Here is a 72089-nt window from a genome sequence, read left to right on the forward strand (position 1 = left end):
TCACACTTAACGAAAACAAGTTAATTGCTTACCTCACAATCCTAAAATGGACTCGACTACAACGTGTATATATTTCGTACGTTATAATTACACGTATAATATCATATTTCTAAGAACTTAGAGTGAAAGTTAAACATAGAATGTGTAACAAACATGTCAGCTATACCACATCCAAAGCCGAAGAGGCTTCTCGCCCATATATCCATATAGAACAAAACTATTTACATTATTTCATGACGGACGGAGATTCTAAATCGCTATACAACAAACACAATACTTTTCTTGCAGTATAAACTGTTTAAACTCAAAGATTTTTCTTCTCTAAATACAAAGCTGTGCATCAGGATATCTGAGCCCTGAATTTCAGCCTTACAAGACCTTGCAACTGAGTCAACTTGGTCACTAGCATATCCAAAAAGAGCAGAAAACTTTTAAGAGGAGAAGAGAGAAACAGGTATATTTCTCTGCACATTCAGCATGACAGAGTAACAAAAGGCAGTAGCATAATTCTATTTCAGAACAGGAGTAACCACCTTCCATATGTTAAGATAAGTGTTGGTGTTCAAGGTTTTAACTCCACGCATCATCTCAATCCATTTTATTTATGATTGTGAACAAAAAGGGTAAAAATCATTGCAGTTAATACAATGTGGGTCCAGTTAATATTCACAGATATGGTGGTCTTCACCACCACAACAAACACATGCAAAAGTATGAGGGTAAAATGTCTTAATATCCAAACCAATGGCATTAGAAACAAAAAAAAGAAGAGAGGAATATATAGCCTCACCTTGCAGTTCAAATAACTTGCCTTGAGGATGGCAAATGGATGTGAAGAATATAATAACACCTTTAAAGGTCACATAATTTCATTAGTAGAAATATGTCTAACAGCTAATACTCCTTGTCTAGAGAAACTAGCAATAATCTCCAACTCGAGAATGTTAATGAAATCCCTCTCAATGAATTCAAAGTAGCACGGAAAGTAATATCAGTAAGTAAATTCCAAAAGAATTTTTACTTCAAAGGAGTTTGCTATGCTATGTTTGTAAAGTTTCAAGTAATATGCACCAAAATTTTAACTTCCTAGTTTAATTAGGAGAGTGAAAACCACTCCAATCTTTTTAGGCAAAAAAAGGGTACATTTAATCAAGAATATGGCAACTGTGTGACATCAAAGTCTACATGCCGTGGTCACTGTCCAATAATTTTTATTTGGTTATTTGTATTTGTTGAGATATCCATACAGAAAACAAAAACACTAAAGTACCCACAGACCTCCCCATAATGGAGTCCTACGAAAGGACATTCCATATTATCAAATTATGGTAGTGGATCCATAAGGATTAGATTGTACTATGCACAAACACCAGTACTGGATATAATGTTTACAATACTTGTTGAGGATGAATGACATTGGGACACTGTTGATCCTAATGACATATGATCAGACAACTGACCAAGATAGGTCACCCATCTACAGGAATTCAAGGACAAAATGTGTGTTGCAATGTCCCAAACATCACTCAACCACCAAGGTCCTTTCCTTTTCTTTCATCTGTCACCAAACACATGGTTTGGGGTTAAGATCCCAGAGAGGGTAAAATGTAGAAATTGAACCTTCTCTGGTACATACCCTAATCACATACAAAAACCCACTTCACAAGAATGTGATACTTGTATAAAGAGTTTAAATGAAACTACTCTTGGTATCCTATTTCATTCAAAATCTACATATCCCAATACATGTTGGTAAATTATGATAGATTCAGATTTACTTTATTTCTAAATAATTCTTTAATAAAGAACTAAATCTATCATATTCAGTTTAATATAATAAATTATTCAATGGAGAAGATTTCTAAGTAAGATGGTAAATCTGCATTTGAAATATGCAAGCTCTAATCTGTTATGACCAAGCAGATATTTCAGAGAAAATATTTATAAAAAAATTGGAAAAGCATTCATCACTTATAGATTTCAAAGAAAGATTAATTTTAAAACTGCATGTTAATAGAAAGTTCCACAACAAATAAATCTTGAGACACCTATATGAAAATATAATGTATACTGTTCTCAAATAGGAAAGTAAAAAGGTGTACATGTCTGAAAGAGTTCTTGGCACCAAGAAATTCCTCCTGGATATACAATGATTTCTAATATTTAAAAAATTAAACATTATCTTAATAGAAAAACACAATAATACCACCACAATATTAACAAAAATCTTTATTTAAATTGTTCAAATAATATTGTATTTTTTGTACTTTATGTAAGTATGCTTTTTTGTTACCCTAAACCTCAATACATTCTATACACTAGAAGTTTTAAACAATGTAAAAACCATTTTATTTACCTATAATCACTAATTTCATGTTTATTACTTAGTTCATTATTCACAGAAGAACCAAAAAAAATCACATCTTTAAAACAATGATATAATAAAGTTTATACTACTCTCCAGAGTATTATCAGCTTCACTTTGGTTTGTTCTTTTACATATTACTAATGGATTCATTTGTATAGACCTAAAAACTGTTGCTTAATGTAAACTTTCTTTTGCACTTTTGAATAAAGATGCCTGTATTAATTCTTTGAAATTTGAAGTTCACAGTCAGAGTTGTACACTTAGAATAATTATTCAGTTCTAAATGATCATACACACAATTATTATAAATTGAGATCTTGTCTATCTGATACATTGAATGATACAATAACAGCAGTACTGTGAAACTTCCAAAAGCTCATAAACAAATGTACTCAAAAGAATTGCATGTGCAAAAAAATGTATTTCTGATGTCTTAATTACCTCGGAAGAACAAATGAAAGTTTTTTAATTTTCAATATACAGTTAAGTCTCATTTTATTTGTCACTCTAATTTAGATTAAGTGCATAATTTGATTATTACAGAGAAAATACCAAAAACACACATTACTTTTTCCCCAGTAGTTTGTAGACATAGTTTAATAAAGCATTTTGTATATGAAGAAATAAGAATTTTCAACTTACTATGTATACTCTTAAAAAATATAAATTTTAACACAAACTGTTGTATTAAATAATAACCATAACTAAAATAAAAAGTTTACCCAAACACCATACTTTCAAAATTTCAATAAACCTTTCTTTACAAACATGTACAAAATGTTTATGTTTAGCACTAACAATATTAATACTAAAAAAAACTGATAGGATCAAGTGTATAATTTACTACATATGAATAAGCCAATGTTACAAATAATAAATATATTCCTTTATAAAATACTGATGTAATCCAGATTACATTATTATGGATTCCACTAGCAGCCTATGCATAATTAATAACACAATATATCTTTGATACTGTTTTAATTAGAATGTTAAAAACGTTTTATGTCGTTTCAATAACTTTTCATGCAATGTATATTTTTAGAATTGCCCCTATGTTTGTCAAAGTTCAAAAATATTTTCTATTTAATTTTTTTAATTTAAGAAAAAAACAAATAAACCACTACATAGTTCCAGTTTATATAAATACATAACAAGAAATCCATGGTCATGTTACCAAACTTTGTTCATGCACTAGCTTTCTTTGACATATCATCAGCTTCTAGTTATTTCTCAGTTCTGCAAGATATCTCGAGATACTACAAGTTGCATAATTTCATTGGTTCCTAGATAAAAATATGAGAGTATCAAAAAAAGATGAGTGATAAACAGTAATTTAAATAAATATGATAAAATCAGCTCAAAGCCATTTTTGTTTTTGCTGATGAAATATTACTTGTGTCACAAGTAATATTCATTTTATTAATTAATTGAAAAATACATCTGCTCTATTTTAAAACTATTTTGTATAAATTATAAAAGTAAACCTTATGCAAATGGTAACTAACAAATAAATTATTTGATAGCAATACTCAAATTTGACTAAAAATATACTAAGGTATGAAAATAAATTCACTTTTCAAATGAATTATTATTATCATCCATGTTAACTTCTTTGTGACTTTGGAATAACAGAAACAACATATGAAAATCCCCAATATATGCAAAATTGTTATTATAAAAAAATTACGAAAATATTTCAAATACAACTGCATGTTTCAAATATGCAAGGCTAAAAGATGTAGGAAAAGATAAGTCTCCTACATAAATAAAACACAGTTTCCATCTGTAAACCAATTCTAATGAAATTCAACCCTTCCCTTCAACAACAACAACAAAAAAAAGAAAAAAGGATTGTCTAAATAAACAGTTAGGTGAATGGTTTATGTGACACAGCCATTTAAATTCCCCTTGGATGAATAGTTTATGTGATAATGTATTCCAATGTCCACCTTTTCTACTGACTTAATGCCTACTTTCTGAACTCTATCTTCCACACTGACTGCCAGACCTACATTGGGAATGACACAGCCCCATAGTGTCAAGTCAATGAAGTAGATGCAGAGCTTAAGTACTGAGCAAAGCTTAAATACCTCTGATAATTATAAATATAAAACAGAGTTGTTACTCTGTCTGTTTGATGTCGCAAGTTGTAAGGAAACAGCTGAACAAATTTTCATGATATTTGGTGTAGAAGTTCAAACAGACTTCCCCAAAACCTAATGTGCACAGATGAACTATGAAATGAAGTTTGAGTTCAACAAATATTTTTGTAACACTGAAACCAAAAACAAAGTTAACATTTTTCTTACCTGAAAATGTATTTCCAACAGACACTTACATCCGTGCACACAGTAGCTATTCCTCACATTTCTGTCTTTGAGATTTTGCACATGCCACTATCCCTGAGCTACCACCATGAAAGATGATTATAATGCCAACTGCATGCACAATGCAATCAACATGAGATCATAACCCCACACCAACAGAAAGGGAAAAAACATTAGAGTCTAATAAGCACTTGCATTCCACATTAACTTCATGGCAAAAGTAATATGCAACAACTATGGGAAGAAATAGTGTGAAGATGTGAAAGGACATCAGTATATATCTGAAATACATTTTAAGATAAGGAAAATATTAATTTCTGAAACAATATACACATACCTCTCTGCATAAAGTAGCTAGAATCTGACATAGATGTAGTTAGGGGTCAATGAAATTATAAAAACCTAGATGAGCTAACATCTGAGACAATGACTGAAGGGAAAAGCTCACAGAGTGTAACACCCTACTGTGAGGGCTCACTAGAAGGACACCACTCATAGGAGACCACATTCACTTTGTGCAGTGCATACTCTTTAACTGATAAAAATAGGAAAGAAGAGAAGCAAAATGGACAAATGTGTTACATGAAGGTGATGGGTAGTAAAAGACACAAGCAACCAAATATTTATATGTAAAAAATCAGTTGGACTTGGTATATATTCTGCAGTAAAATTAACTCACATTACACATGGGAATTGGGGACTATGTCCCTTTCTGTAGTATGAGAAAAACGTGTTATCCCATCCTGCTGGCTAAACTTGGTAAATTATATGATAGGTGGAGACATGGACATTGCTGCTATATTTCCCATTACATTGTGCTGTTTACTTGGACTCTTTTCCAGAGAAATTACATAACCAGTGAAGAACTCTCTAAGTCAATCACCCTAGCAGTTAGGAAATGGAAGCAGCAAGGGTCTCCTGTGCTCTACCTGAAGACCATGAGGAGGAATTCACATTGGGAAGATACTAGAGAATGCCAAGATTCAACTGGATGTAGCTGCCACAGAGGTTTTTTTTTTACCACAAAACCTTATTCAGAAAGCTAGCATGCTAGAGACAGGAAAGTGGGCAGACACTCTTCTGATGATGGCTTTTCCATAATAGTCTGTGGAAAGTACAGTCTTGAATGGATAATGGGAAATGCACACACACACACACACACACACACACACACACACACATGGATGAGTTTAACACTTTCAATTACAAATGACTTAAGGCAATACTATAGTAGTAAGTATACTCTGTGAGGCAACACCAGCTATCTGTTGGATTTCAAGAAATGAATGAGAGACAAGTATAAGCAGGTAAGGAAACAACAAAGGCACTTATCCATTAAATAGAGTGACTAAACTGGAAAATAATGCTGGAGAGAAGCAGTAACCTAATGGAGAAGATGAAATCACCAGATGATGGATATAATAAGAGACAAAGGTGCTGGATGTAGTCCAAGTTCCAGCCCAAGGAATCCCATTCAAAGATTGTTGAAAGTGTAAGGCCAGAGTCAGTCAAGTGGCAGATTTGATGTGATGAGATATAACATAACTTCCAGGCATATCCATCATAGGAGGACTGAACACCTTGGATGAGTTTGCAAATCCATCTAGAAAGTGCAGAAGAATAATCTTATAGTGAGAATAAGTGATTGCAAGAACATGGATGTGGAGCTGTGCATACTAAATAACACCTGATCTCCTTAGCTGGTCATAAAATGCAATCAGGGTTAGCACAATCCTAAAGAACCAAGATCAATAGAAGAAACATGGGGAAAATGTATGATGGATGGATGGATGGGTTTGGCATTTTATGGGAAAAGCAACTAAGCTATCTGCATGAAACATCCAGTAAAAAGTTAAAAGTAAAAGTATTAAAATTCATAAAAAGGTAAAATGAGACAAAGTTGAATTTTTGAATTAAAACTTAAACAGCATGAAAACCAATTTCTATATATAGTGTACAGCAGTAAGAGAGAAACTACAGTAATACTAGTTTAAAAAAAAACTCCATAGCATAAGTTGAATGGTCATAACTTTCCAGGATGACTAACAGGTAAGTACAAACACCAGCATTAGTCACCTGAAGTTAGCCTTTCCAATTCTAGTTTCGAGTTATGTGACTTTACGGCCATGTTCAGAAAGTAAAGTAACAGAAATTGTAAAATACTTTCTGTAGTGAAATTGTAATTATTATAACTTGCCAGGATGACTAATTTGTTAAGTTCAAACATCAGTGTTAGTCACCTGAAGTTGGCCTTTCCAGTCCTGGTTTCGAGTTATTTGACATTATGGCCATTTTCTAATTAAATATCGAACTAGGTGTACTTCAAAAAAGAATTATAAAAAAATGTCTAATTTAAGGATTAAAAACTTAAATAGTGTTAAAAATGTCAATGGCCTTTAAAAACTAAAAACATTTGTAAGGTGGACAGTGTCACCATCTCCGATGACACTGTCCAACGTTAAGGGTAAACCTTGGGAGAAAACATGTCTAAAATAGTGCCATCGTTATGACTCTCAACAGCAGCAAGACAGTAAAATGTGGTTTACTGTGACCTGAATGTCACACAGGCAACACACTGGTGCATCAGTCAAAGATAAAAGAAAACGAGTTAAAAAACTTACCAACTTCTTTCTGATTCTTTAGGAAACAAGATGCCCAAAGTCCAATAAAGGGTTTTATTTGGAAAAGCTTGTTTTCACGTTGCTCACTCCAAGTCAACTACCAACTGGCATGGAGCCGAGCCTTGAATACAGAACCATAGTCCACGTATGGAACAGGCACAACAGTGATAGTACCAAAGCAGACAGACTTAGCTGCAGTGTCAGCAATCTCGTTCCCATGAATATCAACATGGCCTGATATCCAGAAGAACTGGATGGAAGTAAATGTTGAAAATGTATGATCTTCCTTCTGATCCACACAAGTGTTAAGAAGAAATGAATAGACAGAGAATAAAATCAAGGAAAAATCTCAAACAAAACAAAGAAGAAATCCAATTCATAAATATCAGATCTGCATTGACCACAAGCAAAAGAGAGAGAGAGAGAGAGGAAAATAGGCCTTAAGAGAAAGATAGTACATGGAGCAAGTGGTTAAGGTTCCAGTAGGGCCTGAGCAAGAGAATGTAGAACCTCACTGATGTTCCACTTGGGCAAAGGAACCACAGAATGGAGGTAATAAATTAAGGAGTAATGAAACAAAATGAGAAGAAAGAAACAGCAAAAGAAAAAGGCATAATGTGGTCAACAAGATTACCCAATAGCTTACAATGGTAGAAACTGATAAACTTGGTCAAATAGCCAGATAAAGAAGGAAAAAAGTGAGCAACACTACAAAAGTATCATGATACTTGATACATTTGATGACACACCTTTACTGGGTAAACAACTGTTGTGTATACAGAATGTACTTATTAAATATACAAATGTCTTGTTTTACCTCAAATCTGTATGTATATATAAATTGCAATGTTTATTAATATAAACTGTTTCTTAATAAACTATCTTCACATCTATCAGATAAGACAGTGTAAAAAAACAACAACAATAAATTAATCTGAACCAGGTTTTAATTATACTTTATTTTACATCAACAATTTCACATTACTAAAATATGATTTCTAAAGTATATTTCCAATTATTCTAAAAAGTAAACACAATCTTCACTAATTTCTGATACACTGATTTTACTCTATACCTATTTGACATCTTTACTAACTTTAAAAAAAAATTGCTTATTTTTTATTTAATTAACAATTTTAACTAAATGGAAAAATCTTACACTATAACTAAGGTAGAAATATTAAAAAAATAATTTACCTAATTTTGAACAAGATTGTTCATTGTTATAAAAGATATGTTATGATGTTTAAAAAGTTGATTTTTAAAAATCATAGTTCTTACACTAACTTCCCATATTATTCCTTGTTCATTTTAAAGCTATCTGCTAAGCACTAAGTAAACTGAATACAGAAGTTTTCAGTAAATAAGTCTTCCAAATTTTATTTAGTTGTTTAGCTGAATAATTTTTTTTATATCAACAATTTTTAAAGCACTTTTTTAATGTTTATTAGTTTTTGCTCTTAATACTTTCTGAACTCAAATCATTACAAAACTATCTAATTATTGCTTGCAGAATTTTGTGCAAAGCTATTCAAGGGCTGTCTTTTCTAATTTTGAAGTGACAAACTAGAGAGAAGACAGCTATAGTTAACATCGTGCACTGTCAATTTATGGGATCCTCTAATTGAATATTTATTTTTCATTAGCACTCTTATAAAGCATTCACAGCCTTAAAGTAAGGAGAATGATTTTTTTGCTCGTAAAGGGAGGCTAATCACAGATCCATAGTCTTGCACACGCACAATGGACCATAGTTGGCCATGTTTAAATGTTTAATTAAATAACAAAAATTAAAAATATAAATCAAATGCAAGAGATGTTTTATATTTTTGAATTAATGAAACAAAATCATGTAAGATTTCATTTTAATTATATCCTTCTTTCTGCCTTTCTTTTAAGAAAGGTCTTATTAATTAGATACTAAAGTAGTAAGATAAAAATAAATAACAGCTTGATCCTGAACATAAAACAAAGGTTAAACTTTAGGAGAGAGAGAACTGTAAAACTTTGAATACAGTTTTCTTTTAAATTTTTTTTTTCAAACAAGGTACTAGAAAAATGTAGAATTTATTAAAAACAAACACTTACTGTAATTAAATTTCATATATGAATTGAATATAAAATTAGGAACTTAAATGTTGACACATTCAATACAAACTTAGTTTAAAGAATTTTAAAATCATAATTAGCTTGAAGACTGCTTGAAAGGTTACACAGCAATGTTAAATAACCTCAAAAAAATGTTTGGAACATTTGGTTAGTTTATAATGGGGTTATTAAGTGTAAAATTTAGTTTTTACTCAGCAAAAAAATAAATTTATTTGAATACTAAATAAGTCATAATAAAATGAATAATTGCACAGCACCATAACCAATATGTAGCTCCAAGAGCATAACATTATCAACTGCTTTTCTAATAACATGAGAGAACTACACAGAAAATATACATAGACTAAGAAATATAGGATGTATAAAATACAGTAACACCACTCTGCACTATAAAAAATCAAATAAAAACTTCATCATAACCAAAGATTGATAAATTAACTGCAGAAGGAATACCAATATTATTGCATTAAATTTTTCAGTAAACAATTTTTACACACTGAAAAATTTCATTATTTTTACATTTGAAACTAAATATATTTTAAAATACAATTTAAGTACACTTTTACAGAGAATATTCCATGGATTTTATTTGCAAAATATTTTTAAACTTTTTTTGAAAATTTGAATAAATTTGACCAAAAAACATTATCTGCATTTGCATGCTATGTGCAAAAGGCCTGTTTAGCAATCAGTGAAATAGCAGTCACTTCAATGACAACCCTGTCTTTAAACAACATGTACATCTTACTGCTTCATTAACAATGAATGACATGCATATTTAACGCATGCATCAATGCTGAATCTATAGCACTCCGTTTTAGTCTGTTTGAGGACTAATTAACTGATGATGAGTTATTTGGTTAGCTGTTCATCCAATTAAAAAATCATTTTGTTTTCAGTATGTAATGAATGATGAATGATAAGTGCTCATCCACATGTCCATTATAGGATTTAAACCCCAAATTTTAGCATTATATAGCACTCAATCTTATACAATGTGGCTGCACTGTTGCTCAATGGCTTCCTGCTACAGGCTCATGGTCAAATGGTTACAACTTCAAGACTGACTCATGTTGTACTATTGTGTTCTTGAGCAAGATATTTTACACCAAGTAGATCAGTCTATCTAGATGTATAATGAGTACTAGTTGTTAGATGGGGGTTAATCTGCACTGAAATGGGATCCCATCCAGAAATAACGTATCATTATTCTTAGTTACTTCTGTCAATTAGTCTAGTGTTCATCACCAGATCCTATGTGTTATTTTATTATGGAAGGGGTTTGATTTTGACCTCATCTCACATAACTGTGTATAAAAATAATTATGTTGACATAGTACTTACTTCATAATCCATCTAATTTTGTAGCTTACATACATTTTACTATCATAAACTTACTAACTTCATTTTAAAGTAAATGTAATAAAAACATTAAAGGACTTTTGAATCTGATGTATGAATGACCCAATAAAACATTATATACTAGCCTTCAGTCTTCATTATACAATATGTATGACTGCATGAGAAGAATAAACCATAACACAGACAAACACACAAGAATTATTTTAATGTCTGATATTAAACCTCACTGAATGTGAAAATTAACCTCAGTAGTCTTTGTATTTAAGTACTGCTTCATACGATATGTTCTTATAATACCATTGTGTTCTATAAAATATAATAGTCCTCAAACTAATAAATGAATCTGTGATTATGTCAGCATTAAATTGATTTTACAGGATTTACCACATTTAAATATGTATCAATTTACTTTCCTAATACACAAACACTCCAGTTTAATTATCATTCTTCACACACATAACTGTGTAAATCTATTGAAAATGCTATTCTTATTGTTTTTTCTGTTTCTAAACCTTTTCCAAAGTTATTAGAAAAGGGAGGGAACCGAAGTAACAGATTTTTATCATTTTCCAAACCCAGGGCACTTCACCCATTCACAAAAACAGGAGTTAACAGTCTCAGAAAAGCTTTTTTTTTTTAGTATCAAAACTTTGCTGAATATATTATTTTATCCACTAATAATAATTTGTCAGACATTTTTTAATGTTATAATTTTTCATTGAAATATTTAGTACATCTTTTGGTATAAGTACAAATTACATATCAACGACACATCCAAAACACATTTTACAGAAGCCACTGTGTTTAAGTTTAAACATAAGTTGTTTTATGTTACTATTCCAATCTGAAAACATCATTCTTATAGACATGCCTCTTTGTTCCTTGTACCATTACTTGATGGTTAAATTACTCCTAAGTAAATTTACTTGTTTAATTATGGAACTCGAACTATAATCTAAATAGTAGTGTAACTTTTACCTTCTAATATTTGATGAACACGAATGTCTCTCAAGTATTGTTGGACAGCATAGTCCTTCAAGTAACCATACCCACCATGCATCTGTAGTGCTTGATTAACAATCTAGAACAAGAATCCTTACTTCATTAATGAGTGAAGAGATATTTATGAGCATAATGTATGCAGTTAATATTAATATAACTATATAGTGAAAACACTTTGCACATTGAAGAAATACAACTATAAAGATGTAACAAATATAACTTACATTCATATAAATATTTGTTACTGATTAAGAATATGGTAGATTAACTTAAACTTTTCCCATTATAAGTTACAAATTTTTCTCTATGATAAGCAATTATGTAAGAAATACAGATTTAGAAATTTTGACAAATAACAACACAATTTTTAGTTATTCAAATCATAGTTATTGAATTTTGTTACGTTTATTGAAATGAAACTACGCTTGTCACACATAAATTAATCTCAACCAAGAATATTCTCATGAAAAATGTCTTTACCAAGAAAGACAGAGGACACCTGTGTAAGTTAACTGTTGTTGTGTATTATACAAGACACTCAGAACTAGAGTTGCATGTTTGTTGATAACATGAAAGTAACTCAGTGAGGAAAGATTTTTAGTTGTCATATTGACTGCCTGTTGGAAATTCATTTTGATTCTAAAAATAAGTATTTAATTATTTAATTCAGTATAGAAAGATTCATAATCCACTAAAAAGTTAATATTTCTGTTATTTAACCAATTAACTTATTATGTCCTTTGGTTTCATAAAACAAAAACAAACCCCAGGGTTTTAAGGAATTTCATCAAATTGTTGTGCTGGAATTATGGGGATAAATAAATGAAATAAATAAAACAGGTAAAATGAACCAAAAAAAATTTTGTAACATGAAAAACAACTTTAACACACAACTTTTTCTTTTGTTTCAATCAAGCATCCTGGTAGCAATAATCATTCGAGTGTTATCATCTTCTGCAAATGGGACTTTTTAGAAGAAAATATGTGAATATGATAAGGAAGGTGATTTTCAAAACCTGAAAGAGCTCGTATATGAAAAAAAAAGTTACTTTTACACTGGAAAGTCTTCCAAAATTTACAAAAGACAGCTAGCCTAATAGTAATGATTAATCACACTTGTGCTGCCCTTGAAACTATATTCTTCAGTGTTCTATTTGTTTGTTGTTAAGCACAAAGCTACACAATAGGCTATTCGTGCTGTTCCCAACACATGTATCAAAAATCAAATTATAGTGTTATAACCCTTCAGACTTAGAGCTAATGTCAGTCACTCTTAGCTGACGGCCCAATACCACAGTTTCCTCTGTAACAAGCTTGTGCAAAAAGTGACGACACCAATCATAGATTGCACAACCTCACATTTTCAGAAATTATCTAAAGAACTTCCACTGCACATGAACACTGACTTTCAAAACCATGTTTACAAAAAGAATACAAAGCACATTGCAGTTACACAAGGAAATCTGGCAGTTCCTAGTCTGAATAAGATTGCTGTGATTCTAGTTTATGTGGCAATTCTTTTTTTTCTCGTTAAAACAACATTTCATTTCAAGGTTGGCTTGGAACATATAACATTTGGCTTGTTAGACTTTGTCAATTCCAAATCCTTTTTCATTACTCTACTAAAACAATGTATGCTCAGCTTCATGGTAATGGCTTTGTTGGTCTCAGCCATAGCTTTCACACTGAGGATGAGGATTCTGCTCCAGATTGGCTTTGGATATGTTTAAAAGTCTATTGTTGTCCAAGATTTTTTTACTTCCAGAACAATATATTTTACCATACCTAAATGACTCTTACATTAACAATGATGGTGGACCTAATAAACTATTCCTTAAAAAGATGAAAAGCACTTTTCAAAACTTTAAGGATAACAGTTAGTACTGATTTGTATACATCAAATAGATTTAAAATATATATATATATATATATATGTGTAATGGTTGAATTACAGTTACCACTGTATATAGAAATTCTATAATGACTATCACAATAGGTTAAAGAATTATGTTCTTAGCTCTATATATTCCACCTGGAGTGTATTTACATTTCATCATACTTAATCTGTATTATTCAGGACAGGCTGAATGTTTTGCACATTTTAGAGACAATTCGAGAACCTCAGTGATCATTGTTTAAAGTGTAATCAAGTAGGAACTCTACTACTACTGATTCTATTATACATCTTGCTCCAAGATTACAAGTCAGGATACAAGTGCATAATATACAGTCATTGCTTAACAGTTGAAGAGTATAATATATCTAAGTTGGAAGGAGGAAGTGAATAAGAAAGTGAAAATCATATGTGATTTGTGATGATGAGAAACCCACTTGAAGTAAAATGTATTCTAAAGATGGTTGATACGGGTGTTAAAACTTTTATTAAAATATAGTGGAGAACAATGTTTAGACCTTATGTGGTCATCTTCAGGTTTACAAAAATTATGTTGATAAATTGAAAAGCAACCATAAAATGAAACTGATGCTTTATTTAAGCTACAATCTGAAGATAAAGTATCATTACAGAGATGGTTAGCTGCTGGTGATATTTCAATTCTGCAACTTTAACTGCTGTAAAAAATGCTGTAAATAAATTTTTTTTTAGTAAGAGATGCTCTCTTTTTGTCACTTGCCTAAATGCACAGACAGTTTAATACCATACCACTGTTTTAAGTTAAGCTGTGCTGCAAATGCAAAAAGATTTGTTTGTTTAGACTTAAGCACAAAGCTGCACAATGGGTTATCATCTGTGCTCAGCCCATCACTGGCATTGATATCTGGTTTCTAGCAGTGCACGCCCACAGATACACATGCAAGTAGAAACTGATGTGGTATATGGAAGATCAAAAAAATGTGTGAGAGGGAGTTCAATTCAACACAATTTAACTGGTTTAAATTGCATGAATGTTTAAAACTACTCAGCATAAGTAACAGACATCTGTTATGTACTGACAATTGAAAAACGTGTTTTAACATAGTGGAAGGGAAATTTAACATGCCATATATAGAATGTTAAACACTGCTTCAACATCAAATAAAGTGTAATAAAAAGTTTTCCAACGAAGAACTAAAACCAAGCTAGCTTCATCTACAGAGTTCACTACAACAGACAGAATCTCGAAGACTAAATTTCTGGTTTGCCAGTTTTTCTAAAAGGAGAGCAAGTTAATATAAAAAAGTAAATAAACAACAATGTTCAATAATCCTTGCCATAATTCTGATATGATGTGACATAACTAGAAATTTACAAATAATTACATTTCACCAATTTTAATTAGCCATTGTAAAGCAACTTGGTAATATAATTAGTTTCTCAACCCTTATTTTTACTACAACTGTCATATCCAAGCTGACCTGAATATCTTTAGAATTTGGCAAAAGGCTTCTTCAGCACTATACAGTGAGTACAGTATGGCTGCCATACAACTATATAGACTCTATGGCTTTACTTTCTTCCAAATTTTATCAGTATCATATACACACAGCTGTGAAGTTTATGCTCAAGAAATTAGAAAACTGTATGGATGTTTCTACAACACAGGAATTAACCCTTTCACAACGGATAAGTCTAACTAAGCATGTCATGATCTTCTAACAATTTATTTTCAAGTCAACTGAGTAACTTTATTATTTTAATATTATGTATGTTTTAACTTTAAATATAAAAGGAATTATATATATATACACACACACACACAAACTAAATATCAATGTGTGTGTATTACATAGCACTACCTCATGTGTTGTTCTTTCTATTTTTTTATGCCTACTTTATATGTCTATAGTTGATTAACAAATTAGAAACATGATTTTTAGATACAGGTACACTAGAAGACAAATTTAGAACCTCTCACCATTCTGATTTGGTAAGAAATCAATGTAGTTAGCAAATCAACTAGAGTGGTGCATCCTCCTGCTTTATACTTAGTAACCTCTTGTTTAGTTCCACCTACTTTTATTAAAGATGTTTTATAACCAATAAAAAAACAAGATGTACTTCATGTAATTCTCACAGATTGTTTCTAAAATGTTTGGAAAAAATTTCATCTAGACTGTTTAATGGTGATGATCAAGTTGTTGTTCAAATGGTTTTTTTTTCTTTCTCAAAATTTATTTTTGGAGCTGACAAAAGTTACATTCCTTCACCTTATACTCAAAAATATAATGAGGCTTAGTAATAAAAGCACACGAGGACAAAATGTATTCCTATCGCAGTAACTTTGAGTGAGTACTAGAGATCATTGTTTTCTATGTAATTTTCATTTATTGTCTTATGTCTTAAAGAAAAAATAACAATATTTAAGCACTTATCAGTAGATATACAGATATATTGGTAATGTATGATAGCTGAAATATCAGTATACTTTGTAAAATATTGGTATTAGTTATATTTGTACTTTGTAGAGCTATATAGTTAAGCCTGCTGAGTTTGTGTATTTCTAATTGTCTAAACTGAGGTAAAGTGAAAGCAAATGATGTAATATTACAAACTTTAAAATTTACATTTATTCATAACATACAAATATAGCATAACACAAAGCAATGGAAAGTTGTACAACCTCATCTATATAATATATGTAAATATTTACTCATAGTGTACAATCAAAAACTACATACAACTTTCAAGAATACGAAAATCTTTTCAGAGAATACAAACAACAAAACCTATAAATCAATACCAATCTAAATAAGAATGTTTTCCAAAAAAACAGACTAGACTTATTATGCTTGCAAAACTAAACAAGTGTGATAAGTAATACTGAAACCCAAATTTTAATATTTATTTTAAGAGCTGAAAAGGTTAACAGAATTTTACACGTATGTGCTTAAATAACATCTTTGTCACCAAAGCAGTTAAATTCTAAACATCCCAATATGATTACCAATGATCAAATAATTGCAGTATTTATTCTATTGGCACTGAACCACATAATAAAAGTTTTGACAAGTTCAAAGTCCAGTGTTATTACTGTGGAAAAAGTCATGTCAACACTGTAGGATACATACATATGCCAATAAATGGCATATCCTGTTGTCAGCAAAAACATTTTTACTGATTCTCAATGCAGCATGGTTACTCTAAATTTTCCAAGAAAACATTTTAGCATGTATAATACAATACATTAAACATCCTGTTCTTGAAGCAGGGGGTTGACCAAGTCAACTATCTTTTTGCACCTGCTTTGTTGCTTTCAGGGATATTATATTACAGCTGCTTGTTTTACTTCTAATTCAATAACTTGTCTTTTCAACATACTTTCTGGATTTGTCTACAGACTGAAGACTCAAGTATATCATTAATTAACTGATAAGATATAGTTTTACTGAAAACAAACATCTGAAATGTATTTAGGATATTTTAAATATCACACAAAAGAAATTTGAGATTTTGGAGATAAAGAATAGTATTTTTAATCATAACATGAAAATCACATCCACTCAGACCAGTAATGAAACACACTTAATATATTCACAATCAAACTTTTAGTAAAAATATTTCATAAAAACATTCAATTTTTTGTACAGTAAACACTTTTAATGTTTACTAAAAATATATAAAATTTGTGAAGATGCACATACTGCATTAAAAGTTACAGTATAAATATTTAACATGTGCAAATGTATATATAAGAACTCACGTATATTATATTGAGTCCGTTGTGAAAGGGTTAATTAAGTGGACATACAGACTTGTAACAACCTCTCACCTGGAAATCTGTAAATTTTCTCTACTCTTAAGTCAAATTTGCCTTTCAAAAGAACTGGCTGTGTCTAAATGTAAAAAGTTTTCAACGTTTCTGCTGGAGAGTTCTCTTCAGTCAACTTACATCAAAACATTGATCTGTAGCAAACAGTTTAGCCATCGAGCACAGAGATACAGCATCTGGAAGATTCTGCTGAAGGGATGAAGCTGCTTTTCTTACCATAAGTCTTGATGCCACTAGATTAGTAGCCATTTGAGCTAGTTTGAACTGGTTGTGCTGTAACAGAAGTTATCAATGTTCTTATTTATAAAACTTAACAGAAAATCAAATACCTGATGTTCATGGTACTAAATATAGTGTTAGTTCAGAACCATTCATTAGTCATTAATGCATACAAAAGAAACATAATCAAGTGTCTATGCATTAAAATACTGAAATTGTTATAAAATCAAGTTTATAAATAATATAATGAACTAAATAATAATAGAAACTGCCATTCTTTGTGAAGTTTTTAAACCCATTATGTAATTAGTCAGTATTACCACATAAAAGGTAACTCATAATCTTCAAAAAATTAATATAAACACCAGCTTTGAATATAGTAGTAGTAGTAACAATTTACACACATCGTCACTACAAAATGGTTTATTTCAACAATTGTTGTACACAAAGACAGCAAAAATGAAATAGTATACAAACTGTAGAGTTAATTTAGTGATGACTTAAGGCATCAAAACAGGGTCACAATTCCACAATTCTTCTCCATAAAAGCATTTTAAAGTTACATGTATTATTAGCCATAAAATGAAACAAAGTATAAAGTATAAACCACTAAAGTGAGATTAACGAATACCTGAAATTCTGCTAGAGGCTTATTAAACTGTTTACGAACTTTCAGGTGATCAGCAGCCAATTCTAGACTTGCTTGTGCTGCACCCAGTGAGCAGGAAGCTGTAAATTTACAGGTGAGATTACAGGACATATTCAAAGTTTTCATTTTAGAAAAAATAAGTCATCTTCTGAAAACAAGAAAGATACAAGTAGATATCTACTTTCTGATAGAATTTTAAAATATGAGGAATATTTCTGTTTATATTCTTTACTTTATCCTTTACCAAATGTTTGGGGATATTTAATATACAGGAATGTTGGTGTGATGTCTTTTCAATTTCTTTATTTTGTTAGCATCTTCTATGTTACAAACCATGTTCTAGAATTTAGATTATCTATGATGACCATCTGCACTTTTTTAGAATGCTTTCATTTGTAATTAAGTATTTATTATTTATCAGTCCTTATTAATTACCTGTAAACTATATGCATGTTGTGTGCCTTGATAACCATCATGTCTATGAATGGTCAATGATTGTATTATATTCCCACCACATATTTTACAACTGGATTTTTATGTCCAAGTGGTTCATAAAATCTTTTATTTTATTTGTAAGATGAAGTAACATTATAATGTATCAGTGTAACAGGAGAAGCCCCAGAGAGGAGGACAGAACACCAGACTTTCTATAAAGAAAATTCAAGACCATATTATGGCCACTACCACTACAAAACACAGTTCTCCTAAGAGATTCCCTCATGATATCAGCAGATAATAAAAGATATGATTGAAGCTAGATAGTAATTAGTAAAAAAAAAGGCTACTAGCCAATAACATGGAGATATTTACTAACTCATTGCTTATTAATATTTATATTCATACCTTTAAACAATAAAATGCTAATATTATTAGACTACTATTCTGAGTCAACCATTGAAAATGATTTCAATGAGTACTGTGTATAACTTCTTATATTTTATGTGGAAAGTACATAATAAAATTTAAACACAGCTTGCCAGTCTCCCACACACACACACACTCCAAAAACACCTATTATAATATTTTAATACCTAATTTTCTAGTAAAACACTACAAAATTGTTTGCAGTAATTTATATACATAAAGCTCAAATTCTCTGTTTTTTCTTTCCTTATTTGTCTGCCATGTTCATTGCATAGGTCACACTTCCTTCACATGAAGGTGCACAAAATAACTTTTCATTGAATACATGTTTAGTGACTATTAGCCAAAACAGTAATCTAAGTGTTAACATATACATTACACAAATTCTATGGTAAGTTTGAATTAATATTTAATTTAGAATATAGCATTAGAGACCTATTTAGTTACAGATTAACTATAAATCTACTAAAACATATATATATTTAACCTCACACACAAAATAAATGTATGCAGAATTATAAGGTGTGTGGAAAAGCAAGCAATAGGCCTAGCCTATAAATTAAAATTATGACATCTGCCATAAAATAGACTGTGAAAGGAATAAGGCTTAAATTATAATACTTATTGTGTATAAGATTAAAGGTAAGTCAGCGTAACTGGTAGAAAGCTTGCACGAGTTGGAAGATAGATTAACCTAAAAATTATTTTTTTATATTATAGTAATGAGGATAAGTAGGCATATTTAGTTCTAGTTTATCTAATAATACATCACATATTTAACATTGCACACACATGAAATGTATTTATAAATAGAATGGTGTGTGAAAAAGCAAGCAGTAGGCCAAGATTATAAAACAAAATTATACCATTTGCTATAGAATAGACTGTGTTAAAACAGTAAGTTTTAAATTATAATACTATTGTATACAATGAGATTAAAGTCAATTTGGTGTAACTGGCAAAGAGCTTGCATGAGGTGAAAGATAAAGTGAACCTGAAAACTTTCTTTTAATTACCATTATTTATTACTTATTTTATAAAATGAGATTAAAGTCAGCATTTTCTTTCCCCTCTGGGTGGTTCAATACCTAGAAATGGATTATTTTCCTTTTGATCCATTATAAAATACAATAGTGCATTATGTTTGTAGTATACTGTATAAACATGTCAATGTTAATAAAAATACAATATGTTTACACTAAAGCAATTTCAACATAATATTACATATATTTATGTTCAAAATTTTAATATTTCAGAAAGGATTGGTGGAACAGAGCTAGGATTATCCTACTTGCCAGAACAGTAATCATAGGTGTATGTTATGATCTAAATTATATTACTAAATAATCTCTATTAGGTCCTATTTATCCTTGCCAGTGAAGGATATAAAAAACTGTTCATAAGGAACCCCCTATTTGAAACATGCTCAATTTTTAAAACTAAACTGTGAACTTAAGAATGTTTTTTGATTGTTTTTTTGTAAATTCACAGAATATTTTACGTTTCAAAATATGAAATGGAAAAACAGAAAGAGTAGATTTTTCATGTTTTTTTTTCAACAGTCTGGGCAATGCCGAGTATAACAGCTAGTTAAACATAATGAAAATATTGAAAACTGCAAGTTCTTTCATTTTGTTATATAATCATCAACAGACTATTTAATTTCTTTTTTTCAATTATATTGATTGGTCTTTCAAGCTACAATTTTTAGTTAATATAAAACTTTTATTATATTCTATCTACAATAAAATAAATTCCATTTTAGTTTGTAATAAAAAAACGTTAGCTTATAAATTTTCAGTTCAGTAGTTGGTACTTGTACTTTAATATTAATCTGAACATTTCCCTAACCATGTAGTGGCTCAGGAGCAACATTGGATAGGCATTTTGTTTTGTTCAAAATATCTAATATAATAATACTCAGTTTTTATCTTTCCTGAAAATATGCACTTACCTTACTATCTAAGTTCAAATGCTTGTGCATTCAAGATAAATAAAAGGTGGATATAAATATACTTTAGTAAACATTTTGTACAACATATTAAAAGCTTATCAAGGTTTCTAAATAGATTTAGCATCAAATCATAGAATAAAGTTACAAGTTTCTTTATTGATAGTATTAAAGTAAGGTAAAATTTAGTCCTAACTAAACTAAGGCAAAAATATGTACACAAGTTATTGTATTAATTTATTTCTTTACCAAACACAGACCACACTTAATAAAGTCTCAACTAATGTTAGGCCTAAGACAAATGATCAGAATACTTGTGTTATTCTAGAAATCCTATATTTAAAGAAGTACTGTTGCAATAAAGATATTTATTTTACCATAAATCTTTTGCAATTCACTGCTAATATTATAATATTGTACAGAAAAGTGTACATGACAAATAACAAGTGTTTATTATGACATATTATTCTCTATACTATTGCTCAATATTCATGCCCTCTACAGCTCTCATCTTCAAATGGTAAAGACTTTTCTGATGTGAAAGTTATCATAAGCAAACATACAATCATTAAGTGAATTATGATAGTTCTGGAATATGGATAAAATATTTTATACTATTTATTTGTTTCTGTAATATTCTTTCAATTTGACTTTTAAAAATATTAATGCTACTTATCATAAAATAGATATATTAATAGCAATCTATGACTTTCTTTTTAACTACTAAATATTTACAAGTGGAAAAAGATTTTTCAATGCACTTAAAACACCTATTATTACAAATTTTGTATTAAACTTCTGACAATAATTACACTGAAAAACTTATTTTCATTTCATACAGTAATAAAAACAGCAGAAAGTTGAAGACTTCAAACTGGATCTTCTGTAGCTTCACTGTTATTTGTACTGCTTATAAAAATGTGTACATGTGGCATACAATTTTGTGTTTTCCAGTCATAATTTATGCTACCCTTATTTGGTTTTGTAAACATACTTTCTGTATAGTTTCTTCCCACCTGTATTGTATGAATATAAAAAACATTATTTCAGCAGGAGAAGGTATTTAACAATGAAACATTTGCTTTACTTCAAAGAAAATGCATTAAACTACTGGGAGGGATACAATGTTACAAAGTGTAATGAATCATGTTTAGTCTAAAAGTAAGTTTAGTAGTTAGTGTCTTCCATATGTTCACAGAATTCAAGAGAATTTAGCCTACATATAATTTCATCATATCAAAAATAGATGTGTGATATGCAGTTTAGCATTCGTGTTGTATAAGCAATGAGTTGCACAATCTATGAAATACATAATTAAGATTACAAAGTTGTAAGTTTCTATGTTACCAATATTTAATCTTCCACCATTCAATCCCTGCATTGCTATGTTAAATCCCTGTCCTTCTTCTCCAAGTCTATTACTTACGGGTACTTTACAGTCTTCTAGAATCACAGCACGGGTTGGCTGAGAATTCCAACCCATCTACAAATGTAGACATTTTTTTCATTTTATTACATTTAAAAAAAATAAATTAATACTTAATCACATCACAAAAAAAAGGAATAACTGGGCTTGATGTTTACATTTAAAATAACACTTGAAATGACTGTTCAAATACTTTGTTTTCATTGTCTACAAAAAACCTTTCTCTGCTCTAATTAATAGCAATTATTTTATTGTGTGTTTACATGAACAAAAAAAGCAGTAACAGATCTTGGTTGTTTTCATTTTCTCATTTTTCTAATGCTATATGCAATACATATAGCTACAAATATCCACATGAATTTCTTAGCACACTTACAGACAGAATCAATAGTTATCTTGCATTTGTTATAACAATCGACTGCAGTGTTAGCTAATCAACAACACTTAATATCTTAAATCAGTATGTTTTAATATCTTTATATCTTAATATCTGTATTTGCATTTTCTAAGATATACTGCACAAAACCAAACATACTTTCATGCCAGTTAATATACTTTATTAAGAATATTAACAGCATACAGCTTACTCTAAGTACAACTTGACCAATGATCAAATCTAGTCTTTAAGCTTTATTAACCCAAAAACTGCACAAAATCAAACATACTTTCATGCCAGTTAATATACTTTATTAAGAATATTAACAGCATACAGCTTACTCTAAGTACAACTTGACCAATGATCAAATCTAGTCTTTAAGCTTTATTAATACAAAAACTCTACTGATGTTTAAATTATAATTGGGCATACATGCTTGCCTTACTGTTTCAGATAAAAAATAACATTTTGCTAATCAAATTAACAATACTTGAAAACGTGTTATACAAAATGTTTCTAATATACAACTCCTACAACAAAATGAAAAGCCACTTTCTGCTTTGTTAAATGACTAAGTCGAACTTTCATTGTGTATTAAAAGTGTAAATACATCTGAAAATACTGCTTTTCAAACAGCTGTAAATTATCTACAACATTTTTAACAATTTCCACATTGAAAAACATTAAATCATATATCAATGATATTACTAAAATTAAATCATACTCAAATTTAACAATTAATGTTGAAAGTAGATTACAATTTCTTTTTTAAGACATGCAATATCCAAAATCAATGCAACAGAAAATTAATTTTAATCAATCCCATTGAAAAATCTTTGCCTGAAATGTTATTCATGTAGTTCTCTTTCCCCTTAATTATTCTAAAATTTTTTCTAGTTTCCGAATTTGCCACAACATAATTGCATTTACTTATTAATCACATGAATGACATCCACTTGGGACAATAATTGCAATCTAATTAAAACCCCTTCTAGCATAATAAAATAAATACCTAATGTATACATTGTTTCTGAACATACAAATGATGGATTTTAGGAGCTCTCAGTGTGCAATAAGAAGATTAATTGGGTTCAATGATACACCAGTGGATACATTGAAAATATTTATTCAAGGAAAAAGTTGTAATGCAAGAAGATAGCTCCATGCATATAATACAGAATATTGGATAATTATAGTACAACTAATGTTAGTCAGATATATTCTAACACTTTACTTTTTTTTTCCCTCTACAACTTTACTGTTAATAAGTTCATGTTAACATATTACTGCAAGTTATTAGGATAATAAATATTATACAGTTAGGTCAACTACAATTTTTTGAGGTATTATTGAAAAAAAAATTGGAACCATACATAAAATGACATAAAACCTATAGTGAGAAAAAAATTTTAACAATTTGTTTAATTCACATGTAAAACAGTTAATGGATAAAACAATATTTCTGGAACAGTATGCTATCAGAAATGAAAAATAAAAACCATGTAACAGTAATAATGTTGTTTAGAATTTCAATCTTAAATAAAATTACTTTTCCTCCATTCATTAACAAGAAACTTGAAAATAACAGAACATGTGATATAAGGTTTTGGAATAACATGAGTTTGGTTTGTCTTAAATTTTATGAAAAGTTACACAAGGGTGATATGCACTAGTTGTCCCTAATTTAGCAATGAAAGACTAGAGGGAAGGCAGCTATTCATCACCAACCACTGCCAACTCTTGGGCTACTCTTTTACCAATAAATAGTGGGATTGACTGTAACATTATAACACCCTCATGGTTGAATGCATTAGCAATCTTAATGGGACAAGGAGTCAAACCAGCAACCTTCAGATTGCAAGTCAAGCACCCTAACTACCAGGTCATATCAGGCCTCAAACAATGTGGGACCTAATGGTCGATCTTGGTTATTCCAACCATTAAACGAATTTTAAAAATAAAAAAACCTTTAAGCCAGCCCTTATCATTTATACTTTTATCAAGCTTTTTCTTAAACTCACTTATATTTACTGCCTCTACAACATCTCAAGACAACCCATTTCATAGGTCAACCACCCTGTTAGAAAAAAGGAACTTTCTTAACTGAAGATGACTCCTACTCTGCAAAAATTTATATTTCTGTCCCCTCGTCCTATTATTTTCACCTCTAAATATGTAAAAAAGATGATTCATCAACACCATCAATTCCCTGTACTGTTAAACAACAGGGGCGTAGATTTTTTACACCCAATGGGAGGGATGATTTTTGCAACCACTTGTGTGAACTGTTCAATTTGCAAATTGGTAATCTCTAATTACATGAACCTGAAAGCTGTAAAGATGCAGTCACAGAGTAATCTTGTTGCCATGATACTTGCATGTATACTTAGGCCTACTGACTGATACTTACGAACTATTGCTTAGATCAAAAAGGTTTAAAGCACACCTATATTAAAGATGTACATTTCGGCTACTGAAAAAGCCTACATCTAAGCCTAGTTATGTAGTTCGATTAGTAAGAACACGAGTATCACAAGAATAAACACACAATTTGTAGGCCTGTGATACAATAAAACAATTTAATAGACGTTACTGTAGAGGAGGGGATGATTCTATGCACCATACCCTCCACCTAAAATGAAGGGGAGATGTATACCACCTATCCCCCCAGGATCTACACCCCTGTTAAACATCTTAATGAGATCACTCCAAACTTTTCTTTTTTCAAGAGAAAACACTACGAGATTTAAGCCTCTCTCATACAGCAACTCCTTTATTCCAGGAACCATTCTAGTAACCCTTTACCAAACCCTTTTCAACAGTTCAATCTCTTTCCTAAGGTAAGGAGCTTAAGACTGAACACAAAATTCCACATGTGGCCTAACCAGTGACCTGTACATGATATTATGCCCTTGTTAGACTTCAACATTCAATATTTCTGTAGATACAACCTAAAAACCAATCATAAAGAGCAAAGACTCTAAGACTGAGCCCTGTGATACCTGACTTGTGACATTAAACCAGTTTGGCTTAACTACATTTGCAACAACCCTCTGCATTTTTCCATCCAGCCACTCTTCTGTTCAATTTTCTAACTTATCCCTTATACCTATAGAGATAACATTTTGCAAGCCTAATTATATCAAGTTCTGCACTATACTTCTTAACTTTCACTGAAACAATTTTGGTTAACGTATCTAAAAACTCATAATTAATAGTTGACTTATGTTTGTTTGCATTCGTTTTTAAATTTCATGCAAAGCTACATGAGGGCTATCTGCACTAGCCATCTATAAGTTATAAACAATGAAAGACTAGAGGGAAGGCAGCTAGTCATCACTACCCACTGCCAGCTCTTGGGCTACTCTTTTAACAATGAACAGTTGGATTGACCATCACATTTTACATTTTAATGCCTCCATGGCTGAAAGGGTGAGCATGTTTGGTGGTATTGGATCCCAAACCCATGATCTTCATATTATAAGCACCTTAACTACCTGGCCATCCTTGATCTGTTGACTTAAGTATTTAATAGTAAGTCCTGCATAAAAAGGTTAATGTTTGAGCTTACTTAACCCATCGTTTAATAAGCTTCCATTGAAACATCTGCAGATTACCTACAAATGTTTAAAGACTAATGTCTGACACCTGTACAATACTGAAAGTTTGAATTTTTCCTCGTAAAATAACTTAAGTATTTAAATAAATCTTACCTTCTTTTCTTTTTGCCAAAACTTAAACCTGGGGTGCCTTTTTCAACCAAAATACAACTTATTCCTTTTGAACCAGGGCTTCCTGTCCTTACCATGATGACATACAAGTCAGTATCTCCCCCTCCACTAATGAAAGCTTTGCTTCCATTCAAAATGTAAAAGTCACCATCACATTTTGCAGTTGTTGCTAAAGAAGCTGCATCACTACCACTACCTTTGAAATGAGAAACAGTAAATTTTTCCCTTATTTAAGACAAGAAGTTTAATTTTCAGTGACATCACACTAAAAGTTAACATATAAGGCAGTTTAAAAATGTTCCCACAAATGAAAAATTTCAGTTTTTCAGGAAACATTGAAAATATTTTGGGTGATACATACACTAAATTTTTTCTCTTTCTTTCTACCACTTTTTTTAAGATCTTATTTGGAAGTATCTATATATAATAGCTTTGATCTTTAAAAAAAAATAATATTTATGTTTATATATAACATAGAACCATGTTTCTGTATTGCTAATAATATAAAAGATCTTTAAACAAAGAGACTTAAAATACTTTAAAAGAAAGAAACTATTAAAATTATGCTATACTTTTTCAAATTAATCAGGTTTTCAAGGAAGTCTAGTCAATATGAATTACTTAACAATTCTTAAAAAATATTAGATTTCTTGTGTTTTACGTAACATGTACATTTGTACTTTTATTCATACAAAAATAACTTTCAAAATAATAATTTATTTCACAACTATTTGAACTACTGGAAAACCCAAATCCATATCACCTAAACCTTACCAGGCTCAGTCAAACAGTAAGAGGCAAACTTTTCATGGAAGCTAAAGAAGGAATCCAGTGCTGTTTCTGTTCTTCAGAACCAAACTGTTCTATCATCCATGCACACATACTGCAAACAGAAATTCATACTAAAGTATTACAGTCCTACTTCATTAGAAAACACAACATACTTTTAAACATTTCATCTTACATCTTAACTCCATCTAAAAGTAAATGCCATACTTGATTCTTTGTTAGCATTTAATGCTTTATACTTTACCTATCCAGCCTGCTTATTATTTCTAAACCTCAGCCACCAAAAGAAGTTTTTATTAGTTAACTAAATTATAGCAGCTATAACAAGAAAAAATTTTCAACAGCTATGGTACTTGAAATTCTTTTAGGCAGGATTAAAGTAATCTATATATTTTTTTCCCCTTTTCATTAGCTATGTTTTTTGTACTGGCAATACCAAGTGAAGGACACATGTACACCTGAACTGATTTTGTTACTCATCAAGATCTCTACCAGCCTGCCCTCAAACTGAAATTCTTTTAGGGATGATTAAAGTAAATTAATCTATGGAACCTTGACCCTGACCAAATAAATCAATTGAAAAGGCTTGACCTCCTTGGTCCAAAACTGTAATTAGATCTCAAATCAGTCAAGAGATGATAGAACTATGGCTAAAGGTTTGTACTTGACAACCTCAGAGCCATTCTATGAAATGCTATGCCTCAACTAATAATAAAATACATCTGCACCTCACACGGCCTTTATTTCTTCTTTGACTTTATGAGAATGACAGGATGGCATACATATGCATCATTTGCAAGGCATGTTTATGTAATACTGGTGGTCAGCAAAGTAGATGCAATACACACAGAATTAAATATTACTTTTTAGGATTCAGCTTCCTACTAAAATGTATAATGGCTGCAAAACAAATTATGTCTCTGATTGCTTAATCATTTAAACTCCATCTTTATGGGTTACATCTTAATTTTTTCAGCAACTTTTATCAAAATTAGTTTAGCCCATTCCTCATAACTTGGAATGTCAAGACAGATTGACAATTCTGCTTTAAGTATATTATAGACATTTATATTGTAACAATTAAATGATCCATTTTCCATCATAGTTAACTTTGTAAGATATATTTTTCATCCATTGTAGACAGTACCAACAGTTACCATATATTAGTTGCCTGTATGAAGATACATTTTGAGTAATAAGTAAATATTTTGTAATTATATTTTACCAAACTATATAATAAACAATATGATTTAGAAAAAAATAACATTTTGGAATTTCATAAGCTACATTTTATCCCTAATTAAACAAAATAAAAAATACAACATAAGATACATTATTAATTTATCTATTTATTGAATACAAGCTGTACTTAATAAAGGTGTAACTAAACTAAGGCCTGAGGTAAGTGGGCCTAATGATTTTGGTGTCTGTGATTAGAATTATTTTGTATTGTTCTAGAAATGCTATATTTAAAGTGCATTTGCAATAAAGATAATAACATGCCAATAGTTTATAATAATTAAAACAAGAAATTGCCAAGTTACATCAAACAGAAAAACAAAAGTTAGCCCTCAAAAACAAAAGTAACTTCCACAAAAGACTGTTCATACAGTAGATTATAGTATAAATACATATCACAATGCCACAAACAAGTAGTCTTTAAAATGTCACTACCTCTAAGCATACAAAAATAACTACAATGCACATCATTCCTATATGTTCAAACATATTACTGTCTGGAACAGGAATTTTGTCTAATTTGGTTGAAGTACATGTACATATGCATTTAGATAGTAAAGTGTGGACATGTTTTTTGGACAGACAAAAAAAACGAGTATTATGATAATAGATTTGTATCTTCACTCACTACACATCATCATTTGTTCTGAGAATGTAAAAGTGAAAATAGAGATGAAAGAATAAAAATACATAAACCATGCTATATGTTATGGCTGCCACATCCAATGCTGATGAGACCTCTTATCCAATACTACAGTTACATTGAAGATGCACTCAATGAATGATGAAAACTGTAGAATTATTCATTTTTAACCTCAATAAGGCCAAATACTGTTTTTATGTACGGTAACAATAAATAAATAGAAATATTATAACTGGATAATTTGAAATAAAAACTCTTCTAAAGAGGTGTAGGGGTAACCTTCTTCTCTCCTCTCAACTATTAACATTTCTCCAGATCTTCCACAGTTGTAAGCTGAAAACCTTAATCATCAGTTTGATTATTTAACTTGTGTCTACTTATTTGTTCACTATATAGTTTAAGTAGATTTAAATTTTAATGAACATCACATAAGTTTAAATATGAAAAAATATGTTTTATTCTTCAATTTATATCACTGTGAGGTAAATTAAACCCGAGTTCTAAAACTGTCTGTAAATTTAGTCTCAAACTATAGAGTCATCTACAGGTTATGAAAATTGACACAAGTTAGCTACCATTTACTTGAGAAGTTTCACATGGTTCTAGAATTATATGTAATGCAGCAAACAGGTCCTATCTCATATAACAAGGCAAATGAAGCTTATTAGGTTTGTAAAATGACTCCAAAACTTGTTTGATGGCTAGAGGCGTAAGAGGAAAAATCTGAAGGGAAGTCTTTATTAGTCAAAATTTTAAATAATGTAGAGTCAAAAGATGTAACATTATGAAGAAAGAAATCTTCAGTTTCCTACAAAATTGGAGAAACTCACAGCTGAACATATGAAAAGCCACATTAGACTATGAAAAACACAGCAACAAATGACCACCAACTCCATCCATAAAGTAAGTGCTATGTGCCTTTTGTTCTAAAAAAGCCAATGCAATAAAAGTGAATATATTTATTAGTACTGTCAACAAGATAAACAATAATTTTACATTCAGAAAAACTCACATTAGCCAAAGGCTCAAGTTTTTAGTTACACCTTGAAATCAATGGCTATTTTCATGAAAACATAAGATGGGGAAAAAAAAAACATTACAATAACCCCATTCCACCATATACCTTAACATGTTAGTGATGAGTGTTGCCAGACAGATATCTTTCCCCTAGTCAGCAAAAAGATAGATGGTGGCAATGGAAATTGAACCAGGAACCCTTTAATCATTATCCTCCCCCATTACAAATCTTCAAAGGTAAATGAACTACAAGGAAATAAAACTTATAAATTTAAAACTGGGCAAAACACCAATGACAGCTCATTATGTGGGATTGAACTTAAAAACAAACAAATATAGCAGCAACATTTTGATTACTTCGATAACTGGAATAATCAAGAACAGTAATAATATGGAAAAATCAAATGCAATTAGTTGAATATTTTCATGGCAATCGATTTACTTATGATTTTTAATTAACAACTCATTGGAATAATCAAAAATTGATATTGAAACATAGGTTTAATCCCAATTCTAATTAATGGGTCAGTTTATGTGAAACCGATAACTGAAATCAGTGTTTATAAGTAATTGATCAAATCATCCAGATCTAACTAATGCTCAATTTATGATACAACACTACTAACTCTTATTAATTATAATCCTGATTACAAATATTAGAACTTATAAGCATAGTTTGGATGTTATTTTGCAGTTGTTTTTGTGAAGATATTTGCTGTTAACGAGTATACTCTGAAAAAAAGTTTTGAATTTTCTCATGAAATCCAACTGAAGTTTAAGAGCAATGTTTACTGTATTAGCACTGCACTGATGTTCAATCTTCTTATGGAATAACATTATGGGGCAACAATAGCCCTTTTGGGTCTTCCTGACCATCCTACCCACAAAATTCATCTAAATACTCATAAAATGAAATTCAAAAAACAACAAATCAGTCCTTACCATACAAATATTTTTCAAGTTTCACCTAAACACCTTAAACTTTATCTTTGGACAAATACAGGCTTTGAATGGAGCAAAAACGGCTACAAAAAAAAATTTGTTTTTTGCAAAGCAGAATAGGCATGCTTGGTTGTTCATATATACACATAGTATTCTACATCATCATAAAGTGAAACAAATGCAGATTCATATTCTACTAAAAATATGAATGCTTAGAAAAAAATAAATTAATTTTAGGCTGTAAAAGAATAGTAGGAAGACAGACAAGTAAAGAAATATTCACACAAGCATAACTTAAAGTCCTAGCACTGTTCCTATGATGAATATCCACTTCAGAAGCTCCAAAATGACAAATAAATGAAGACTGTTGAAATGTATATCCATTATTGTCCTCAAAACCACAGTAAAGTGCAATTTATTGAAGAATAGTACACCAGTATGCATTGAATCAAATGGAAGTAATAAAGAAGGAAAAATCAGTAATAGCATTTTACAAAAATTTACAGACTGTGTACAGTAATCATTATGTCTAAGCCAATGCTACTTTTTTTTTTATGCTTGTGACAAAGCACAAAGCATTTCTTTAGACACAGACGTGGTCTCTTTGTGCATCCTGCACAAACATAACTTCGCAAGTTTTGAATTCTTTTGTAGACAGTTAGGTGTCACCTTTGCAGCTTTGTTTGTGAGGCTGTCAATGAGGTTTTATTCAAAAACTTGCAGGCTTTCTTTGACCCTTTTGGCTGGGATATACATGTGGGCATTTACTTGGGTCACTTTGATTATCTAATGATATACTTTCTTCCACAATTTACAGGTTTTGTGGTTGTTCATACCATAACATTCCACCATATGGTCAACACAATCATAGCCATTCAACATGTTGTAGTCATCCACAACTTTTAGCTTTATGATGGTGTTTGCTCCTGCTCCTTTTTAAATGGTTTGTCCTACAGCTTTGATTAATACTAACACAAAGTTTATTTGCCTTTTTCTCCCTCCAAACAACATACCATGTTTTGTTTCTTAAGTCCAAAAACCACCTCACCTCCTGAAGGTCAAGTTTCAAACTTTTCACTTCTTCAGGAAAGCTGACATGGATGATGTCAAACATGCTAGTGTAATTGAAGCTGTGTGTGCTTAGATAGTCTAAAAAAGCTGCTGAAGGGTTTTATCTGACAGTTAACAACTGATGACCTGGTTGTAAGAGCTTCAGAAGAGTGTAAAAAACTGACTGTATGAGCAGAGTAGGTTTCAAGGTCAGAGTTATATGTTGTGCCCTTTCCAAAATAAATTTTCTAATTGATAACATAGCCCCTTGCAGATTCACAAAGTCCAAATGTCTTGATGTGTTATTTTAAAGCTTGCTTGCATTGAACTGCTTGTACCCAAATTTGCCTTTCCATCTGATAACCATCTCATTGATACACATTTTTATATGGGAAGAAAGCAGCCAAGCCAGAACTTTTTCAACAACTTCTCCACAGATGGCTCAATTCTTTGCTTTGTTTTCAGCATCTGGTTCACAGACATGAAGCATGTTGTGGTAGAAATATCCAGTAATGGACTCTATAGTCCTTAGTCCAAACACAGCAATCAAAACTGCTGTAATCTTCAATTATTCACAATAGGTAACTGGCATCCAGAAAGCAAATTATTATTGTCTTGTTAGATAATTTTTCCCTCCAAAACCTTTGCTGCATATGCACTGATACTAAAAAGCAAAATGGCTACAATTTTTTCATGAAGAAAAGCTTTGATGAAAACTGTTTGTAAACGGTTTTTATCCAAGTGCAGCTTGATGTTTCATTGTGGCTCAGGGAATGAAAAGTTCACCTCAGTCTCTTCTTCTTCAAGTACTCTCCATGTTACTTTGTCTTTAAAGTTCCTACAACTGTCCTTTTCCTCTTGTTAGGTCTAGATCCAGAAAATGCTTTCTTTTTCCTCATAACAGTACCACTAGTCTTTCCCATGCCTTTACCTGTACTCATGCCTGACCAGCATGCCACTTTCACTAGATCTATCCTAGTCAGTATTCTCACTTTCAAAATCATTCTAATCAAGATCACTGGGAATAAAGTCATCTTCCTTGCTCAGAAGTTCCTCAAATAACTTTCTTGCTCAGAATTGAAGCAACAATGCTTACCAAAAGTAGTGACTGTGGTCATTTTCTTTGTTTTAAAAAAGGCATTCCAAACACTCAGATAAATTGCTAAAAACATGCCTTTCTACAATTAAATTAGTATTTACATTGAAAATGTTTTATTAATGGAAGTAGTTCTACTTTTATGTTGAATATATAAGACATTCAAGGTGTGGGACTCATTGCAAAATGGAACAAGACCTACAAGCCAATATATTGGCAGTTCTGAGAAAAAGAGTTAACTGCATCTACTATATCTGAAGCCAACCCATTCCAAAGGTCAACCACCCTGTTAGTAAAATAGCTGTAGACAACTTCTACCTTGCTAAAATTTATAATCATGTCTCCTTGTTTTACCATTCTCATCATTAAAAGCAAAAACTGACAATTCCTTCAACAGTTTTAAACTCCTTAATCAGATTTCCTCTAACTCTTCTTTCTTTTAAAAGAAAAGTTTAAAGATCTTAATTGTCCTCATATGACAACTTTTCCTCCAAATGTATCATCCTAGTAACCCTTCTCTGAATATTTTTAAATAATTCAGTATCCTTTCTAAGGTAATGATCCCAGTAATAATCCTGAATGCAGTACTCTAAATGTGGCATAACCATAGTACATTGGCATTATAACCTCTTTATACATGTATTCAATATTTATGAATACCTATACTTCTCTTTACCCTGCCACTAGTGACAGCACATTACTGAATGGTTTAAGAGATTGATGAACTAGAAAATCCAAGTACTTTCTCCTGAAGGTATCCTCATCAAAATTATACTCATAATACAAATTGTAATACCATTCATGCATTAATTACAATTAAAAGTCATATGCCACTTATCTACTTGAACAGTCCAAATCCTTTTTCTAAAGCAATAGCATCCTCCTCTTAGTCAGCAACATTCAAAACTTTAATATCATTAGCAAATTTAAATAAATTATTGATTATTCCTTTATCTATGTTATTGATTCAAATCAAAAACAGCAAAATGTCCTAACATTGAGCCCTGAAGGACCCCAGTGTGACATTATTCCAGTTTGAATGAGCTCTTTTCATAACAACCCTTTACTTTTCTCCACTTAGATAGTTTTCTAACCAATGAGCTAATCTATTCCCCAAATCTAAACAAAAAAAGTTTTGACAAGACTTTTATGTGGCACTTTGTCAAATGTTTTATCAAAACACAGATACACCCAGTTTACATCATTACCCTCATCTATACAAGCAATAACCTCTTCAAAGAATGTAAAAGGATTAGTAAGACAAGACTTTCCCCTAGTGAAACAATGATGACTATTAAAAATTTTTTATCTTTATTGAATGACTTTGCAAAGCATCTTTCACTAGAATTTTAAAACTTTCTCACTACTGATACAAAACAAATAGGCCTATAATTACCAAAACAATTTTTATCAACTACCTTGAAAAGGGGATAACACTAGCCAATTTCCAGTCTTCTGGTACCTGACAACTGCAGAAGTACTCACAAAAAATAGTAGCAGGTGAATCAAGTATCCAATTTTTAAGCTATTTCAAAATCTCTTGGGCAAATGTTATCTAACTCAAGTGCTTTATCAAATTCATGGCTTTTCTTAACAACCTCAGAATTAATGCGACAATCTTCTTCAATCTTGCTTCCATCCAAAATATTGCTTAAATCTTCACTAGTAAAAAGTGGAAAAAGATAGAAGTTAATAACCCAACCATCCCATAATCATCATACATTGGTCTTCATGTATCTTCCCCTAAAGGCCCTATTCCAATCTTAATATTATACTGTTCATTTTTACATTTTCAGCCAAACTTTTTCCATATACTTTTTGATTTCCTAATTTCCTATTTGAACAACTCTGTTAATCTTCTACATTCCTCCAACTCACCCATCATTGCAGCCAATTTAAACTTCTTATATTTATAATGATTTTCCTTTATTTTGTCACTTATACCTTTGGTGAGCCACCCTGATTTTTTTACTTGCAGCCTACCTCTTTTGTCTCTAAGAAACATTCTTATCTTGAATATTTAGAATAGTAAGAATTTATTCTTAAATTTTTTCCACATTTGTTCAGCATCTTCAACTATTCTAATTGCCTAATCCATAGCAGATAATTTTCAATCCATCTCTTCAACATTTGCTTTTTTTTCAAATTTAGAAGAAAAATTTCATTATTCTTTATTTCCATCAAATCTAATTGATCAATGACCACTTTTTCCCAGATGTTCATTAATCTGTACTGTATCAACCACTTCTTTATTAGAAAATTAATAACAAGTCTAAAATATAGCACTGATCTCATTAGGTTTCCTACCCAATTGTTGCAGAAAACCATCCTAAATAGATTTCCTGCCTTGGCTGTGTTTTATGAGACTAGTATTTTGTAATATACAGTCACATTTCAATTATTATACATTATTATATTGTGTGTGTGTGTGTGTGTGTAGATTATTTAGTATTTAGAAATAAATTATTAAACCTATTTTTCTTAAAATATAGACTAGTAAATCAAGAAGCAAAGTAAGAATTATCTCTTCTCACTACGACCTTTGTACTCAGAGGATATCAAACAATTGTAAGTTTTATATACAAAGTTGAATAACCAAAAAATCATAAATAACTACAATAACACCATAGAATTCCACTATAATTTGTTAAGCGTAATAACTAAGATTATGTAGATTTAAAAAATATGAAACTTCAAGCAGACTAAAGACACAACATGCTTTCTTGAAATCTTCAATTGAAAGAAGGCAGTAGCCTTTTCACAGATTAAAATGGCTGAAAAAATCCACTCTAGGGACATTCTAAGCCAGGGGTTCCCAACCTTTTGGCACCTGCAACATGAAAATGTAATTGATGAAATAAAATTAATGTTATCCCAAGCTACTTCTAACAAGGCTACGCGACTCCCCTGCCAAGACTTTGCGACGACCCCCTAGGGTGTCGCGACCCACCTGTTGGGAACCCCTGTTCTAAGCTCTTGATTGGTTATTCACGTTACTAATTGAAGTGAGTTTATATAAGGGACCATTTACAGATATAGAAAGAGGTGAACAGGGCCATTGTGTTTGATTCAGCACATAAGCCATATCTCAAGAAATAAAAAGATACAAGACTCTTATTTTATATTGTTTCTGGATATTATTAGTAATTTCAGTTCCTAATTTGTACAAAACTATAGACTTAGTACTTCGACAAGTATCTAATTTGTAAACAATGTTGTATTCAAAATACCATGTGACTAACTAAAATCTATATTTAGATGTGTTTTTTTTAATATTTACTTTTAAATTTTAAATATAATATTAAAGCTTGAACTATAATCTACAATTTGATTCCAAACTTATAGGAATAAATTATAAAATAGAAGTTTAAATTTGAATGCAAGTCAACAAATGTGATGACATGGCCTTTGACCCATAGCAAAAGAGTTAACAGCCCTTTCAAATACACCAGCTCTTACCCTGTTTAACTGTAAGCCATCCATTCCAAAATGCTCACATTTCTGTTTCAATTGCTCCCACAACTCTAAACAACCAACCTGCTTTTCCTTGTATTTTAACCTAAGCCTTACATTCAGCCCTTGTGGTATACTTATAATTTCACCCCCAAGTTTTAAGTCTTGGCAAAATCCCTAAAAGAATAAAGTTATTACATTCTTTTCCTTGAATGTTTTTATTATTGCACTGTAATTAACAACAACATATTCTGACATACTCTTTCCTATATCATTAGCACCTATGAGTATTACAAAGACTGCATCACTTCTTGCATTATTTACTGTATCATTTATTCCATTGGCTATATCCTCCACCCTTGCTCTTGGATAGCAAATCTAATTTTTTCTCCTTGTTTACCCCATAGACTATCCTATTCACATGCTATACTAAAAAACCTTCAGCAACAATAACCATGTTTTTCATTCCAAAACTCAACTATCTTTTTTGTTATCATTCTCTCCTAAAGTTCATCTGCACAACTGAAGGTTGCAATCTCTTAATTAACAGATCTATCTCATTATACTTAAATCCACTACTTAATTTCCCTTGTAAATCCTTGTGACATTTTCTGCTGTTTGCCCTCATCTTCATTCATAGTCTCTATTAAACTTACAACAGCCTTCAGTTTCTCCACCAACTCACAAACTCTAATACAAATTGTACAACTTCACTAACAGCTTCTTTAAATGCACATGTCAGCTCTGATTTTCCAAATAAAACCCACTCCTTGTGCTTACTGTACCAAACTCACTGTGAGTGCTTAACAGTTACACTACTTTTAACCATTGTTGCCTGATAATAAATAATCAACACTAAATATAAGTAACCTATTGATAACACTGTTAAGATAATGTTAGAGTTAAATATATTATACTATTTTAGCTTTATCTTCTCAGTAAAATAATACATATATTTTTAGAAGAAACTATACAGTTAAAAGCTGATTTGATTTTAAAACCAATTTTGTTTATTTGAAAACTTATAAATCTGTGTGATCAACCTGCAACACCCTATAAAATATTTAAAGCATGATACACCTTTAGAAGTACATGGAAGTAAATCATGCTCAAAAACAAATTAAATAAATAAATGATCAGAAATTTAAATTTGTTCATTATTACATAAATAAAAATTTGTTAGACTGCTAGCAGAAATCCTCTTTCACTGATTTAAAATGTAAGTATTTCTGCTTATGCTGATACAGTCTATATTTAACAAGTTAATTTTTATCAACAGCTTTTACTGACAGAAATATCACAAAATTAATAATGTAAAGAAAATGTGTACATGTAAGATCATATGAACATAAATAAGTGCAGAAAAGCCCATTAAATTATATTTATATATAGATCTCCAGTTTTCAATATTGTACATGCTGAATAAAACTAATTTTATTACAGTAACAATTTAAGTGTGAAGTTCTTAACTAAGATTAACTTCTGATCAAAGCAATAAAAATATCCTAGTAATGAGCAAGGCTACTGGAATATAATATTTTACTTATAATGATTAGAAAGCAGGATTTCATCACAATACTACTTTTGCTGTTAACAATATTTTCAACCATAAACCCTATAATAGCTCACAAGAAAGATTCAAACTAACTTAGATTATAGATTTTCTTTAATAAAATTTTACAGATTTAGTGAAAAATAATAAAACAGATATTTATAAATATAAAAGGGATGTGCAAAATAAAATAAATACACCATAAATAAAATTCATAAATTGTTGAGCTCATTAGAAATTTTGCTAAACTAATGCTAATTTAGTAATTCTATTATAAAGCTGTTATCAGCCTTTCCATATTATGAACTTTTTAAGGGTGATACTCATTACTGAAGCACAAATGACAACCACGTAAAAAAATCATTTTATCTGTACAACAATAAAACAACTAAGAATGCATATTAATATGTTATTAGTTGCTATTAAAAGGTAACTACTCACTTGTGAATGCTCATGTAAGCTGTAGTGCTAACACAACCACGAGAAAGAGCTTCAAAAATGATAGAAGAGTCAAGTCTCGTAAGTCCTGTACCACCATATTTTTCTGTAACATATATAGCCCCAAATCCCAGTTGAGCTGCTTTTTGCATAGTTTCTTTAGCAAAATATTCCTACATCCAAAGAAAAGTACAACTTTTCAAGAAAAGATAAGCTGTCTTCTATTCTGGTTATATATAATAAGTATTACAAACTACCACACAACAGTTCACACTCATACTAAATAATTTAAGCTTCTATAATAAAATATGAATATATATTTTGAATTTTATACTGTAGTTAGAAAAATTAATTTTTTTATTTAAGATTTTCTGAGAAATGTTAAAAGGCAATATATTTTATTATGAATGTGGGGCTTATATATACATTCACAGAAACAACAATTACTTACAGTTATTCATTAACTACATAGTTTTAATTAACAGCAGACCAGGTGAAAAATACTGTGGATAAGGTTGGAAGAAGGATAAAAACAAACAGAGAGGAAAGTAAAGAGATGTAATACAAGAGACTAAGGTAGGGAAATGGAAAATGACTGGTGGTAGAAATTGAGACTAACATGAAAAAAAGTACCCACAGAAATGTAAATGTGATAGTCTTGCAAAATAAAAGGAAAATGACCTAGAATCTATAAAAAGAAGGAGACTGATCCAGATGAAAAATATGAGTAAAGAGTACAGTCAAGAAAGAGGAAAAAACCCAAGAGGATAACAAAGACAGAAGTTTTATATCATTAAACAAGGCTACCAGAGGTAAATAACACTAGAAGACATGGGTAATGAAAAGGAGCTAAATGAATAATAGGTACACATGAAGAAGGAAAAAGTATAGTAAAGAGGAATGTAATCCAACAGCAGAACAAAGTATAGAGGGATACAGTTGAAGTGAAAGAGGCCAAACAGAGAGAAATGATTGTTTAAATTAGTCATCAGAAGTATTAAGCAGTTTCTGGGATAAAAGGCAGCTTAGGAAAAGAAATTCAAAAGGATAGAGAGAAAAAACAAAAAATGCAAAGGGAATAATAACATGAATAGTGGGGTAAAGTATTTTATCTCAAGCTGACTAGACAGATACTAGTGACAGAAAATCAAAAAAAGAAGTCCACAAATCAGGACAAAAGGAATCGCAAACATTAGAGGAGCTAGTCATATTGGGCATGAGAGAAAAGCTACTACAAAAATGAAACAGTATAATATAAAGCAAGGAGAAAAGACAAGATAAACCCAAGAATGGTGGATAAGAACAAGAGAAAAATAAAAATAATATATATAAACAAATGAGATGAAAAGGAACAGACCTTACAAGGAAATCTCAGAGAGATCAAAACATGAGTCAGTTCACAAATGGTAAAAAAAACTACCAAAAGTAAATAGGGTGAAGACCATAGTCTAACAGATCATTCCTGACCTAACAGGAAAAACCAAAAAAACTAGACACGAACAAGAAGCTCATTTAGCATGTTGTAATTTAAAACACACTGAACAATGGCTGCAGCAACCCTGACAGCTAATGAGCCTCCAAAGCCACAACAGAAACAATGTCTAAGTGTGAATAATGTCCCACACTTGGGACTAAATATAAATCACAACCATTGAGAATTCACCATAACAAAATTAAAGTACTTCAATCAAAAGCTAAAGAAAGTGAAAAACAAAATTTCATTAACAAAACTACTCTCAACAGATAGAACACAAAAGAGATTTTCAAACATGTCTGTGTTCTACAATTCTACAATCTTAATAGGGTGAAATAGTGTGCACGATGATGTATCATCCTTCTTTGATGGAGGGCTTTATTGCATGAGATCATCATGTGGTGACACAATTCATGTAAAATCGTGTAAAAATATGTTGGACTGTTTCAAGAATAATAGCACACAAATATCTGGCAGATGTACAAGACAGCTAAACTGTATGCAGAGGTTAGTTATCCTCTCGGAAATACAGCATTATGCGTCTAAGATCTTCCTATGTACGTATATGTACAATCTAAATATGATTATTAATGCTCCCACACATGCAGTTTATTTCCATTTTGGTGAGCAAAAAATGTAACAGCTGACAGCAGACAAAATATATAGCAAAAAGAAGCCACATTTCACAACTTATCAATCAGTCTTTTATAAACATATACAACTTCATTTTACTAACTTTACAAACAAACACTCTGAGGCTGTGTACAATACTTTTGTATTCTGTCAAAACAATAATCTAAGAAAATTACAGATTTTAGATCGTGAAAATGTTTTGAAAGATAGTGAAGAGACAAGTAAATTTTTTAAGAAAGATAAGAAAATTTTTTTTCAACAGTCCCTTATACAAGTTTTTGGTTTTTTTCCTATAATTCTGCACTACCATTAAAGCCTAGAAAAACCAATAAAGTGGAATACTGAGCAATAAATGCACGTATATTATCGACTGACAGTTGTTTATTTTTTTTTTAGCATAAAGAAAATGTAATGATACATAAACCTACATGTATCATTACAATGGCTATGCTTGCCTGTTTATCATGAAGTCACCAACAAGACTGTTAATTTATTGTAATTCTATCCACCAAATGAAAGTGCACATTCTCTGTTCATAGCTAAACCTGATATTATATATACATAAGGTACCACTTTTAGAACTTGTATATACAAATGTACATTACATTCTTATTTGTTTAATGTTACTATTACTATTTATATACCATGCAAAAAGAGAAACATTATATATCTAACCTTTCATTAAATACACACTAATTATAATGATTGAGAACTAGTGCATCTATTTTTGTAATCATACTAATAAAGACTTATCTGTCAGCCAATTTAATCATTTATTTTATTTAACAATTCTAATATTAATTTCCATTCATAGCAGATTAACCAAAATTAAAAATTAAATTGGTAATGCATATAAACAGTTAATACTTATAAAGGTTGGTGTACATTGTTAAATACTCAAAATGAGCTTTTCATTATCAGAACTACTGTGACAGTTTCAAAACAGAAAGATTAAATACACTGATAGCTAATGCTCACCCTTAAGCATTTACAGAAATGTTAACAAATTTATTACAATCAATCTTTCAAATAATATGTATACCCATGCAATAACTAGAGATAAACTTTTTAACAAGTCTTTTGTAGAGCACCTTGTAATTTGTATATCCACTTAATACTTTTTTATTGACATAAAACAATTCTTGAAAATACTAATGTGCTACATTTTACAATTATTTTAGTTTATAGTTAATGTTGCACTTTTAGATCTAAAACTACATCACAAACGTCAGCACCAGTAGCTAATTTCTGGACTTAGCTTTTTCGCCTGTTATAAAAGAGGTGAATTGAAACCAAAATTTGTGTTTTAAAAGTACCACTTTCATCTAATATAATATGGAAAAAAAAAAAAAATAAAAACGTGGATGTTAATGCAAAGAAGTTTCAGCATTAAGCACTTTTGAGATTGGGTGTCCAGAGTACAAACAATGTGATCTTTAATGATTCTAAAGATTTACGTATTGGTGAATCCTGAAGAACAAATAATACAAATAAACATCAACTGTAAAACTGTAACATAATTCAATGAACAGATGTTGCTTTATTAGATATTACTTGATGAAAAAAAATTACAAAAGGAATGAATACAAGAAAAAACTTAGCACCTTCAACGTGATTTCTTAATGACAACTTTTTCACAAAATAACATGAAATACCTTTTCATCCCATTCTGCCATGTATGGAAGAAATTCTTTCTGAGCAAATTCTGTTGCAATTCTTTGCATCTGTATTTGCTCATCATTGAGACCCATGGATGCTGTCAGAGAAAATACATAATTTTCCTTCAAATATTCAACTAACATACATATGTGTGTGTATTTAACTAGTAAATTTACAACTGCTCAATTTCATTTTGGTTTTTTACTTAGAGTAAATTGTAAATTTATGATAAAACTTAAAGCATATATCTTGTGCAGTTACATACAACAAACTTAATAAATATAATAGTTTTATTACTGTATTCATAATTCAAACATATTTAATTTCAAAAGAAAAGAGGCAATATGACTTTACTGGTCTTAGCACAAACCACTTATCACAAATGACTGGAAATGTACATGGTGGTATGATGAACTACTTTTCATCCTGTTCAGTACTAACATTATGGTAAATCGTGAAGAAAAACACAAGGCATTTAACTGTACTTATACTGATAAAACACAGTGAGATTTTGATAATGTTGTAAGAGTATGATAAATGTTCTTATGACATGGGTAGTGCTTCCTGATTTGTTTAGGAAAAAACAATAACATCTAAAGTGTACCAAAACATTATTATAACAGATCTAACTTACCCTATAACAGTGGACTTCAGCACTGATTAATAGACTTTTCTGACATTATATTGAAAAATTCTACAGCACATGCTGTCTGACATTATTTCCAAGAACATGATAGTAATTTTTACAACATTCTTTAAACAGTAAAATCTCAATCCTATTGAGAAATTTTACAATAAATCTGAATATCACATTGGTCATCATTTTGTTTTCCAATGAATTATGTTGCCAAATAACACATGTTCAAGCTTGTTTTACAGCATTTTACATGTTTTGTCCTAGCTGTTATTGTAGCACAACTAAATATCCTACACAGAAGTGGTTAGTTAGTATAACTATCTTTTGTACAGATTTATGGCAGTTTCTAAAAGTCCAAAAATATTAACAACATAAAAGCAAAAGCATTTCCAATGAACTTTAGTAAACTGGTGAAAAAGAAACAAAAACCATGAAGATGTTATTTTTCTAAAAATTGAGTTTAAGATAATCTCAAAAGATTCTAACATCTTACCAGTAACAATGACAAATCTACAGGTCTCTCATTTAATGAAAGACCTCTGGTTGAAGATAAAAGGTCATGGAAGTAAGAGTGAGACAAGCAAATGTTAGTTAAGAAACCATCCCAACCTAACACATCCAAACAGCAGAGAAACCAAGTAGAGACAAATACAGCAGAGAAAATAGTATAAGCTAAAGTGATGAAAATAACAAACCTCTCTAGAATAAATCTTTTTACAGCATGTGCCTCAAAAACAAAGTGAAGGGATAAGAGATAATACAGGGTGGTAGTAAAAAAGGATAAATGTGAAAATTTAGCAATAGATAAACGAGATAGAATGGATCCACCACCACCACCATTCTCTGTTTAAAAAGGTAATAAAGATTCCAATGTTTGAAATCAAGGAATAGCATGAAGAATGGCTATAAACCAGGATAAAAGAAGCAAGTTGTTACGATGGATAAATAGTGAGAATACAGGTGTGCAACTGTTAAAGAAAGAGAGTCCTCACAGACCTTAATAACAGACAAAGGAGAAAAGCCAAAAAAGGAATAATTTCATACAATGCATAAAAAGTGAAAGCCCTGAAAGGAAAATAAAATTAGACCACTCTCATAAAAAAAATCAAAAGTAGTTATAAATAAACATCAAACAGGTAAATTAATAAACTCTGAAAAACAAATGTTATTACTACACAACTGGTTATCTGTTCACCTAAAGAAGTGAATCAAGATTTAATGCTTATCTGTCTGATTGTTTTTGAATTTCACGCAAAGCTACACGAGGGCTATCTGCACTAACCATCCCTAACTTAGCAGTGTAAGATGAAAAGGAAGGCAGCTAGTCACCACCACCAACTCTTGGACCACTGTTTTATTAACAAATAGTGGGGTTGACCATCACATTATAATGAAAAAGCAAGCATGTTTAGTGTGACAGGGATTCAAAACTGCAACCCTCAGGTTACAAGTTGAAGGTCTTAACCACCTGGCTATGTCAGGCCTTATCTGTCTGAATCCCTATCTATAATATAATCTAGCGAGGCTCCACTAAAAACTACTGAGGTATTTTTAATCAATTGATAATGAGAAAGCTGTCAAGAATGTAAATACGAGCTACAACATACAAAATGATACCTAAATTAAATAAGCTGAGTTACAAAGAGACTTAATTTTCTCTGAAGCTAGCTTAAGTTACTATTAATGAGAATACTTGAATATAAAATAAATACATATTGTCACAAATCTTTAATCTCCTCAATCAATTTGTTTCATTTCCTTTAAACTTCAGCAAAAATCTCCTACAACATATGAATAATTAATTTGTGATGACAAGAAACCCACTTAAAGCAAAAATGTATTCTCAAGAGGGCTGGTATGGGTATTAGCACATTAATTAAAATAAAGTACAACACAACGTTTTGACCTTCTTAGGTCATTTTCAGGTTAAATTAATTTAAATGTTTTCTTCCTAAATGTCTTGGAACACTGAATATAAATACAACGGTAATAATCACATCATAGGTTCTGTCTTTTGTGTGAGGAATGTATTTTGGGATTTAACTGCGTAGGCTACCTGAAGCTACTACTGAGAACTAGAGTGAATTATTATAATTTATTTTTTCTCACATACCATGTAATATCTAACCTAATGATGAGTAGTATTATGATCAATAACCTTAAGAAGTACTTCAGACCGTAGTGAGTGCAAATAATAGTGTAGTATATTAATAATACAGGCTTATAACGGTATACACTGATCATTCTAATAATATTATAAACAATGCCTACATACGGTCTATACAAGATGCAATACACCTGGCTGGTTCTACAATGTTCCGGTTCTTGAAAAAATATCGTCCATGTCGTACAATCGAACAACCTGTAGATAAAAGCCTGGCTGAAAACATTTGTTTTCGTAATAATAATAACCTCGCAATAACTTATAACTTATCTAGCCTACAGAACCAACAACCCTTTTTGTTTTGTTGTTTTTATTAACAACCCCAATTTTTATGTTTAATTCTGCTTTTACTTTCAAGAACACTTTAAATCAATTTGGATTAAACTTCACCAACTACACACTTTCAACAGTTAACCTCTAAAACACAGTCGGAATAAATCTGACGGGAATACGACGTCACATAATTAGGTTTTTCATAGGCTATGGCGTACTCTAGTAAAAACGAAGTATTTAATTACTTTTTGGAGTAACTGCCAAGAAAGATTCAGATCACATAGGCAATAAAAATATCGTCCATGTCGTACAATCGAACAACCTGTAGATAAAAGCCTAGCTGAAAACATTTGTTTTCGTAATAATAATAATCTCGCAATAACTTATAACTTATCTAGCCTACAGAACCAACAACCCTTTTTGTTTTGTTGTTTTTATTAACAACCCCAATTTTTATGTTTAATTCTGCTTTTACTTTCAAGAACACTTTAAATCAATTTGGATTAAACTTCACCAACTACACACTTTCAACAGTTAACCTCTAAAACACAGTCGGAATAAATCTGACGGGAATACGACGTCACATAATTAGGTTTTTCATAGGCTATGGCGTACTCTAGTAAAAACGAAGTATTTAATTACTTTTTGGAGTAACTGCCAAGAAAGATTCAGATCACATAGGCAATAAAAATATCGTCCATGTCGTACAATCGAACAACCTGTAGATAAAAGCCTAGCTGAAAACATTTGTTTTCGTAATAATAATAATCTCGCAATAACTTATAACTTATCTAGCCTACAGAACCAACAACCCTTTTTGTTTTGTTGTTTTTATTAACAACCCCAATTTTTATGTTTAATTCTGCTTTTACTTTCAAGAACACTTTAAATCAATTTGGATTAAACTTCACCAACTACACACTTTCAACAGTTAACCTCTAAAACACAGTCGGAATAAATCTGACGGGAATACGACGTCACATAATTAGGTTTTTCATAGGCTATGGCGTACTCTAGTAAAAACGAAGTATTTAATTACTTTTTGGAGTAACTGCCAAGAAAGATTCAGATCACATAGGCAATATAAATATAAAAGTAACGCAAGTATCTATAACTTAATCATGTTTTATCTCAATTATCACTTGTATGAGACATATTTTTATGCTATAGCGTCAGCAGCAGTGTACGTAGAATTATTAATATAACTATTATGCTATAATTATTGACATACAAAAATAACAGTATTGGATCAATCAATTCTGCATTTGTTATGAATTTTGAATAATATAATTAAGCATGAAATAAAAACATATGAACTTGTAATTTAGCGCAGAAAACTAGACATTTATTCAATTATTAATTTAAGCTTCTAACTATTTTTCGCTAAATATCTTCATCAATAATATAGCAAAAATAATCGATGAGGTCAACGTACTCTCTCTTTCATGTTGTACAAAAGCTACAATGGGTTACTTGCTGTGTCTATCGAGGGGAATCTAATCCCGGATTTTAGCTTCGTAAGTCTAAAGACATGCTGTTGTTCCACTTACGGAGTGCTTTATGATGTGTAAGTACAGTATAGTTAATACCTACGTGTAGTGAGATTCGTTAACAAAACAGACATTCATATTTTAATCGTGAGATATATAGACTGTACCCCTGATGTATATATAGCTAATTTCAAGTAGTTTCAAGTAGTGATGTAGGGAAACAGAAAATCTATTGATAATAGCCAACTGTTCATATCATTTTGTTAGTTATAATCCTGTACAACAACAAGAGTAAAACATATAGGTTTAGTGAAAAATACTCGGATAAACAAAATGTAAGCTTTTTTATTTCCAAACTAGTTATAGTAATGCAAATGAATAGCATATTTTAATTACATTTATATGCTAACATAATAAAATAATAGCATTGCAATTTAAATAATAAAGAAAACGTTCTACAATTTAAAAATTATTTAAAAACGTTAACGTTAAGTTAGTCATGTCTGTTAATACGTAATTTTTCATGTTCGAGAAATCTTTACAAACCTGTTTGTTTTCACGTCATTTTAAGACCACACGACACACGACAATGCTAATCTAACAAACTCGTCGTGTATTTTTACCAAATTATTCAAAGAATATTTACTTAAATAACAAAATGGGACACATATATTTCCCAATGTGTTCATAAACATATATTATATTTGTTTATCTGTTTAAGCGCAAACTTTCATAATAAGCTATATGCAATGTACCCATTTCAGATAACCGAACCATTAATGTCATCATGTAAGCCTTTAATCTTACTGCTGAGCCAATGACGATCGTATTTGTTTGTAAAATCTAATTGGTGGAATCAGGTTTTTGATAACGACATAATTATTTCAAACTAAACTACTGAGTTTGCAATAAATACAGTTCATTTGTCGTGCTTATAAACTAAATGCATTATTTTCTTTTAATAAACATGTGTGGAAAATAATTGAACAGTTCACTGAAACAAGAGTAATGAATAGATATGGAATTCTTAATATTAAGCTTTCAGTGCCCGTTTTGGTACTTTCAGCATGATCACCTAAACATGTTTCCAAAAGCAATATTATTCTTAAGTTGCACTTTCTATTGGCTTGCTTATTCTCCCAAGTTATTTTTTTAAAAAGTTCAACTCATTGAAAAATCCCCGTCGCACCAAACATGCTCGCCCTTTCAGCCGTGGGGGCGTTATAATGTAACGGTCAATCCCACTATTCGTTGGCAAAAGAATAGTCCAAGAGTTGGTGGTAGGCGGTGATGACTAAGCTGCCTTTCCTCTAGTCTTACACTGCTAAATTAGGGATAGCCAAACTAAACGGTGAAAAATAACCAACTACTTCAACATGAGGACGTGAATGCAAAACTGATGCTCTTTTTCATTCAGGTTTTTGATAAGTCAAAGTGATTTAAACTTTTCACATCAGTTTATTTATGCGCGCTCGTCTAGTAGCTGCTAATAGTAACTTTTAAGCAACTTAAAATGATAAAATTATAAACCGAGCGCTTTATTAAGGTTGATCTTTCTTCTTTAAGGGTAAACTTAGTTTTTCTCGTGGTGTTAAACACATTTCTTTTCAATTAACGCCATACTCGTTCCAATAAATTGCTGAATGTAATTTTCTTTTCAGTCATAGAACTCTGTCCCCTGGTAGAACAGCAGGAAGTATTTGGATTTTACAACGCTAAAATTAGGCGTTCGATTCCCTTCACTAGATACAATAGAGAGCCTGATGTGATTTTACTATAATAAACACACGTAAAACTGCAGTCATGTGGTTACCTTCATAAATCTATTGACTCTTTCAGATATAGAAGTAGTTCATCTCTCTCAATCAATATAATCTTATTCTATTAAACCTTTTTCAGTTAATTCAACAGATGGCGTATTCAGTTAAAGGAAACATTTTTGTTAATGTTTATTAATGATACCATATTTAAGATTTTTTTATTGTGATTTTATGTTTCCTTTTTTAGGGTCAAAATAATAGCATTTAAATTTGATTTATAAAACTTGATAATTTATTATTATTAACAGATATAACCAATTTTTCCTGCACAAAGATGGATAACACTTTAAATTGATAATGTGTGAATAATGTTATTTTGTGGGCTTAATCAGTAACGATTCATTTTTACAATTTTAATTTTCACGCCAAACAAAAACAATTTATCGTGTTTATATTGATACCAACATCTTAACTACTAATTTAAAATTTTTATTTGTAATTAAGTACAAAATTACACAGCGTCTGTCTGTGCTGCGCCCACCACAAGCATCAAAACCCTATTTTTAGCGTTATAAGCCCTCAGACTTGCTGCTGTTATTCAATAAACACGTTGTCGCCGCAGACAATGTATTTAAATGAGATTTATGAAAGCATGAAACTTTTTTTTACTAACATACATATTTAGTTTAAACAGTTTGCTTTAACTTTGTTTCGTTCAAAACTTTCAAGATACATTAAATAAGCTGTTAATAATAAACGAAAAATATCTAATTACTACAGGCCGTGCTGCACACCATAGCTAGATCGTTGGAGCGATTTTCTCTAAACATCGGTCAACATTGTATGCCATAAAATTCATCCAGTCTTTGCTTGGAAAGCAAGTATCACAATCTTCTTTCAATCGTGTTACCTGTCTAAAATCGAGAGATAATTCAACAATGTGTGAAATACATTCCACTTAAACATCGCTTGAAAGCTTGAAACTAATGAATGTCATTTCATTTCAGTCCATGATCGTACAGTTTAGTAACTATGAGTAACCGAATAGCAACCGCAAAACAGTTTATACATTCTATTTGATATTACCAAATGATGGCTCAGAAAGCAAGGAAAACGTTTTCTTTCACTTTAGTTTTGTGAACTAGTTATTATCTTAGCTTTCATGAACGAACAGTAACTGTACAATATAATGCTAAATAATGCTTCCAGTACTTTTGATGACTTCAAAATCAGACTTCGCGTTACCATTTCAGTTAATCTTTTAACCACCTGACTGTCTTAGAAGTGGTTATCAATCTCATCATTATCGATTAGGAGCCTCATGTTGATGTTTTGCAACTAGTTGTCGCATCCTTTTCTTGTGACTCCTCATCTGGTTTGTTGAAAACTACCAAACAAGTCTCTACACTTTCTTTCACTTATCAGACCAGTCGAGATGACTAGAGATGGTATCCTCGTTCTTTTTTAGCTCATTGATTTTCTCTTCGGACTCCCAGTAAAGCAGTAAACTACTGATCCTTGTTTCATTTCTCTGTGTGGCATCATTACACGAGGCAAGTATTGATCATAGATGGTTCTGTTAGGATTAACAAACTCTATAAGCATCAGCAGAGTAGTTTGTGCTATCCATTGTGCCAAACCATCAACCTGGGAGTGATAAAGCTGAGTACAGAATATAAATGTTCATCACATCTAATGCTTTATACAACTCAGCAAACAACTACCTTTAGAGTTAGCCCTATAGTCCACATGGATTTCTTCTGATACTCCAACTCATGGTATTTACTTTTCAGTTGACACATACTCGACAGTCTGTGCTAGTATTCGATTAATGAGTATCAGCCAAATGGAAAACAGATATACATATATATATAAAGCACCAATTTCTGATCAAACTTTTAAGACGTATTGAACTTACAAAACCAAAATAAGTACTGTTAGAGGTTTTTAATAACGTCTTACAAGAAATTCACATTGTATACAACTTACCGAATCACTGACGTTTGAAATTAGCTCCTGGACCACGTGGCTTTTTTTTGGTGCTCAATCGTATTATCCATTATTAAGCCAACACGTATACAATATTCTGTAGCATAACGACCAATGGATAAGCTTTGACCCACTTGTAATAAATAGAGAGAAAAGAATTAGATTATCTTTTCTTGGAACGAGGTGGTCGATATAATCGACAGAGCAAGTGATGTACTAATGGAGGCAAGCAGTGATGCAGTGTTTGTAGTACATATAGAGGCTAATGGTGAAGGGAATGGTATATCAGAGGAGCTTGTTATTAATTACGATGCATTCGTAGAAGCACTCTGAAAGAGGGTAATAGAAACTTCATTGCATAAGGGATAACCGCCAAGAATTAACTTTTAATTCTAGAAATGAATGCTAGGCTTAATCTAATACGTAAGAAAGAACAGATTGATTGTTTAAATTTGTGGGACCTATGCAGTGAAAAAAGGAAGGTTTTTAGAATGGATTATTTACTTTGGTATGGGGTAAGGATTGTCTTGTTTGCAAGAACTAAATATTAAACTAGGATTAGACATTGGAGATGGCAATAACAGTGATTTTTTTTTGTTTTTCTAATTTTAAGCAAAGCTACACGAGGGCTACCTGCGCTAGCCGTCCCTAATTTAGCAGTGTAAGACTAAAAGAAAGGCAGCTGATCATTACCATCCACCGCCAACTTTTGGGCTACTCTTTTACCAACGAATAGTGTGACTGACTGTCATGTTATAGCGCCCTTACAACTGAAAGGGGGGTATGTTTGGTGTGACGGGGATTCGAACCCGCGACCCTCAGTTTACGAGAGGAGCGCCCTACCCACCTGGTCACGGCAGATCAAATAGCAGTGAAGAGAAATAAGATATATGGGATAATATAGTATTGCAACAAGGTGCAAAGATCATTCTTGATGACGAGAAACCCACTTTAAATAAAAATGTATTTTAGAACGGCTGATATGGGTATTAACACTTTTGTTGATAAGCAGAGAACAACGTTTCGATCTTCCTAGGCCATCTGCAGGTTTAAGATGACCTAGGAAAGTCGAAAGGTGCAAAGTTATTTTTAATGGTAGGCTAAACTGTTATTGTTATGCTAGAGGTATAAGATATAAAATGGCTGAATTTACAGTAGCGGTTGGAATAAAGGATTTTGATATGATAAAAATTGTCTGAAAACGAAGTGCAGACAATTTTGATGCAGAAATTTCTTCACATTACAAGGTTATTTAATAGGTATAGATTATTAAGGAAAGAAAGGAGTGGCTACAACGTGAGCTACAAGTTGAGGTCATCAAAGCTAATAGCAATGAAACCGATATATAGTTGAATTTCCTTTGTGGTTGTATGAAGAGAACACTTGTAGTTGTAATCTGTTACAGACATGATATTAATGAGAAACTACACAGTGAGAAAAATAATCCATCTGTTAATGAAGCTATAATGGTTTGAAATTTTTATTTTTTGCATATATATTGGGAAATATCAGAGTCGAACCATGAAGGAAGGGAAACTGATTTTTAGAATATGTTCGAGATGGTTTTATTTAACAATTGGTTAGAGAATCTAATAGGTTTTGGTTGTTTTGAATTTCGCGCAAAGCTATTCAAGGGCTATCTGCGCTAGCCGTCTCTAATTTAGTAGTGTAAGACTAGAAGCAAGGCAGCTAACTCTTGGGGTACTCTTTTACCAACGAATACTGGGATTGACCGTAACTTTATAACGCCCCCTCGGCTGAGAGGGCGAGCATGTTTGGTGCCAGGGGGATTCGAATTCACGACCCTCAGATTACGAGTCTAAAGCCTTAACCCACTTGGCCATGCCAGGCCTAACCTAATAGGAACAATACCACTTTAAATTTATTGTTAACTTGTAATAAGGAAATGGTTGATAGGGTAAAGACGGGGAATATTTGGGTACAAGTGATTATTGTTCAATTACATTTGATTTTAAAGGTGAAAGAGAAAAATTATCTGCTGTGGGTTTGCCAACTAAATTAGTTGAATACACTGATCAAATGTGGAAAAAGTTCAAAAATAAATTTTTAAAAGTTCAAGATAGACATATTCTTTATAGACAAAAAAGGGTGATTGAAAATAAAAATCTACGTTAGTTCACAAAGGGTATATAAGATAAAATTAAGAAAAAGATTATAAATTATAAAAGTTTAAAATGTTTGCAATAATGTAAGATTTAGATAATTATATAAGATTAATAAAGTTGAACAAATTGGAAATTAGGAAATGAAAAATTGTTTGGAAAAGAAAGAAAATCATTAGCAATTAATTTTTCAAATACAATATTTGTAGGCAAAACATTAGAATGGAAGTAGAGCCTTTGAAAAATAATATAGGAAGGTTAACATCTAGCAGTGATGGAATGGTTGGGTTAATAAACTCTACCTCAACGTTTACTTATGAAGATTTAAACGGTATTCCCTACCATAAACAATTGCTAGATAGGAATAAAATGGAACAAAATGATCATATTAATTATGAATTTGTTGAGAAAAAAAATGATACCTTTAAAAATAATATAGGTACCGAGCCAGATAATATTTTTCTAAGGAATTTGAAAGAGGTTAAATCAGATATTTAAGTCATTTGCTACTATTTTTTGTCACTCCTTGAATAGTGAACAGACGCCAGAAGATTGGAAGTTGGTTAATGTTACTCCTCTTTTCAAGGATGGTAATTTAAAATTTTCCTACTCATAATAGGCCTATTAATCTTTCATCATTGGTAGGAAAATGTTTTTCAACGTCTGATAAAAGATATTTTGCAAAGTTATTTAACAAAGTTTAAAATCTTGTGGAATAGTTCATGTGGTTTCACTAGGGAAACTCTTGCCTTACTTATCTTTTTATTAAACGAGGTTACTGCTTACGTAGATGAAGGTATTAGTGTGAGATTGATGTATCTAGATTTTGAGAAAGCATTTGACAAGATGCGACATAAAGGTTGTTTTTTAAATCTAATATCTGCAAATCTGGGGGATAGGTTGGCTAATCTAATAGAAAACTGGCAAGATGAAAAAGACAGAAGTTTGGTCAAATTACATTAATGATATAGATAAATAAATGGCAAATATATTAACTAAATTTGCTGGTAACATTAAGGTTTTGTCAGTATCTGAATGCCAAGCTCAGAGTTTTAAACCAATAGACGCCTTCTAATCTGTCCAAACGTTCATCTCTCCATGGTTAGGAAAATTGTTAATATGAGTTATAATGCTTATATGTCTAAAATCAACACAACACCAGGATACGCCTTGTTGTTTTTTTTCTTACAATTACCACTAGAAATGACAAACACTTTCTGAAGGCTATATGATGCCACCCTCCAACAACTACTGTGTTTCAGTGCTTATGACTCCCTAGTACTCCAAGGAAGCATGCACAGTGGTTTATTTATGAAACACATACAGCTTGTGTGTATACCGTGTTAAGTCATCACTGCTTTATCCAGTGGGCCAGCTAGTCATCATCACCCACCGCTAACTCTTGGACTACTCTTTTACCAACTAATAGCGGGATTGGCAGTCACTTATCACATCCCCATGGTTGAAAGAGCGAGTACGTTTGGTGTTATGTGGATTCGAACCCGTGATTCTCAGATTACGAATTGAGCGTTTTATCCACCTGGTCATGCTGGGCCCCCTGTAATTAGATCTTATATTCGTCAAAAAAAGATGGAGCTAGGAGCTAAAAGTTTGTACTTAAAAAAAAGAAAGCGATTCAGAGACATTATATAAAGTGCTATGTTGTGAGTAAAAGTTAAGTTCAAATAAGGGTTGAAACCACCACTACCAGCGAGAGTACACAACTGATGTTATCTGTTTGTTTCAGGGTAAAGTATAAATTAGGCCTTATTCGGTTTGTCAGCCACAAGGAATCGAATTCTGGATTGTATTGTTGTAAATCTGTAAATTTACCGTTGATGTACTTCGATCCCAACTGATGATCTAGAGCGAAATGGAAGTAAAACATTTTGTAGTTTACCTGTTACTCATATGTCTTATTGGGCCCGGCATGGCCAAGCGCGTTAAGGCGTGCGACTCGTAATCCGAGGATCGCGGGTTCGCGCCCGCGTCGCGCCAAACATGCTCGCCCTCCCAGCCGTGGAGGCGTTATAATGTGACGGTCAATCCCACTATTCGTTGGTAAAAGAGTAGCCCAAGAGTTGGCGGTGGGTGGTGATGACTAGCTGGCTTCCCTCTAGTCTTACACTGCTAAATTAGGGACGGCTGGCACAGATAGCCCTCGAGTAGCTTTGTGCGAAATTCCAAAACAAACACCCAAACATATGTCTTATCAATTATACTGTATAACTTAAACAGATACGCTGGTAGATTTTCTTGTTCTTGAATTAAGCACAAAGCTACACAAGGGGCTATCTGTACTCTGCCCACTACGGGTATCGAAACCCGGATTTTAGCGTTGTAAATCCGCAGACATACCACTGAGCCAGCTCGTGTGGTATAAGTTATTACGCAAAGATACTGTTAAGTAATGGCATTCAAAAATCTTTCTCTTCAAAACTCTACAGAATAGCCCACTGATACGTTGTATCACTTGTGAGGTTTTATTTTTGTAAGCAAACTTAATGGCTACAAATTTAAAATTTATTAATAGTTTTGATTTATGAATAGCCCATTACTACAACTTACATGCAGCCATATAGACATTCAGTACTCTAACTAACATAACTCAGTGCATACAGCTGCTTGAAGAGGAATGTCACACCTGCGCTTGGTGGAGTATCATTGTCTCCCCACCATGTCGTAAAATCACATAGACTTGTGGAAATACGTTTTTTCAGGATTACTGCCTCACGCGCAGGTGTTCGAGAAACAAAACTTTCATAGCAGCATTCTTCATTGTGATACAGCCAGTTTTCTTCCTAACTTTTCTCTTGGTTCTTACTCACGACAACCCCAGTATGTCATACGATAACCAATACCTTATTACTTTTATCCGACGTAAAACTAGCAACCAGTCTTATGAAACGCATTTTACCTCATTAACATTTTTTTTTGAAAACATGAATTCAATAAAAAATATTTGATCATGACGCTTCGGAAACACGAATATTTCAAAAGGGTAGATCTTTTTCCTTCGGCGTAAGATTAGGTGACAACTTGACAACTTCTTTCAGGACAAATGCTCCCATAGAAAAATTGGTCCCGCGGCCATATCTTATTGTATTAATATAACTGACTAAAATAGAAGAATAAATTTCCTAAAACTCTTTGATTAGGATAAAATGACACAGGTTTCATGTTTAATTTTGTTTATTGTGATAAAATAAAAATGTTGAACTGTGCAAAGTTATATGGCATAAGTACATGTTTAAATAGGAGAAAATAACAGAGGTTCCATGTTCAGTTTTGTTTATTGTAATAAAAATGATGGACTATTCAAAGTTATATAACGCAAGTATACTAGTACTGTAAGTTAGTTATAAGCTATTCCTCTCAAAAATTTAAAAATTGTGGTTTTGAAAATCTTTTACACATATTTTGTTTAACACAATGAAATAAAATTGTCTTCGAGCGGTTTGTTGGAGGTCCAGTTGGTTCTTAAATGCTCTCTGTACTCTGGAGTCGTGGGTGTGTTATAAGAATGACGCGCCAATTTTATTATTCATGTAGACAAGAGTCGGTGGAAGATGCTGTTAGCTAGTTATCTTCCTTTTAGTTTATCAGCGCAAAAGTAGGAATGGCTCTGTGCACATAATGTGACACATGGCCCTTTGTATAGCTTTGCGCAAGTTATCTAAAAACTGATATTTCAACTTTCCTTCATAGTTCTGTCTGATTAACGTATACCACTAAGGCTTTGCAATCGGGTTATGAAGGGTAATACAAACAGAACAAACTTACTTCAAAGAACAATACTACAGAAAAAACAAAGATATTCAACCATGGACTTTGGAACTTTATAGTAGACAATAAAATGCATCGTGTATGTCCACCAGTGGGACAGCTATAAGTTTATGAATTTCTAATTTTAAAATACGGGACTCGATTCCCGGTGGAGCACATAAGATATCCCAATGTGGCTTTGCTCTTAAAAAACAAACAAACAAAAATTGTAACTACGAAAGAATATTGTATGTAACCCATCATAAAATATAATGATTTTGATAAGCATTACCAAACAACGATAACATAATTCAGGTTACTTATGAGTGAAAACAAAGAACAATAAGTAATGATATGTAAACCACATTATGTCTGCCATATCCAGTGTCGACATGAACCTTTGCTAACTACCAAGACTTACGCCAAATAGGATACTGCATTCACAACAGTGATCTGTGTGCTATTCGGAACATCAAATGCTTTAACAACAACTGTTATGGTATAACCTAGATGAAGTAATAGGTGAATTAAATTAATTATATGACTATTTAGATCATTTACGAATCAGAATTGTTGTATGAAATAAAAACATAATTCATTTATTTATTTTAATTTAACTACCAATTTAGTTTTATCAATAGTTTTAATTTAACTATTATTGTTATTTTTACTTGAATTGGACTGGTAAACCAACATGATTATCTTCTTGTTTCTGAAATGGGTCAAACAACCATAGCATTAACTAGAGAAGACAATGTTAGTAACGGAAATATCTTATGAGTGAAACCAAAGTATGTCCAATAGTATATCAACTAGACTCTATCTCGTCATGACTTGGGAAAGCATAATTTTATTTTGTGCATAAGCAGCGCTCCACAGGAATTATTAAGACTGAGTCGATCTGACATGTGTCAAGAAAACACGAATAAATTTCTGCTTCTGAAAACATATTGCTGGGTTAAATAATGCATTTACCAGTAATTTCATCACTTAGTTTCATGGGGACATGTTATTAAGCACAAAGATATGGAGCAAGTTATCTGTACCACGAGTATCGAAACCTGATTTTGTGCATAATAAACCTTTAAACACTACAATGGTTTACCGAGAGACCTTACACTCTTACTAGACATAAAAGAATGAATCTTACAACAAGTCAGACAAATAACCAATTATTTCTTTATCATAACATGGAAGTCACTGCAGTTGTGGAGGCTGTTCTAAAACTTAGGTCTACTGAACAACTTTAACTGTTTTAGTTAAAACATAGTTTACAAAGTTTAGTTATAAAACTTTCACAACAGTCGTACTAGTTATGCTTGTAAGGTATACTACAGAATGGTGAGTAACATTTAAGTTACAAAAAGAAACCACTGAAATAACACTCAATAATTATAGATGAATGTTCTAATTAAAAGAATTATTCATAACCAAATTTATATTCTCATACCGATCAATCATCTGTTGATTTTTAAATCGTATTTTGAATTTGAATAATTATGAGTAATGAATATAAACAGTATTTTGAAATACAGCTTCTTGTTGTGAACACAACACTTTACAAATATGAATTAAAATATACCTACCCTTAGCCACAAAAGTTTAAAATTGGTACAAATAAATGTATACTAGTAAAAGTTTGTTTGTTTAGAATTAAGCACAAAGCTACACAATGGGGTATCTGTGCTTTGCCCACCACGAGTATCGAAATCTGGTTTCTCGCGGTGTGTGTCCCCAGACATGCCACTGTGCCCGTGGGGGGGGGGGGACTAGTAAAAGTAGTCTTTTTTTTGGTAGCTGAATATTTATCTCTATTCTGAACTACTTTTATTATTCGCTCACCAGTCACCAACTATTCATAGAAAATATTCATTAGTTACATCTGTATATTCTTTAGAAATTAATGGATTGATAATGAATACCCTCTTTTAATATATCCAGGTTGCGCGCCTGCCTGAGGAAGAATCGGACAGTTACGTATCAGTTTCTATTTATTTATTCTCTGTAAATATGAAAACACTAGTCTAAAAAAAAGTACTGACCTTGAAGCAAAAATAAATCCTAGAATGTGAATAACTTTTATATAATAGCCTAATAAATAACTAAATATCATGAAAAGAATTACACTTTACAAAGAATTTCGAAAACAAAAATTTTTCACTGAAATAAAATTGTTAGCGTAACTGTCTGTGGATTAGGAGGTACAAGGTTCGAGTCAGCGATATGGTATTGAAGACTCACTTCACTTTCAGCTATGGGTTATGTTATAAAAGTGATGCCAGTTCCGTTATTTGGATAATAGTAGCTGTGTAGGCGACGAATGTTGCTGATCAGCAGTCAAACACACTATTTGTGTTTCTATTCTGTAAATACGGAAAATGTGTACGTGCTTTTTCTCTTCAAATTGCGCATTGCAATATACAAAAGCCCACCAGTGACACAGCGGTATTTCTTCAGACGCCAGAATCGGGATTTTGATATCCGAGGTGGGTAGTAGCACAGATATCCTGTTGTATAGTTTTATGCTTAATTACAAACAAACTAAATACAAAAACGTATATTTTTAAAGTTGCATGATGTATTTTTCACTGTTTTTTTATTCAACCGTGTTTGTCCTGTTTCATCTGTGTAAATATTTTAACATGAATGTCTCAGATAATTATTAAAAGTGGCCATAAAATAATTTACTTCACTTATTTATTTGTTACTGTCTGATCCGGCCTGATGTATTAGATATATCAACTATATTAATTCTAGAATGTTTCGTCAATGAGATAAAATTATTCGTCTATAATACCTACATAGTACATTTATCAAATGCACCTTCGGGAGTTTTGTTTGTTTGTCTTTTTTTAATTTCGCGCACAGCTACACCAGAGCTATCTGCACTAGTCGTTCATAATTTAGCAGTGTAAGACTAGAAGGAAGACAGCTAGTCATCACCACCTACCGCCAACTCTTGGGCTACTCTTTTACCAACGAGTAGTAGGATTGAACGTAAAATTATAACGCCCCCTCGGCTGAAAGGGCGAGCGTGTTTGGTGCGACGGGGATTCGAACCTGCGATCCTCGAATTACGAGTCGAGTGCCTTAATCACCTGGTCATGCCGGGCCATATAAATTTTAGCATAAGCCCAGCAAACGATAAATTGAAATGAAGTAAGATGATAGAATGGGGAAGGAAGAGTGTGTGCGCTTGTGTGTTTTCTTGTAGCAAAGTCACATCTGCTGAGCCCATCGAGGGGAATCGAACCCTTGATTTTAGCATTGTAAATCTATAGACTTACTGCTGTATTAGGTAGGGCGGAAGGAAGAGAGTAAAATACACATTTTTTAGGATTTATACGTATCCAAACAGCGGGGTGTTGAAGGTGTTGGACAATAGAGAGCCTCTTTTTATACAACAGTAAAAATATATAGAAATTATAATTTAGCGCTGACACTGTTTTTGTTGTTGAGCCCAAAGCTACATAAATAGACTATCTATGCTGTGCGCAACCCGGGTTTAAACGGATTTAGAACCCAAAACTTAGGGGTTCGATTCCCCTAGGTGGGCTCCGCAGATAGTCGGATGTGGTTTTGCTATAAGAAAAACACACAAACATACACTTTTGAGTTTCAGTTTTAGTACTTCAACTGAATTGAAGTTAAATTACTTTTTCTTACGTTCATTACATAGGTTTTGTGTAATAAAAAACAAGCACGTATAACAAATATTTTACACATGAAGTTGAAGTTCATTTACAATATTAATTAATTTTGCTATATTACATTAAATTAAAGAGTTATTTCTAGTTACCAGTGGAGTGAGATGAACATTAATTCCACACAATTATCCATTCAACAATTTTAATTCCTTGTAGTTTATATATATGTAAGTATTGTTTGTTTTTGGAATTTCGCACAAAGCTACTCGAGGGCTATCTGTGCTAGCCGTCCCTAATTTAGCAGTGTAAGACTAGGCAGTAGAAGGCAGCTAGTCATCACCACCCACCGTCAACTCTTGGGCTACTCTTTTACCAACGAATAGTGGGATTAACCGTCACATTATACGCCCCCACGGCTGGGAGGGCGAGCATGTTTAGCGCGACGCGGGCGCGAACCCGCGACACTCGGATTAAGAGTCGCACGCCTTACGCGCTTGGCTATATATGTAAGTAAAAATAATTGTTTTATTTCTTTAAAGATTGACTGTAATGGTTTATTTAAGTAACTCTAGGAGAGTTATTTAGCATGAGAGAGAAATGTTAGTACCATAGAGATTTTAGTAGAAAATAATACATTAAAGTATCAGCATGAGTAAAAAATGTGGATGTCAGTATCGTAGAGATTTTAGAAGAAAATAATACATTAAAAGTATTAGTAAACTAGACAGGCATTTAGTGAAGTGCACGCAGCGTTGATCATAGTCGGCCCTCAAAATATAAGAAAATGTGTCCGTGGGTCTGTCGTTATCAATGGCCCGGAATCGTTTTTGGCATGGCAATGACAAATGATATTATATATATATTCACCAAGTTTAATTAAAATCCGATTAAATTTGACTGAGTTATAGAGCAAACATAGTGTGAATCATCGGTCTCCATGTTAACGGACGGGAATTTTTTTTTTTACTTTCGTGACTTTTCTATAACCTTTACATTCCAGAAACTAATCGTTTTATATTGGGTCATATATAGTTCACATGTATAACAATTTTCGTCAACATCCATTCTAAAAGTTTTCGAGAAATCCTGCTGACAAACCCATACAGTCGTGAAATATAGCCTTCGGTGACAGTGGTAATGAGGATTTCAATTCATAATTAAATTTAATATCGTGATTAGCTTTTCATTAGAAATGTTTCTTTAAGCAGTTAAAACTGACGCGTCTTTGCACATCTTCAGGCAGTTTCCATTGCAATAAACTTTTGCGAAAGATGTCAAAGACATTCTCAGACTATATATCTCTAAAAACATTCTACGAACAATCCACTGCAGGTGGATGTCGGTTTCCAAGATGCTTAAGCGGACTAAAGACATTAAAGTTCATTGGAACCACATCAAATGACTTGGAAGGTAAGTGGTCAAACGGAATTGCTGCGATTTCAGTTTCTTAAATCACTTTACTCATAAAAACAGCTATTGGTTTGGAAACATGTGTACATTTAGTTCGTGAGCCTTTGTTAACTTCAAATCTTTACTCATTGTGTTGTTAAAAGTACCGGAAGATAGCATATCTAGCCTCATCGCAAAGACTTTTTGGGTCGAAGGGCTCTTCTTTATTTTCTGGACGAAGGCATTGTCCCTGATTTTTTTTGGGGTAAGATTTCGGAACCCTTTCTTCTCCTGAGGACTCAACTGTACAAGTTTCTTCCCTTCCATGGAAAGCATTGAAGGCTCCCTTTGTCTCTTACCAAGTTCTCAACATAAATATTCTTCATCGGAAAGCGCTGTGATGCTATCCTTCAATAATGAGTCCTCTCATTGTAGCATTACACTGTTTAATGGCGGATAGCTCACTTTCACTTAAATATGTATGTGTAACTACTTTATTACCAAATGCAACTAAAAGGAAACATTGATAATGATCATTGGCTGAACTATATTAGTATATTACTTTTTGTGTATAGGTCAGTTTGGAAAACTGCGGATAGTTATCTTACGATACCTATTACAGGCATATGTTTCCGGCAAGTTGAACAGTGTACTATTTGTTATATATATTCGAAGTGGTTAATTGAGAAATGAAGAGTATAAAGTTTGAATTTCTTTTGTATAATTATAAGAATTAAAAGAAAAAACAACAACATGTAACAATATTTCAACCATAATATATCTCCTATATCCAGTTTCTACGTAGTTTTTTTTGTTCAATACCGGGATTCAACATGTCAATTGGGAAACGATAAGCCTGTTAGTGGTCAAGACGCTATTTGTATCATCGACTGTATGAACACAAACTGTTGTCACGTGAAGTTGATTAAGTAAGTGAATTGTAATTATTATTTTCACCTAAGTTATTTACGATTCAGGATCAAAGTCAGGATTAAAAACACAATATTATTGTTTCTCTTGAATTCCCTTTACTATTATTCGTTGGTAAAAGAGTAGCCGAAGAGTTGGCGGTGGGTGGTGATGACTACCAACCTTCCGTCTAGTCTTACACTAGTCTAAACTAGGGACGGCTAGCGCAGGTAGCCCTCAACTGGTTTTGCCCAAAATTCAAAAATAAACAAACAATTATTCAGAAAACTTATTATCTTACACATATTAATCGTCCTGTTTCCAGAGAAAACTAGAATGTTAATTCTAAATATTTATAAGTGCAAGCAAAAGTAAAAGAATATGCAGTAATATGTTACACACCTTAAATCTGCCATATCCATTGCCAAAGAATTCGCCTGGAATATAACAGAAACAGTGTTGGTCGAGATGCTATTCATGTTATTGATTGCATGAACAACAAGTGTAAAGTAGGCTAAGCAAGTGATTTATACTTATTACTAATTTTCAGTCGTTTACAAATCAGAATTAGAGTAGAAATTGATTCACAGTACTATGTTAGCCTCGCTTAGAGCTGAATTTATTTAAAACTGTTTAAAAGAGAAAACTAATCAGCAGTATTCAAGCTCTAGATGCCCTTGTTCGCTCAGCGGTAAGTTTCATGGCTCACAAAGACAACATTTGTGTTTCGATACACGCGATGGGCAGAGGACAGATAGCCCATTGAGTAGCTTTGAGTTTAATAACTAAAACACCTGAAGATAACTTTTAATATAATTTGCATATGAAGAGACATTTGACTTTAAAATAACGTCTTAAGATAACTTTTAGAAAGTATTTTGTAAAAGATATAATTTAATGCTAAAAGTAGCTAAAGCTGAATGTAGTTTTCATAGTAAACGTGTACATAATGACACAGTTGTTGCATGGCTGCAAAACAATGTCCGTACAAACATAACACGATTATTAGTAGGTGACTTTTATTAAACATTTACAATTGTAACTATTCCTTATTCTCAAAAGTTACCTAAAGACAGTGCGTGTTTTCTTATTGCAAAACCGCATCTGGTTATCTGTTGTGCTCACTGAGGGGGAAATCGAACCCCTGATTGTAGCGTTGTAAATTCGCAGCTGTCGCATTGGAGGACAGTTTTAAAATGGACCAGTGAAGACCGATATGTGTCCAGGTTACATGGAGAAAACTTCATCCAACAATTCTTTATACGTATTTAGCATAAAATTTACATACATATCTGGCAAATGGCCAACAATAATATGCATGGATATTATAATGTGCTTATGTTTCTAGTGACATATATATTTGGAAGTTCTTAAATTGTAATAATTGTTGATATACGTGTGTTGAGAGTTAAGAAGTGAGTGGTAAACGTGCCCCATTATTTATAAATTAGTATGTGCATGCTTATATTTGTCTAGCTCTTATATGCATATGACCGTTTATATGCACAACTATTTTGTATACAATTTGGAATATCTTTCCGTAATTAGTTTATCTGTATTACTATTACTTATCTCATAATTTTTTTCGATTTGTTTATTTATTGAAAATTTAGTGTGATTAATTGACTAGCAGAATTAGGAATGCATGACGTAGCCGTTTTTAAAAGCAATGTATGTTAGTTTGGGTTTCACGGTTATTAATTAATATACGCTACTGGAAAAATGCCGATGTGTATACAATGTTAAAGATCTACGTTAAGCGTAATCTGTCACAATAAATATGTTTAGATTGTCACACATGACTGGCAAATTGTATAATGTGTGCCTTGTCTTGATTTTTTTCTTTTGGTACGTTTTCTTTATTATTGGCGTTTACAATGAGTTAATAATTGATCAAATTAAACACATATACCCTCTTTATAACGCATGAATTACTATAACACTTTTAAGTGCTGATGTGTGACTGGAAAGGGTTCAAATATTAGAGAAAATATTTTTTCGTGTTTTAATAACTTACCAGGTTTCGGTACATCAGCCGAGTTTTCATTCTTTTGGGTGTAAATTGAATGGCAAAACTTATATTATACTGCTTGAAATAACAAATTGAACCATGTTTGTCTCTATTATATCGCTTTTCGCATTTAATGTATTTAATTCATTTTGCGGGAAACTGGCGTTCCGAGAATGAATATTCTAAAAATAGTTAAGGTCAAATAACAGGAAGTACGTTAAAAAATATGTTCTCACATATACATGGCTGATCTTTCTTTGTTCATTTTGTCAATGGCAGTAGATATGTAATGGCTGCTAAGTTGATCTGAGTGTAGTCTTGCGTGTATTAAAGGCATGAACGTTTTCGGTACTTAACAAGATGCATTTAATTTTTGTTGTTTTGTACAGATTTTAAACACGTTCGTTGAAAATTTAAATAATACAAATAAAGCTATACAACATTCAGATGAACATAAATTACTCATTTGGCTGCCCTCAGTATTAATTAACTAGAGTTGTATAACTTTAAAAACACTGTTCCAGTGATCTTCTAATGTTGTTGCTAATTCACTTTACTCTAGAAAATTTTCGAGATGTTACGACGACATGTAGCGTTTCATTAAAATTGAGTAAAGTTACCATTGAAAATCAACTGATCGACTTATTGAGGTTATTTCACTTTTTTGCATTTAGATGTGTCTATTTCATTAGATTTTCTGCATTTATTTTTAAAAATTAGCGATTAGGCGTCAAGAATGTATGAGTTTATTAAAATTCATTGAAATTTCAAGTAACCTTTTGCTAAAATGGAAGTAATGTCAATAATATCTTACATAATAACTTTCAATGATGTAAATATAGTGCGATAACAGTTCATTATCACACTACTCGTTAGATTTTATATCCAGTGACATACATTATGATTGTTTTAACAATCTATTTTAGTTATTGTAGGTCCGGCATGGCCTAGCGCGTAAGGCGTGCGACTCGTAATCCGAGGGTCGCGGGTTCACGCTCGCGTCGCGCTAAACGTGCTCGCCCTCCCAGCCTTGGGGGTGTATAATGTGACGGTCAATCTCACTATTCGTTGGTAAAAGAGTAGCCCAAGAGTTGGCGGTGGGTGGTGATGACTAGCTGCCTTCCCTCTAGTCTTACACTGCAAAATGAGGGACGGCTAGCACAGATAGCCCTCGAGTAGCTTTGTGCGAAATTTCCAAAACAAACAAACAAACTAGTTATTGTATTATTTAAGCATGCATGATTACATTGTTTTTGTTCTGTTCTTTATAATATATGAATGTTATAAAAGTTACATCTTAAGTAAGTTGGTTGGTAAGTTTACCGACTTAAAAGGCTAAATTCTGGGGCTTGATTCCAATTGTAACAGAACACAGACATTCTGTGACTGTGCTCTACAACAAAATAAACAATAAAAGTCAGATTATTTCCAGGTGCTATATTCCTGTGTAATTCATAGGTTTAGATGATTGACGAATGAGTCTTTGATTATCACTAAGAATGTTAATAAAATATTGAAAGATAATACAAAAATAAAACTATGTTTTTCTTGTAAAGTAAGACGATTGTGATCACACGAAACAATTTCTAAGATTATTATTGCTTTTACTAAAGCCTCTGGGAGCACGCGTTTTACTCATTGTTTATTTGTTTTTCGTATAGCAAAACCACATCAGGCTATCTGCTGAGTCCACCGAGGGGAATCGAACCCATGATTTTAGCGTTGTAAATCCGTAGACTTACCGCTGTACTAACGGGGGGCGCGTTTCACTTATTAAACTACACCAGTTTTACGTGAGTTAGTTATAGTATGTTGAAAGTGGATTTGTTATTATTATACTTTCATCTAAGAAGGGTTTCTTACTCGTCCGTTTGGTAACTGATAAACCATTTTGTAGCAACAAGTTGACACTTGGTTTCAAAATAAATTTAAATGGGTAGGTCGTATTCACAACTTTTATTTTTGTTTAAAATTTTCTAGTCTCTACTTGATTATTAAGTAGTTGACAGAGAGAGTGAGAAAATGGCAACAACATTCACGAATGTGTGTCGTAACTTAAGATCTTATTTTGGTTCCGTACAATATTTACGAAGTAACAACTTTCTTAGTCATGGCTTTTCTTGTAACAGGTGAATAAGCTTTTCTCAGTTTAGTACAAAAATAAAAAATAAGAATCGAAACATCATCTCTCTCCCGAGCTGAGCGCGGCTGTGTTAGTATGTCGGACGGTGGTTCGTTCTTCCTTACTGTCAAGTAGAAAAAAGAAATTGTATTTTGGAGCAATGGGTGTGGTATAAGGGTGACAATATCCCACTATTCATTTTAAGAAAAGTAGTACACTAGTTTGCGGAGGGTGGTGCTGATTAACGTCCTTACATTTCGCCTATTACTTCAAACTAAGGATGTCAAGCGCAGATAGCCTTTGCTTAGTTTTATGCGTTATCCAACAATCGAACAAATATATCTTTATCTAACCGAAAGTACTGAAAATAAAGAGCTAAGAGCCGCTTTTATAATTATTTTATTTTACATTTATAGCCAATGTTATATACACAAAATACAAAATATACTGAGAAATCAAGATATAAATATGTTTTTTATACAACAGAGACGGTGAAAAAATATAAATATCAAAAATTTGAAACTTAATGTAAAATAGTTTCGTGAAAATAAGTATATTTACTAAGTGTACCCAACTCTTTCTTTCCTGGCATCATTTATGGAGTTGACGTGGATGTTCGTTTGCCCTCTAGCGGCTGTTGACATTTTTTTAAACGCTCATTTACAAACGTAAGATTTTTTATTCAATATAAATGTATCAAATATACATTTATTATTTATTAAAAACAGCAGAAATTATTTTTAAAATACATTTACTCCTTTTTTTAATACTTTTTTAATAACTCACTTATAATTCAGTCCTTGTGTAAGAAACCACGCGCCATTTTTACGAATTTGAACAAAGAGGTTCGGTCGATTGCTCGCTCTTAAATTTTACAATCACAATGAGTTCTACAGAGAACAAGGCAGAAGTTGTCACAAATAAAGTTGAAGAAAATGTCCAAGAAAAGGAAAAAGGATCTGGAGATTTAAAATCTGAAACAAGTCCACAGAAAAGAACGGCGTCAGAGGTAAGAACCGGTTAGCCGGTGTGTTAAGTTGTGGTCTAGCCGGCCATGCTTGTACATATATCAGTTACATGCTTATGCCTCACGCCATCGCTTGTCGTCTGGTGTTGTGTCGTTTTGGCGCGTAGTGAGCAGTAAGGATTGTTCACGTATATTACATTCAAACAGTGTGATTTTCACTAACCTATGTTAAATATTATCATTTATAGTACTATCAGTAAATATGTAATGCCAACTTTATAGTTACATTTCAAGCCAATATCATCAACAGACGCCAAAATTCACAACGCGTGTAGGCAGTAGTCACTGCTACTCCCGTAACGTGCGTGAGATAACACAGTATTATTCCTACAGTGTTGCTTTATTCTTTCTTATGGTAGAGTAACTTGAACTGAAATATGAATAGCTAGGCTTTTATATATATATATTAGCTTTGTTACCAAGCGTGTTATTATCAATGTGTTATAAATTTATCTGTTACAAGTTACCAATTAGAAAGGATAGGCGTATGATTAACTTTGTAACAAAAATGAACTGAAGTGCACATGGAATTCGAGAAAAATGAAGTGCAAGACTTGAATAAGGATTAAGACTATATGATGAACATACCCAAGTTGTCAATAAATTAAGTTCAGAATTTATTTAAACTATTAAAACTTAGACTTTATTTAAAGATGGATGGTTTATCTTTTGTAAGTTTTTAGGCAAAATTAAGTCATCAAAATTCTTGTAAATTGTATTGTGCTATATCCATGTTTTGAACCTTAGTATTACGAATTTAATTTTTAAGATAGGACAGGGTTGAGCAACAATTTGATAACTTCAGTATGTTATAACCACACTTCTAGCTGCTAAGAGGTTCTGCAGAATTGGAATGACTGAGCATTCTTAAGAGGCCCAAGATTAATGTGATAGTCATTGTTTTCTCTTGTGTAGTCTAAAAACTTTTGTATATGTTGTGATAGCATATTAGTTGATAATGACTTTTAAAATTGAATGACAACTTGTTACCAAAGAATTAATGTAATGGATGCTGCTGTAAAATGTCTAGATACAAGTGATTATATACATTCGTCGATATCTATGATATATTTCTACGAATTAAATTGTGAAATTTAACCATGGTGCATATAAATGAGGAATGTAAACAAATAGTAGGTTTGGTACATAAGTAATAATAACTTTATAAATAACTGTCCAAAGCAAGTAGGAATGCCTTTTATTTTTCATATTTTGCTGGGGTTTTTTAGTGCTGTATCCATTATCAAGCATTGATGGTTACAGCAAGTGCGATTAACCACTAATTACAACGTATTATACTTGCAAGCGTGTTTTTACACTTTGGAAATATTTATAACTGTCGTGGCTGGAGTATGTGTTAAATACTAAGTGTATTATTCGTTAGTTTTTCTTGTGTGTCACGTGATATTTCAATTTCAGTAGAATAGAAAGAGTGTAAACCAATATGCATTTTTAACACGCACAATTGCATATTAGTGTACATGTATATGGATTCTGAATTACATAAAACGTCCGTACTTATCAGCAGTTTACGTAGATGCATGATATTAAAAATAAGTTGTAAGCTATTTGGCTGAATTAACCCAAACAACAAACTTAACTTTAAAAAACTCTGACCTTAATAGTTGTATTAAATAAACTAAATATGCTTGTATTAAAATTTTCATTTTCTAAAACTGGTTAAAAACAATTATTATTAACATCTCTTACATAGAAAACTGTATACATCTGCATGAAAGAATTAATATATTTAACGGAAATACAACTTATTTATTGTGTACGTGAAATTTAACTAGATTAGTAAACCTTGTTTTCATTGATACGTAATTACCATTATCGGTGATTTCGTAAACGACGGTTACTAAGTTATTGTGAAAAGTACCTGTAGTTTGTTTTTGGTAATTTCTTAGCATTTACATTACAAGACGAAATTCTGATTTTACTGTGGACAGTCAGTTTATTTCTTAGATAATTATTTATTCGTGTTATCCTTAAAGTGTCGCATCATTTTGTGAAAACTATCGCTATTTAGTTTCCATCATAGTTTTGATTAGTGATAACTGTGTTTTTTACTATAATAGTTTTACATGAAACCATTTTAGTGGAAGTAAGTGTTGGTGGTGAGGACAGTTCTTAAATTTAAATGAAATTATTATTTACTGTTTTGTTGCTATTAAGTATTAGTAACTTTAAAAGTAGATTGGTTAGAGAGAAGGAAGCACGCTACACTGACTACGTAGAGACAGGTTTTAAACAGCGTTCTAACTTAGCGGTTATTTGTTCATCTGTTCTTTCATTGGTTGTTAATTGTCTTTGTTTCTGGCGGACGCTGTACAAGGTTATGATAAAAAAATAAGTAAAAAAAGCTGTAGTTTTTTATGTATTAGTTATTGTTTTTCATGTTTCAACAGTATTATTGCTTAGAGAATTTTTATTCAATTATGCTAATGTGTGTGTATATATGTGAATGTATGTACTTTATATTTTGGGATGTATTTAAGATAATTGCTCTCTGTCCAGGTCACTGGTTATGTCTCACATGAAATAATGTATACAGTTTTGCTCCCTTGTTTAAGAGAATATTGACTTTAGAAGGTTCAGAGGAGGACAGTTAAGACGATTCCGGAGATAAGAAAGGTTGTTAAAGAATTGTGATAAAAATTGAGATCTCTCGACTTGTTTTAAATTGAAAAAAAGAAAAGATAGGTAAAGAGGGACATTGTACAAGTTCAGAATATTATTGTTTTGAGAGTATATGTTCATGATGTGCTAAAAACACGTAGGTACAAGAAGTATTGATAAAACTGTAATAGAAACCCTTATGACCCGAGCGCTTTCGAAAGATGGTTGCTGTTTTGAATTAGGCACAAAGCTAAACAATGGGCTATCTGTGCTCTGCCCACCACGGGTATCGAAACCCGGATTTTAGCGTTGTAAGTCCGCAGACATGCCGCTGAGCCACTGGGGGGGGGCTCGAAAGATGGACCTTTCTTTACGGCAATATATATATATTAGCTTTTCACACCCACACTTTACTTTCAGCAAATTGTCGATTCCCGTCTCAAGCTCTTGTAGTTGCTGGCTTCCACTTCTGACAATGTAACTAAGTTCATGTCAGTCACCCGGTTATAAAAATGAAACTGTCTTAGTTAGAATCTAGCTACACTTGTCTCGACCTGTTGTTTACAGAATATAGTACGAAGAAACCAATAAGTTTCTGAACTTAAATAAGAACTCTAGTCACCCGTCTTTTCTCAAGATAAAGAATTCTTAACCTGTCGCTGTAAGATAACCTTTCCGAATCATATAGTAAAGTCTCTGCTAGACTTTGCAGTTAAGTCCATATATTTTGTTAGACCGCGAACACCAAAACTCAGTTTTCTTAGTAAGACCTAATTAGTGATTGTTTAGATAAGTAATTACCACTTTTGACCTATAATTAATACATATATATATACTCGCACACATCCTAAAGTTTTAGTTCTGGTAGTTAAAGGACTGTTGTGGTGATAGCACCAGTGGTTTGTCCACCACCATGCCAAAATCTTTTTCGTCAGCCATTCTAGTGAGTTGGTTCCTTCTACATCATACTTGTGAATGAGATTATACTAACCTAAATACATACTATTCAACTTGGTATAAAAACGGTTTACCTATTTCTGACAGCGGGATAGCCTTAAATGACTAAGTAGTTCCTTGTCAGTATGCCGTGTAACTGGTGGTAGGAAGAGTAAATTTATGACCACTTTTTTCTTCGTGGTATAGTTTTAGTTTTGACTATTTCTTACATTCGACAATTTTATATATTGACAAAGAAAACCTTTTCAGTGACAGTTGAGTTTCAGTGAGACACGTTATTACTAAAATGTACTTGTTAAGAATTTGACAAAGCGACTATTTTTATTAGAATAAGATGATGTTTATTTTAAAGCGAGTAGTTTATTGTTGTGATAATCAATTTGGAAAGATTTTGAGTAAGATAATAATAATGTGTAGGCCTAATAATTTTTTGGTTTTTTTTATTCTATTTAATTAATATATTCTTGGAAAGTTGCGTGATTACTGTGGTAACGAGTCGTATT

General features: G+C 31.8%; 2 protein-coding genes across 3 annotated transcripts in view; one reads left to right on the forward strand and one right to left on the reverse strand.

Annotated features, from left to right (window-relative positions):
• Positions 1–2214: 2214 nt before the first annotated feature.
• LOC143231385 (isobutyryl-CoA dehydrogenase, mitochondrial-like) lies at positions 2215–45991 on the reverse strand. The gene is given in 12 exon segments (XM_076465930.1): positions 2215–3654; positions 11769–11871; positions 17621–17773; positions 18351–18448; positions 22531–22666; positions 24535–24559; positions 26699–26912; positions 27491–27526; positions 27529–27599; positions 38939–39108; positions 42698–42798; positions 45614–45991. Coding segments are annotated over 12 exon segments (1275 nt in total). The 5' UTR covers positions 45729–45991; the 3' UTR covers positions 2215–3601.
• A 21761-nt stretch (positions 45992–67752) lies between these two features.
• Positions 67753–72089, forward strand: part of LOC143232618 (uncharacterized) — a 10538-nt gene continuing 6201 nt past the window's right edge. The window contains exon 1 of one of the 2 annotated variants that reach the window (XM_076468251.1): positions 67753–67989. In XM_076468251.1, the coding sequence (XP_076324366.1) occupies positions 67864–67989 (126 nt within the window). In that variant the 5' untranslated portion in view covers positions 67753–67863. The remainder of the gene's footprint in view (positions 67990–72089) is intronic. The other variant, XM_076468252.1, reaches the window with a different exon arrangement.

The sequence above is a fragment of the Tachypleus tridentatus genome, chromosome 11 (genome assembly GCF_004210375.1).
Source record: "Tachypleus tridentatus isolate NWPU-2018 chromosome 11, ASM421037v1, whole genome shotgun sequence".
NCBI classification, from domain to species: domain Eukaryota; kingdom Metazoa; phylum Arthropoda; class Merostomata; order Xiphosura; family Limulidae; genus Tachypleus; species Tachypleus tridentatus.